The 71679-nt window shown below is 43.0% G+C and overlaps 4 protein-coding genes across 8 annotated transcripts; 2 read left to right on the top strand and 2 right to left on the bottom strand.

Annotated features, from left to right (window-relative positions):
• The first annotated feature begins 14612 nt into the window (after positions 1–14612).
• Positions 14613–17643, top strand: LOC121580248 (translation initiation factor IF-3, mitochondrial). Of its 2 annotated transcripts, none has more exons than XM_041895304.1 (4): positions 14613–14699; positions 15041–15504; positions 15658–15809; positions 17385–17643. In XM_041895304.1, the coding sequence occupies exons 2-4, from the start codon at positions 15042–15044 to the stop codon at positions 17616–17618; spliced, it is 849 nt and encodes a 282-aa protein (XP_041751238.1). In that variant the 5' UTR covers positions 14613–14699; position 15041; the 3' UTR covers positions 17619–17643. The 2 variants fall into 2 exon arrangements, with proteins under 2 accessions (XP_041751238.1, XP_041751237.1); XM_041895303.1 differs by having other exon boundaries at positions 14634–14787.
• A 20222-nt stretch (positions 17644–37865) lies between these two features.
• LOC121579571 (wiskott-Aldrich syndrome protein family member 3) lies at positions 37866–44498 on the bottom strand. Of its 3 annotated transcripts, none has more exons than XM_041894286.2 (9): positions 43954–44498; positions 42619–42784; positions 40696–40830; positions 40353–40506; positions 40150–40267; positions 39825–40000; positions 39465–39704; positions 39032–39333; positions 37866–38900 (listed from the first exon to the last, which is right to left on the bottom strand). In XM_041894286.2, exons 2-9 carry the CDS (start codon positions 42749–42751, stop codon positions 38743–38745), a joined length of 1416 nt encoding a protein of 471 aa, XP_041750220.2. In that variant the 5' UTR covers positions 42752–42784; positions 43954–44498; the 3' UTR covers positions 37866–38742. The 3 variants fall into 3 exon arrangements, with proteins under 3 accessions (XP_041750220.2, XP_041750222.2, XP_041750221.2); XM_041894288.2 differs by having other exon boundaries at positions 39825–39997; XM_041894287.2 differs by having other exon boundaries at positions 42619–42781.
• Positions 44499–47371: 2873 nt separating this feature from the next.
• On the top strand, positions 47372–56423 carry LOC121579570 (V-type proton ATPase catalytic subunit A-like). Its single transcript, XM_045224452.1, has 15 exons — positions 47372–47546; positions 48139–48231; positions 50712–50840; positions 51012–51226; positions 51344–51481; positions 51600–51751; positions 52052–52214; positions 52365–52473; positions 53954–54076; positions 54186–54300; positions 54507–54570; positions 54719–54922; positions 55042–55136; positions 55242–55413; positions 55578–56423. Exons 2-15 carry the CDS (start codon positions 48150–48152, stop codon positions 55668–55670), a joined length of 1854 nt encoding a protein of 617 aa, XP_045080387.1. The 5' UTR covers positions 47372–47546; positions 48139–48149; the 3' UTR covers positions 55671–56423.
• Positions 56424–64998: 8575 nt separating this feature from the next.
• si:ch211-137i24.12 (Immunoglobulin superfamily member) lies at positions 64999–66724 on the bottom strand. 2 transcript variants are annotated; one of them, XM_041895302.1, is made up of 2 exons: positions 66592–66724; positions 64999–65764 (listed from the first exon to the last, which is right to left on the bottom strand). In XM_041895302.1, the coding sequence occupies exon 2, from the start codon at positions 65665–65667 to the stop codon at positions 65185–65187; it is 483 nt and encodes a 160-aa protein (XP_041751236.1). In that variant the 5' UTR covers positions 65668–65764; positions 66592–66724; the 3' UTR covers positions 64999–65184. The 2 variants fall into 2 exon arrangements, with proteins under 2 accessions (XP_041751236.1, XP_041751235.1); XM_041895301.1 differs by having other exon boundaries at positions 64999–65702.
• Positions 66725–71679: the final 4955 nt, after the last annotated feature.

The following is a 71679-nucleotide window of genomic DNA, read 5'->3' as shown; positions in this document are numbered from 1 at the left end:
AGCCTGTTATCTGCGACAGAGTGGGATTAGGCCTTTCATTCTCTTGGACGCCGCATGCCAGGCGTCCTCCATTAACAAATGGGCCAATCTCGCTCCAGTCCCCTGACCCGCCACATCCCCTCTCAATTCCATGCTGTAGGCTATTCTAAACCTTAATTACAAAATGGTCTAATAATGTTGTGTTAATGCAACAAATAATTAATTGAATGCATTTCCTTATTTTTACAACAGAATTTTAAATAATTAGAGGCTCAGAGTTTGTTGGGGTATGATCTCACAAGGCAGTGGCACAATAGACTACAATTGGTCTGGAATTGGAGCTATTTCAACATGCGGAGGAGGGTTCAATTTAATTATTTCGTCAATATTATAACAGTGACATATGCTTGGCTGGTTGGTGTTTAGAGTAGGCTATACTCCATTGCTTCAAGATATTATCAAAGAGAATCGTTTTCACAATTACGGTCATAGCTGTCACCCCGTGGGTAGGAATATAGGGGTGCTGGGGGTCGCTATTTAGGGAGGCGCATCCTCATTTGTAACCCCAACTGGAGACCGACAAATAGCTTTGACCTCCGAAAACATGGCCCTCTGGAGGCGCAGGCCAGAAGTGCAAGGGATCTCCTTCAGCATAATGACTTTGTCACTGAAACAAATCAAACAGCTATGCAAAACAGCATACTTAAAGATGAACCCATCACTGTTATGAAGTCTTCATTTCATAAAGTAGGCTACAGCCTAACATTCATATATGACAAAGCAATTACACCTATTGTGAAGCTATAAACAAAAGTGAACTGCTACAATAAGAACAGGAACAAATACATTACTCACTCAAGTCCAACCACAAACACAATAACAATATGATAAACCTTTAATCTAACCCACTAATAAGTATCCAATAGTGTTATGACACAAACTATACAACCCCCCCCCCCACTGAAATACAGCAAATCATTAATAAAATATTCCAATAAACAATAGTCATGATTCCAGTAAAATATATTTTATGCATGATGATGACGATGATATTGGGCAGCACCCGCTGTGTCACCATAAAAGGGTATTTTCATGGGTTTGTGTTTGAGTCTTAAGATCTTAAGATCTCCCATTTGATACAATAAAGAGGGCACTCTGTTCATGGGGATGTAGTCAATATCTCCTTTTCTTCTAGTATGAATTATTCATAGTTTTGAGACACTCCGCCCCCACACTTAATATGTACACACATTTTACACCCACACATCTCTAATAGGAGGGATGGTCTTAGCTGACAGTGTAACAGGATTTAGGGTCCCAGTGGGGTTTGGCCGAGCCGGACGGGCGCTGTGACTGTCGATGTGACACAGAGGGCCGTCTGCCCCCTCCTATTCTCCCCCTGAGGCGACTGCACAGACTGCAGGTCCTGCTTCACCACTATGGGTAGGCACACAAAGGCCTGATTATCATTCATATGCTCAGCAGAGCCACCAGTCCAACAGATGACACTGCTAACCCAACTACCAGCTGAGTAGTGCAATATGTGCAGCACACTATGGGGACTAATGAATCCTTAAGTGTGTGTGTGTGTGTGTGTGTGTGTGTGTGTGTGTGTGTGTGTGTGTGTGTGTGTTTGTATCCCGATTCATTTGGTAGCAATCAGCGTTATCAAGATGAACTTGAACATATGGACAAATTTGCTTGCATTTAGCGGATGCTCTCATCCAGAGCGATTTACAAGTTGTCTATCTAGGGGAAGTGTTGAGGGGGTGCAACTCTACTGTCCTAATGAGTCACCTGAATACTTCCAAAATCATGTGATATTATTATGACTAATCATTACAGTATTATACCAGTTCATAATGCCCGATGAATGAATGCATTAACAGCTATAAGTGCATTCATAAGCCAATATAAGAGAATAACAGTATTCAACAATAGTCAACAATGCTCAATTCAATCGAACCCGCCTTGCAGTATTTACGGAGTTGCTGTTTTTCTCATGGTCGAACAGTACAGAATGATTTCGGGTATTGTAGAAACCTTTTACTACCTGGAAGACTCCCCTCACAAGTAGATGTTTAAGTAGTATTTGGGGACAGTAGTTGAAAGACAAAGATACTGTGTAAACGTTGCTGTGGCTTGTTCGATTTAACTCAAGTGTTAATTCAGCGTCTCGCCCTTTCTGCTGAAGTGAGACCTTTTTTATACAGTCAGTGAGACTATATGTGCAGTCATGATGCTTTGCTACAACAACTAGGTCTACAATCTGTGTAGTCTACACTGAAAACTCATGTTCACCTAAGGCGTTTTGACAAAATGCCCATCAAACTATACTGAAGCATAGAGCTAATGGACGTTTGATAACGACACTCTGCATACATAATAATATGGGTTGATTTTAAATACCCTTTTGATGTGAATCCATTTGTTATGGTATAGATATGTTTAAAATGTCCCCTTTTGCTTTCATTCTCATATGAAAGCCTTGACATGCTGCTCAAAGGGGTTTGTTTCTCTATGGAGGTCATCGGGCCATTTGGATGGCTGACTCAGATTTGTCCAATTCAGTCGACTTTTTGGCTTTAAAAATAACAGGTCAAACCAATGAATTTAATGAACTCTCCCAGACACAATGCATGCGTCTTGCCATTTGAACTCCAATAAAGGGTGATTGGCTGGTCAGCAAGCTCTTTCAAGGGGTTTGTACACAAATGTGACAGAATGCTTAGAATGCGGCCACTTCAGCATCTCCATTGACAAGTTGTTCGAAGGGTTGGGGACGTCAGTGATAGTACCCTCAGCCAAGGTTTTCTCTCTCTGCTTCTGTCCTTCTTTCACACCCAAACGCTCCCTAACAACAATAAGTGAAAGAATGCAAACCACTTTCTCCACCACTTTCCTTCCCGCTCAGACAAAGTCATAAGAAACCCACAGAAACTAGTGATGTGCACTGAGTTATGGCCCAAATGAGTGCTACCTGTCTCTTTCTACTCCTCCCTTCTTTTCATCATTTTACTTTTCTGTTCCTCCATCCTTCCCTCCTTTCATTTATCTTCTGTTTCTATTTGAGCTGGCTGCAATGGCTCATGGAGATAAAAGCAGACATTTTAAAGCACTTTTCTAAAATTGCCATGCTATCCGAAATCAATTTCCAATTATACTAATATATATATATTTTTTTTTAACCAAATATAGAGAATTGTCCTGTGATGAAAGTTGGAAGTTGAGGATACAGGTTGAAATTCACTAAATATTTTTGAAAAACGTGTTCTCAGTGAACAAACTAACTAGTTTCAGATTTACTGGAATGAGTAAACCAAAGGCTATTTGATAGAGTCCCACAGTACTTGTGTATTCACTTAATTGAATTAATTGGATCCCCCCTGGGAATGACAGCTGAGCCATGGGAGGGAGGGGGAGAAAAGAGGAGGGGGTGGGGGGCTGCCTACAAACAGTTTATGTCAACATTACTATCAACTATTGTGTTTGTAATTACTTGTTTATTTCCATTTCTGACTCCAACTACAGTATTTTAATTACAATAATGGGATGGTATAATTAAGCTCTCAGGATCGGGCTTTAGTAGGCATTGCTTATATCCTTTTCATTTCCGACCCTCTGTTGTTTTCACTATTTCCTTCCCATCAGTCTCCTTTTAAGAGTCACTATATGTTCTATTTGTTTGTTGTGGTGAAGAAAATGTAATATTAATGTAAGCATTGTTTTATATTCAGTCTTTTTGAAGCAGTGTTTTAGAATAGATGAGAAGCTATGTTTAGTGAATTCCGGCATTGTTACTTTGCAGTATAATTGGTAAAACAGTATTATATTAAAGGCAGTAGCCTATTTTTTGTATGCAATTTTATTTCTGAAGTGGTGCTATAGCAGAAAAGATAAGGTGTCGAAATGCTGTTGTGAAGGTTGAGTTGCTCAATTCAGTGTATAAATTCTGATGGAAATGTAAAACTGTACCCAGTCCTGAAATGAGTGAGCCGTTGCCAATGCGAGAGCGACACTTTCAGGGTAATGAATGAGAAATTTGGGGAAATTTGCATGAGTAAGAATAGCCCCCTGAATCATTTTCATAACCCAATATCCCCTTTTCTTCCCAAATCTCTATGGCAGGCATTGTGTTTTAGAGCCAGCTTTTGTTGAAGATTTTGTTAGATTTTTTCTCTCTCATTCATTCCTGCATCTGACTTCTCCCCCCGTCCTAATGACCGGGGCGACCACTCCTCTCCCCCCACTCCTCTCTCTCCCTCTCTCTGCATTTGACAGTGCAGGGCTCTGTCCCAGCTTTTTGTCTCTGAGTTATGACGTAAGCGCTGAGAAAAAGCCAGTTCTGGGGTATAACATTTGTAATTTTTTTGTGGCTGCTGGGGACGGGTCACTGCCCATTTCAGAGGGTCCCCAGTTTTCTGCAGATGCGCTCTATTGAGGAGGCGACACGCGGCAGGACGCTGCTGGGTGGGGGTTACCACTCTCCATTACCATAGAAACCAATACACTGACTTTCAGCTGGCCCGGGCCAGGGGTCCACTGACACCGACCCTCGAACTGCTCTGAGTCCTGACAGAACCCAAATGGACCTCTGCAAACTTAATAATACCCATTTGTAGCCAGTTTGTCAAACATAACAAGAGCTGCCTGCATCGCTATGACAGCCTGTCTGCATAGATTACTTTTATAAATGAGACCTAGTCTTTGGGCTGCCACTCCCATGATGGACCACAGGCAAATAAGATGAATTGGAAAAGATCCAAACAGATCCACTCCAAAATGACACAGACCAGTACAGACCCAAACCCCACATCATGGAGCAGAACCCTCAGATATGGGACTTCTCAGCACTACATTCAGAACTATACATAGCCACGAGACAGGTCATCTGTACAGAAAATAACCAAACGTCACAACACAGAACTAAAAGTAATCGACAAAACAGTGCTAGACAACAAACAAAAGCTGAACAAGTCCTAATTCCTAAACACCAAATACAATGCTGAAAATATTTCAATTTTCAAACATTTCAAATGGGAAATAGTCAATCAGTAAGCATGCTGAGCTGTGTGTGAAGTGTGTATGCTTGTGAATACACAATATGTGCTTGTTTCAATGATAGGGTCTCAACATGTGTGTGTAACAGTGTGCATTTGTATACGTACATTAGCTGTATATGGCCATCAAGTGAGCAGGCCCGGAGGGTACAAGGTCAGAGTTCACACCCGCCGCCCTCACCCCTGGCAGGTGCAGCCCCTGGGGGCGTGAGGAGGAGGCCCCTCATCTCTCCCACCTCTTCACGCTGCTCAGACAGAGAAAGAGAGGGGTGTGAAAGGGTGCACTCCAGAAAGCCATCACCTGCTCCCTCCGCCCTCCAATCCCCACTAACCCCCCACCCCGAACCATCCTACCACCCCCTGCTCCTCACTGCCTACTCTTACTGACTGTGGTGGGGAGAAAGAGAGAGTGTGTATGAGAGAGAAAGAGACAGAGCGAGCGAGAGAGACAGAGACCGACGGACAGAGAGGGAGAAAGAAAGGGGGAGAGAGAGTCCTCCAAAATAATGAAACCAACACAGGAACAGACTGAGTAGCAGAGTCAACAAAATGCAAAACCTGAAGAAGACATGAGTGGCACTGAAACCAACAACCTAAAGTCTAAACCATGAGCTATCTGTGCAGGTGGAGATGTGTGTGATTTTGTTTTTGGTACATTGTAGTGGGTATGAATGCTTTTGGCATCAGAAATGTACATTTGTCATGTCCATAGAGGGCAGTGAATTGGACTGGGAGCCCGAATTAAGACTGTGTGGACAGAGAGTCCATGGGTGAGGTTGTGTATTGATGGACGCCCCTGCCAGCCTCCCCCTCCATTGTGGCTTTGAGTGAGTGTATCCTCCTGCTCTGAGCGTTGGAATGCGTCTCCTCCACGCCCGTGATGGATGGGGCCTTGTTCTGCACTCTTTTGCCCCTCCCTCTGAATCCCTCTTTCTCTCTTTTAGGATTTGACTCTTTCATCACATCCTTTTATTCTACCCCAATAAAAGTCACTGATTCTTCATTGGCTGTTGTGTGGAGCTGAGAGGCTCTGAGACTTTTAATCTGGAGTGTGTCACACATCAGCACACAAAGTAACCCACATGCACAAATACACACACATGCATATAAACCGCAAGCACAGAAATGTATAGAAACACCACATTCACTCAAATAAACGAAGACAAAACACAACAAAAACACACAAAAAACACGAAATGTTTCGATAGCTTTACTCCATTACCAGCTCCATTGTGTGGTGTTGTGCTGTTTCCGTGGCAAGGGAGTGAGCCATAGGCCTATGAGTTACTAATGAGATATTATTTAAATCATTATTCTATGATACTGTATTTCCCACTGGTCTGCTGCGATGCTTGATGAAAAGTTAGAACAGGGCTGTTTAAAAACTATTATTAGATAGCATTACACAAGAAGTCACTATCAGGAGTACGGCTTCATCCCCGAGTCACCAATCAGCTCCTGAGTCACTGCGCCCTACCTCTATGGACCCTCTCATCTCACTTCAAAATGATATTATACACACTCTCAAAGGACTCAGACACACCCACACATACGGACATTTGCAGTGAGACACAGGCAAATACATGTAACCACACACCCACACACGCACACCTAGAAAATAGAAAATGCATATATCAATCAATGTAATGAAGCACAAAATTTAGCAAATGAATGACAATTTTTAATGATAAATAATTGTGTTATTTCTAATATGAATTTGGTATTAGGGTTTATCAATAGCAACAATGGAGAAAAGGCATCCCAAAGCTCATTGCTCATTGGGAACTTGAAGATGTGTGCTTTTGCCTCATATGACTGTTAGATACTGTTTATCACGGTGGAATGAGACCTATCATCAACTCTAAAACTATCACTCATTACTTCAAAAAGACACAAGACAGGGTCAAAAACACAATGTAATACAATGGAAGGTTGTTAATGTTTTCACGCTTAGATATTAGATATACTGTATATTATACTACCTTAAAGGTAGATTCAGTGATATGATGTTACTATAAGTAGCAGGGTGATTGTAGCAAATTTGGGAGGTAATCTGACTGGGACACAAACCTGCATCTTTATACAAGACTGCTGGTGCCTTAGTAGTCCCATCTCATTTCTGACACCAATGTAGGGAATTCAGGGGTTAGCCCGACGTGCACCTGAACTCACGACCCTGTGCCTGTCAGTCCAGAAGGACACTACACTATATATCAGTACAAATTTGTGCCACAATGAAAATGTGAACATGAAATTGAAAGTTGCTCTATCCATTTCGCTTTTTAAAATGTCAATGAGTATGCAAACTTAGTCAGAAGGACATTAATGGTGTCTTATCTTCCTGGCTTTCCATTCTTCAAGGTTTGTTCCCACTATGGTGCTAACACAGCTGCATGGTTGTAACTGATGATGGTAGATGGAAAATAAACGGATTTTGACAATAGACAACTTTTAAAGGTCAACTTCCCCTTAGAACCAACTTCTCTGGTTTTAAACGGCTTATGTCGCATTGATATGAGTCAAAAACATTAAATCTAGTGTCAAAATGTATTACTAAGTGTAAATAGAATACTTTTGGTCATAAAATCAGTCTAGTCCAAAACAGATTTGACAGAAAAATATCAGCCAGCTGCAGCTATCACCATCTTGAGATGGCGAGTCTGTCAGAAGGGGAGAAGTCCTCAACTTCAAAACTAAGTTCTCTCCATAGCAAAGCTAGCTAGCTTACCTAACTGTACTCACTACTGCCCTTATTTGTTGTGATTGAATGGCAAACACCCACCTCAAACCACACCCCCAAGAAAAACTATTGTTTTCCTTAAGCTAGCATTTCTTAATGAGCCATAATGAAAAACAAGGCCAAATCAGGAAGGGCAGTCACCCTTTAAGGTCTGAAAACATCTAACAAACTTTTATTTTTGTAATTTAAATGAATCTATAAAGTTTGCATGTAGCCAAGTGTGAGTATTCTAGTTTGCATATCTGTGTCTGAGTTCACTGTTCAGAAGTATTTACGTGTTTGTGTATACAAGTCTTCACTGTGTGTGTGTGTGTGTGTGTGTGTGTGTGTGTGTGTGTGTGTGTGTGTGTGTGTGTGTGTGTGTGTGTGTGTGTGTGTGTGGTAGGGGTCTGGGTGCGTGTTTTTAGTAAGTCCTTGTGTAACCACTTGAGGCAGAGAAAAATGGGCAGAGGCATTAAAAACATAAAAGGGAAAAAGGGTAGTAATGAATTTACAGGAAAATGAACATTAATGGCACTAGCATTACTCATGTTCCATATAACAAATTATTTGAAATTTGACAAGCACACCAAATTATCTCCTCATGTCTGCCGGGAGCGCAGTGAAGTCCTCTCTGCCTGCCATGGCAAGACAATTTCAGCTCATTTCACTATTTATAACAATAGAACCACCCATTAAGACAAATTAATGTCATTATCAAGTCTCTATGAAAATGACAACTACCAGCGTTTCGAGCAGCTTTAGAGGCTATTGACGATAATGAAATCTGCTGTACAGGTACTGAAAAGAAACACTCCAAGTAATTATTTTCTAGTAGGTTGTTTGTCTGCCGTCCGTTCGTTTGCTTTCAGCTCAATTATGTGACTCTGTGAGCGTGTGGAGGCGCGTAGTGCTCTGCGGCTCACAGAGCGAGGGGCCTAATTGGGCAATTACCGTCCCGTTTCAGGGCTTTTAGCTCCAGCAGAGTGGAGGGAGACCAGGCCGCTCACAGCCAGTAGCACCCTACACACACAAAATCACACATTTACACTACTGACACAAACACATGCACCATCCACACACAACATACATTATGGGCACTACAGTACCCACATGCAAGAACACATGGTATACACATAAAGACACATTGTACACTACGGAAAAATAAATAAAACTTGCTACACACTACTTTTGTATGCAAAGACTATATAATAAGATTGTGTATTCAGAGGTCATACATCCCTATAGAAATTCTATATACACAATAAAATGTGCATGTGCACACACACACATTAGCTAGTACATAGAAATATGTGTGTGTATATGTATATGTATGTGTGTGTCATTGGTGTGTCAGTCTATGTCAATATATGAGTGTGTGAGATTATAAACGAGTGAAAACACAGGTGGCACCCCCTCTATACCTCTCGCTCCCTCCCTCTCCTCCTCTAATTTTCGCATTATCCCTGTAGCGTTCTCCCCCTCACTCTAACTTTCAGTCTGTCTCTCTCTGGATCATGTAGCTTGTGTTAATTAAACCCTCTTTCAGATCATTCCCTTGCTCAAGTGGCGTCAGTGCGGCACCCATTAGGCAGAAAGCTCTGTTATCTGCATTTCCAAATGTAGCTCAACATTTATTAAAGTGAAATTCATCCAGTAATTGCCCGCCTCGGCATGCCCCGTTCCTGACTCCCACCTCCCGGGCCACCTGCCCAAAGACACCACCAACTATTTCCCAGCATGCCACAGGGTAATTAGACCTTTCAGACCCCGTCCACTGAGAGCCTGGTAATTGCGTTAACAAAAAAAATTAACAGCGCATCATGAGGATCATTATGTAAAAATACCTGCTAATGAAGCATTAGCCTTGATTTTATTTGAATTAAAAACAGCTAGAAAGACAGAGAAGTGAGAGTGCGCAGAGACAATGTCAGGAGAATAACATTTTCTTAAAAAAGGGGGATTTAAACGGTCCAGGAGTTTTGCTGAGACAAATGTCATCCCCTTAAACTAGTGGTACCGATATAATAACAGCGAGGTACATAATTATTGGCAGGCACCTTTGATAAAGATGAGCAAAAAATACTATAAAATAAAGAGTACAAATACCGAGCTATATTGCATGCAAAAAAATGAAATTATATATTTTTATACTAATACAATTGCTCAGAAAAATTGATTTTGTTTAAAAAGTAATAGAAAAAAATCTAAAAAAGATAGGGGTCAAAATTATTAACATCCCTATTTTCAATACTCCAGCACCATCCCCTTGTGAGGATAATGACACTGAGCCTTTTTCTAAAATGTTTTATGAGATTGGAGAACATGTTGGGATCTTAGACCATTCCTCCATACAGAATCTTTCCAGATGATTGATAACCTGTTGACCTTAATAAGGGCTCCAGGACCAGTGGAAGCAAAATAGCCCCATAACATCAAAGATCCACCACCATATTTTACTGTAGGTATGAGGTACTTTTCTGCATATGCATTTTCTTTCAACGCCAAACCCACCACTGGTGTGCATGGCCAAAGAGCTTTATTTTCATGTCATCTAACCATAGCACCAGTTCCAATCCAAGTGCCAATGTCGTTTATCAAACTCCAGGCGGTGCTATGGTCAGATTTATTTGAGCATACAATTTAGCTCAGTATTTGTATTATTTATTTTATACAGTCTTTTTTGCTCATCTTTATTAAGGGTGCCAATAATTATGGACCTGACTGTATTATAAAGGTGATAAACTGTTAATGCAAATCCAGATATCTTGATATATTTTGCCGTGGTGCTATTTTAAAATGACTATTTCAGTAACTTTAAATGCAAAAACACAATTAATAATTTTATTATTTAAAAAATGTGATTCTAAAATTGGTTCATTTTATGGTTCTTAAAATCACATCTGGACAATTGTTTTGCCAGTTCTCTACAAAATATTGAGGTGCTCAATTCATTTCCTATTTCAAGAGAGGGGTATATGATGATTTGTAACATTTTTCATGACCATTTGCCTCAACAAAAATTGTTTAAAGCTTATATATATTTGGTTAAGAAGTGACTGTCAGTTTAATTTGTAATAGATTGCTCAAGTAGATCACAATGCACAATCATCTGAATTTGTTGAGAAATGGTGTATATCTTCATACACATTAAATCAAGTAGTATATGAGGACATTTTCTATGACAGGTTGTCAGAGTTTACTGTGTTGTATTAATTCATAGGACAGGTTAGTGAATTAAAACATTTGTACCAAGTGTGAACATCATGAAAAGAATGCAAATAATTTCTGAACATAGGATATATCATAGTTGGAATTGAAGTTTATTGTGTAACTAAACTACCTGTATAAATACAAAGTAGATCCAGAATTTAGACAACATTTAGAACACACTTAAAGTATCCTATTACTGTAATTATTATATTTGAAGTAGCCTACAAGTGGGTTGTCTAATGAGGGTTATTGATAAGTGCAATGCAACAATGCATAATAACAATAATTGTTACAATGTACTTACAGGAGTAGCCTAATAACAACACTGTAAACTGTAACTGTTATTTGGAGTTTCCTTTCAGTGTTATGTACCTGCAGATACCATAGCTTATAGCAGAGCGGCACAGTTTGACAAGAGTGACTATGTGGCATAATATCAAACATTTTTAAAATCATGATATAATTTAGAATTATAATTTCACAGTAATAAGAATAGGCTACTATATGTTTTATAATGAAATGTATACTTTAACAAAAAATTAAGTCGTTGTTTCCTGTTTCAAGTGGCTTCAAACTTTCTCAACGTCAGATCACCAAACAATGAAATTATTGATAGATGCAAGAGAGAATTGTCTAATTCTAAGACTAATTGACGAATCAGTTGAATGGTGGATTAATATGGCGACAGAAAATGAATAAATCGATATTTTTTATTCACGTTTTCAATCAAGGACATAACAATTATTACCATTGTCTGTAAGCTATAGGCCTAAAAATGGTTTGGCAATGTATTAATTAATTGAGACATTAATTGCAAGAGAGAGAGAGAGAGAGGGAGGGGGGCGTTATGCTACGTTTCAGTTGATCATCAGCTCATTCGGGTGCTAGTCAGCACCACATAGTCCGCATCTGTGTATTTGCCGAAACATAGTTGTTGTCATTGGGAAAACCAGCCCAACACATAGAAGTCCCACCAATGGAATGAAGACGAAAAGAAATATGTAAAATAAACATTGTGCTGAATTGTTACAGTCTCTTTTGAGAGGATACAGAAACGTTTTCGTGTGGTAACTGACCTTTTTGTTGGGGTGTCGCTTCAACGCGGGGTGCCAGCAATAGGAAGCAGAATTTCTGCGCTAATTAAGAAATGAGGAAGCTCGATTTCTCCACCATGAATGCTCTTTCGAGAAATGCATTTTTCTTTCCAGTCAGTCGACCATATACAATCATCCACCTGCTACTTGCAAACGAGGCACCTTTTTTGTTCAGATTCCCATTTAAAGAATGTTATTTAAATAGGCTTCCATTTAACATTGGCAGTTAGTAGGCCTACCATCATGTTGCTCTACATTTTAACCATTGCCCGGCTTGTTGAATGGTTGAGTTTAATCATTATGTAGTTTAGCTGTCCGGACACCACAGCACTGCAAACAGCCTATACAATTGGCTTCCTATTATGTTCCTCATCATAAAACGCTTATAGGCTACTAATACGTTCCACACTGTAACCAGACATAGGCTGCATTAACACAGGCAATTCTTGGTCTTTTGACCAATCAGATTAAAGCAACATTCTTAGCCTTAAGATGCTTTTGGGAAACCGGGCCCTGATCTTTTGCCAGTCATTGGTCAAAAGATCAGAATTGGGATGCCTGTGTAAACGCAGCCTTTGAAGCCTATAAAAATCCATGGTTTGGTTTGTAGAAACTGAAAGGATATAACATTTGAGATTAATTGAGGCCTCAAATTGTCATTGTAAAACAGATAATTAAAAGCTGAGAATCCTCACTACATCCTGTTAAAGTTGAGTTTTTCTCCAGATACAGATACATGCCTTCAAGACTAAAACCCTTCACTATACAAAAAGTGCAATGCAGCTTATTTTCAACACCCCTTGCCCTAGCCAGGGGTATTCAACTCTTACCCTAAGAGGTCCAGAGCCTGCTGGTTTTATGTTCTACCTGACAATTAATAGCACCCCATGTCTAAATCAGTCCTTGATTAGAGGGGAACAATGAAAAAAATAGTGGAACTGGCTTCGAGGTCCAGAGTTGACACATCACACACACACACACACACACACACACACACACACACACACACACACACACACACACACACACACACACATCCCACTGGGCACACAAGGAAATTACAATGAACCAACGTGGAATAGACTTTGAATTGACATCAGTGCCCAGTGGGATAGGCCTAACACACCATACAGCATTGAGTGACAGAGACAGTTTGCTCTGTCAGAGGTCTCTTTTTTAACTCTCTTTAAACCCCAAAGCTCTGCCTCTATTCTCCTCCCTCACGACCCACCAGCGAGGACTCGCTTTCTTATCCTCAAACCAGGCAATAACATAGTAACCGCCTCCCCTGCAACCTCTGACCTATACTTTTTTGCATTTACTGTAGCTAAGACATCGAGAAAGCCTGAGTGAAGGGGGTGCACCTGTGGCTGGGCAGGTGACAGTGTGCCTTTGAGAGACTAGTCTCCAATACGTTGCTCCACTCCCTGACATTGAGGTTAAAGCCATTGAAGAAAGTGAAGATTAGACTCTCTCTGTACCAGGCAGCGTTAAACAAATTAATCTATTGCTGCTCATCTGACTGTAAAATCTCTCGATTTACTATTTCTATAGACCAAGGCCTGGGCAGGGGATAACCCCACACCGCAGAGCCCACTGAACATCTCTAAAACGTTGTTGACAATTAGTCAATCACTGCAGACTTGTCAGAAATTACAATTCAGATCATTAGGCCTACCTAGTGGGATTTTAATGAAGATAATATAATTGAGCATATAGGCCTACAATGTTTGCCAACATCCAAAGTAACAACAAAAAACATTCCCGCCTCATCCTTTCAAAGGGATCTCCTCTGAGAGCTATAGAAAATCACTTTTGTCTATCAATCAGCTTTTTCCCCTCACTAAGCTCTCTCAAATTACACTAAACACATAAAGGGACTATTTAAATAAAGGCCCCACTGCCTTTGAACATATACCAAGTTCCTATAACATTTTTTAAAATCAAGAACACGTGGAGAAAATGCAGGATATAGCCTAATATAGATTGAACATAGAGTACTGATAACATGAACAAATACATCGAATTGGCTTAATATATAAGCTAAAATGCAGTGCCCATGAAAGAAAGTTCAAAACAATGACCGGCAGAGTAGAGTATTGACGGGTCAAACTGTGTCAACCCGAGTTACGTTCAGATGAGCGCGCAGAAGCTGACCCGTACGCGCAATACGCTTGCACTGGTCTGTTTAAAATACCCCGCTTTTATTTCAGGTCCTTTATATCATTATTTCCGATTGTCTGCCAAATTTATTGAAATTATTTTAAATGTATGCCATGTCTATGAGATTTGTTCTTTCGTTTGAAAGACCAATTGCCTCATGACCTATTCAAAATCTAGCTTAGATTTGGAATCACAAGGTTTGCTTAGAACATAATTTGATAACATTTAGTCTAGCCCATGATCAGGCTATTATAATCAGCAGCATCCTAGTTTAGTATTAGTAGCCAACACATTATTAATTATAGCCTAAGTTATGTAATAAGAAAGTGACTAGTTCGAACAACATCTAAAACTACAAATCAGATAATTATTCTGCGACTGTGTCATCATGCTGCGCCAAGAACTGTTAAGGAGACAGGACCCCATTTTCATGTTGTATGGAAATAAACGCCTCCCGTTGTAAGGCAATACGTATGTATTGAATTCACGTACAATATAAAGCTAAGTTTACATTTGTTCCTGTGTTCGACCTGCAAGCTGGCCGTCGCGTGCCTGAGCTGTATGTATTCCTAGCCCTGTACGGCACGTTCTGCACAAGCTGCTACTTCTCCCTGTCAAATATTGTTAGCTTAGCTAACGTTATAGCTAGCCAGGCTTCCATGTTTATCAACAGTGTGTTTTTGATGGTCTTTCACTTGCATTTTCTGACTTGTAAACGTAATTGCTAGACAAAAGTTACATTATTTTGGCAATAATAATGCCTAACTTCATGTTTGTATACTTCTCTCTTGCTCTCTGTGTGTTCTGCCCAGAATGTCTACTGCTTGTCTGAGGTGGGCTCTGAGCCATGCAGCTAGAAGTGTCTGTGGTGGCACTCTCAGCTCCTGGAGAACAGCCTCTGGGGCTGGGCTCCTATCATATAATGGGAGATGTGTGAGTGCATCATTGTCTTGGGGATGGTCTCCACTGTCCACCACAGTGGATGAAACTGAAGAGGGGCAGGTGCCTAAGAAGAAGAAGCAGGATCCCCGAGCCCGTGCCACCATTGGCAGTATTGGCCGGAAGATCCACCAGCGCCACCTGCAGGTGATCAGTGAGACTGGAGAGAACATGGGCACCATGCATCGAGCTGATGTCCTCAGACTGATGGATGAGAATGGGCTTAAACTGGTCCCTCTCAACGAAAACAAAGATCCACCCGTCTACCGTCTAATGACTGGCAAACAGATCCACGAGGAGCAGCTTAAATTGCGTGAGAAACAGAAAGCCAAGACAGGTGTGTAATATTTATCACATACACAACTACTGCCTTACATCACACAAATGCACATCTCTGCATTGCATACAGTGGTTATATCTGAATTCTGTAAAAGGCCTCCTCTCCTGTCTGATCTCTGAAAGCCAAACCATACCGTCATTCTCTCCACAGGCCCTGTGCAGGTAAAGGAGCTTACCTTTTCCTCTGACATTGGTAACCATGATCTTCTAACCAAGCTGAGGCAGGTCCAGAGCTGGCTGGACAAGAAGCACCATGTCAGAATCACTCTGAGAACAGGGCGTGTGGAACATACACAGCCACTGGTGAGAAATATCTATATAGGATTGCTTTATTTTTACAGGTCTGATGCACATCACCTAAAAACACGTCCCATATACAGGTTCTAGTCACCCTTCTGTAGTTTCAAAGATGCTTTAGAGATGCTTTTATTAGGTATGTATAATGACTACTACCATCTTCATTTATTTCATCTCCCTAACAATCTCATGGAACTAGACAGAACATATACTGTATATCCATTAGAATTTCAACCAGTAAACCTCCCATTTTGAACCTAAATGTGTCAACCTGAACACACCAGATACCTCTTCGCTATTCTGTAGTTGAAACCAGCAAAATAGTAAGACAGTTGGTTTTGAATTAAGAACTCTATATTTTTTAAATGCAAAAATATACATTAAATTCGATATGTACACATATACTTTCCTTTTGGCAGAGCAAAGAGATTCATTAGCAACAAACATAAACCAGGCTCAAACATGTATTACTTATACAGTGCCCTCCATAATTATTGGGACAGAGACATATTTTTTGTTGTTTTGGCTCTGTACTCCAGCACTTTTGATTTGAAATGATACAATGACTATGAGGTTAAAGTGCTGTCAGCTTCAATTTGAGGGTATTTTCATCCATATTGGAAATTACAGCACTTTTTGTACATAGTCCCCCCATTTTAGGGGACCAAAAGTATTGGGACAAATTCACTTATGTGTATTAAAGTATGCAAAAGATTAGTATTTGGTCCCATATTCCTAGCACGCAATGACTACATCAAGCTTGTGACTCTACAAACGTGTTGGATGCCTTACGGCTAGTCCTGAATGAAAAGGGAATAATGATGAGTGAGAAAGTTGCAGATGCACAAATATCATACCCCAAGACATCCTAACCTCTCACCATTACTATAACTGGGGAGGTTAGCATTTTTGTGGGGGTATGATATTTGTGGGTCTGTAACTTTCTCACTCATCATTATTCACGATTCATTCAGGACTGTCCATAATCATGGTAGCATCCACATTAATGTAGAAATGTTTAGAAACATTATATTCTGACTCCAAAATGCTAAAATATATTATTTACCATTCATTTATATTGGGCACAAAATAATCTGAAACACAACTGAAACAAACCGCAAATGCATCCAACAAGTTTGTAGAGTCACAAGCTTGATGTAATCATTGCGTGCTAGTAATATGGGACCATATACTGAACCTTTGATTACTTTAATACACATATAAGTGAATTTGTCCCAATACTTTTGGTCCCCTAAAATGGGGGGACTATGTACAAAAAGTGCTGTAATTTATAAACGGTTCACCCAATATGGATGAAAATACCGTCTGCACTGACAGTCTGCACTTTAACCTCATAGTCATTGTATAATCCAAAGTGCTTGAGTACAGAGCCAAAACAATAAAAAATGTGTCACTGTCCCAATAATTACGAAGGGCACTGTAAATATTTATCTTCTTATTGTGTATGGAAAAAGGAGTGTGCCCTTTTGTCTGTACAAGGACTCCATGTTAACTTTCCTGAGATGTGAAAGTATGGACAGATCAAATGTTAATGTTGTGCTTTTATGGTTCTGACAACAGGACACAACCCTGGAGCAGATGGTGCAACAGATAGAGGTGCTGGTGGGATTTGATTCCAAACCCAAAGTAATCCGAGACGGTAGAGCTGCCATGTGCATCCTGCGTCCACCCTCGGTGAAGGAACTCAAAGAAAGGAACAAAGGTGCAGCAGTGCCGGCCATTGATACCAACTCACAGCCCACCACATCACCTACTGCTCCCCCCACAGACCTCACACCAGACTCACAGCACTGAACTTAATAAATAGAATCAAACTTAACAGTTGTGTGTGTAAACTTATGAGCACAAAAACGAATGGAAAACAAAGGCCATGCCATATCCAGTTTTTTTTTTAATGAGGAGGGTGGTTGTCTGGAGTAAATTTACTCCAATTGGCACTGTAAAAGTAATACTGCAATATGGCAAAATCAGGTTAGGTGGTCATTGTTTGATTTCTTAACCAGAGTTGCAAAAGACTGTCCTGCAGAAGGGATACCAGTTCAATAGGCTCTGATCCAACATTGTTTGTTTGCTCTGACTGACCACTTACAATGGATTCTGATTGCAAAGCTACATGGGGCTTTGGACGACGGCTCTTCTTGAGCTTGTAACCACTCAGTCTGGAAACGAGGGATCGCTTGGGTCGAGGTTTCTTCTGTAGATATGAAAAATGGGTGGTCAGCTAATACAGGGCTGAAACACTCACAGATACATATAAACAAACAGCAATATATGCTTTAAACATTAACATAGGATGTGAGGAACAGCACAAAATGTAAGGTTTAAGAACTGGCTATTCAAAGTGTATGGTCAAATAAATGAACATATTCTAGCATACATGGAATGCCTATGTACAGTTGAAGTCGGAAGTTTACATACAGTGTGGAAAAAAAGTATTTAGTCAGCCACCAATTGTGCAAGTTCTCCCACTTAAAAAGATGAGAGAGGCCTGTAATTTTCATCATAGGTACACGTCAACTATGACAGACAAATTGAGAGAAAAAAATCCAGAAAATCACATTGTAGGATTTTTTATGAATTTATTTGCAAATTATGGTGGAAAATAAGTATTTGGTCACCTACAAACAAGCAAGATTTCTGGCTCTCACAGACTTGTAACTTCTTCTTTAAGAGGCTCCTCTGTCCTCCACTCGTTACCTGTATTAATGGCACCTGTTTGAACTTGTTATCAGTATAAAAGACACCTGTCCACAACCTCAAACAGTCACACTCCAAACTCCACTATGGCCAAGACCAAAGAGCTGTCAAAGGACACCAGAAACAAAATTGTAGACCTGCACCAGGCTGGGAAGACTGAATCTGCAATAGGTAAGCAGCTTGGTTTGAAGAAATCAACTGTGGGAGCAATTATTAGGAAATGGAAGACATACAAGACCACTGATAATCTCCCTCGATCTGGGGCTCCATGCAAGATCTCACCCCGTGGGGGTCAAAATGATCACAAGAACGGTGAGCAAAAATCCCAGAACCACACAGGGGGACCTAGTGAATGACCTGCAGAGAGCTGGGACCAAAGTAACAAAGCCTACCATCAGTAACACACTACGCCGCCAGGGACTCAAATCCTGCAGTGAAGACGTGTCCCCCTGCTTAAGCCAGTACATGTCCAGGCCCGTCTGAAGTTTGCTAGAGTGCATTTGGATGATCCAGAAGAGGATTGGGAGAATGTCATATGGTCAGATGAAACCAAAATATAACTTTCTGGTAAAAACTCAACTCGTCGTGTTTGGAGGACAAAGAATGCTGAGTTGCATCCAAAGAACACCATACCTACTGTGAAGCACGGGGTGGAAACATCATGCTTTGGGGCTGTTTTTCTGCAAAGGGACCAGGACGACTGATCCGTGTAAAGGAAAGAATGAATGGGGCCATGTATCGTGAGATTTTGAGTGAAAACCTCCTTCCATCAGCAAGGGCATTGAAGATTAAACGTGGCTGGGTCTTTCAGCATGACAATGATCCCAAACACACCGCCCGGGCAACGAAGGAGTGGCTTCGTAAGAAGCATTTCAAGGTCCTGGAGTGGCCTAGCCAGTCTCCAGATCTCAACCCCATAGAAAATCTTTGGAGGGAGTTGAAAGTCCGTGTTGCCCAGCGACAGCCCCAAAACATCACTGCTCTAGAGGAGATCTGCATGGAGGAATGGGCCAAAATACCAGCAACATTGTGTGAAAACCTTGTGAAGACTTCATTGCCAACAAATGGTATATAACAAAGTATTGAGAAACTTTTGTTATTGACCAAATACTTATTTTCCACCATAATTTGCAAATAAATTCATTAACAATCCTACAATGTGATTTTCTGGATTTTTTTTTTCTTCTCATTTTGTCTGTCATAGTTGACGTGTACCAATTATGAAAATTACAGGCCTCTCTCATCTTTTTAAGTGGGAGAACTTGCACAATTGGTGGCTGACTAAATACTTTTCCCCCCCACTGTACACCTTAGCCAAATACATTTAAACTCAGTTTTTCACAATTCCTGACATTTAATCCTAGTAAAAATTCCCTGTCTTAGGTCAGTTAGGATCACCACTTTATTTTAAGAATGTGAAATGTCAGAATAATAGTAGAGAGAATGATTTATTTCAGCTTTTATTTCTTTCATCACATTCCCAGTGGGTCAGAAGTTTACATACACTCAATTAGTATTTGGTAGCATTGCCTTTAAATTGTTTAACTTGTATCAAACATTTCGGGTTGCCTTTCACAAGCTTCCCACAATAAATTGGGTGAATTTTGGCCCTTTCATCCTGACAGAGCTGGTGTAACTGAGTCAGGTTTATAGGCCTCCTTGCTCGCACACACTTTTTCAGTTCTGCCACAAATGTTCTATAGGATTGAGGTCAGGGCTTTGTGATGGCCACTCCAATACCTTGACTTTGTTGTCCTTAAGCCATTTTGCCACAACTTTGGAAGTATGCTTGGGGTCATTGTCCATTTGGAAGACCCATTTGCGACTAAGCTTTAACTTCCTGACTGATGTCTTGAGATGTTGCTTCAGTATATCCACATAATTTTCCTTCCTCATGATGCCATCTATTTCGTGAAGTGCACCAGTCCATTTTGCAGCAAAGCACCCCCACAGCATGATGCTGCCACCCCCGTGCTTCACGGTTGGGATGGTGTTCTTCGGCTTGCAAGCCCCCCTTTTTCCTCCAAACATAACGATGGTCATTGTGGCCAAACAGTTCTATTTTTGTTTCATCAGACCAGAGGACATTTCTCCAAAAAGTACCATCTTTGTACCCATGTGCAGTTGCAAACTGTAGTCTGGCTTTTTTATGGCGGTTTTGGAGCAGTGGATTCTTCCTTGCTGAGCGGCCTTTCAGGTTAAGTCGATATAGGACTAGTTTTACTGTGGATATAGATACTTTTGTTGTTCTGGGATTGATTTGCACTTTTCGCACCAAATTATGTTAATCTCTAGGAGACAGAAAGTGTCTCCTTCCTGAGCGGTATGACGGCTGCGTGGTCCCATGGTGTTTATACTTCCGTACTATTGTTTGTACAGATTAACGTGGTACCTTCAGGCGTTTGGAAATTGCTCCCAAGGATTAACAGACTTGTGGAGGTCTACAACTTTCTTTCTGAGGTCTTGGCTGATTTCTTTTGATTTTCCCATGATGTCAAGCAAAGAGGCACTGAGTTTGAAGGTAGGCCTTGAAATACATCCACAGGTACACCTCCAATTGACTCAAATGATGTCAATTAGCCTATCAGAAGCTTCTAAAGCCATGACATCATTTTCTGGAATTTTCCAAGCGGTTTCAAGGCACAGTCAACTTAGTGTATGTAAACTTCTGACTCACTGGAATTGTGATACAGTGAATTATAAGTGAAATAATCTGTCTGTAAACAATTGTTGGAAAAATTACTTGTGTCATGCACAAAGTAGATGTCCTAACCGACTTGCCAAAACTATAGTTTGTTAACAAGACATTTGTGGAGTGGTTGAAAAATGAGTTTTAATGACTCCAACCTAAGTGTATGTAAACTTCTGACTTCAACTGTATATTCTTACCTGTTTCTTCCGTTCTGGATCATGGTGACACTGTGGCATTGTAAGCTTTGCTGTGAACTACAAAGTTTTCTATTAAAGGGAACATAGGTCCATATATCCATGTTATCACTACTGTAATTAAAATGTGTGGGAACCACTCTCTCATTCAAATGCACCTCCAGAGATACAGGAGCTGATTTTGATGAAATAGAGAGGGGAATCTGGTAGCAACACAACAGGACTATGGTCAGGTATCCATACCTTCATGGCAAAGGTCTTTCCACAGCCTTCAAGGGGGCAGGTGTAAGGGCACTGCTCTTCATGGAAAGAGCTGATGTGGCTCTGCAGGTTGAAAGGCGCACCCCTGTTTCCATTGATCATCCTTGAAATGTTTCTACAACTTGGAGTCCACCTGTGGTAAATTCAATTGATTGGACATGTTCGGGAAGGCACACACCTGTCTATAAAAGGTCCCACAGTTGACAGTGCATGTCAAAACAAAAACCAAGCCATGAGGTCAAAGGAATTGTCCGTAGAGCTCAGAGACAGGATTGTGTCGAGGCACAGATCTGGGGAAGGGTACCAAAGAATGTCTGCAGCATTGAAGGTCCCCAAGAACACAGTGGCCTCCATCTTTCTTAAATGGAAGAAGTTTGGAACCACCAAGACTCTTCCTAGAGCTAGCTGCCCAGCCAAACTGAGCAGTCGGGGGAGAAGGGCCTTGGTCAGGGAGGCGACCAAGAACCCGATGGTCACTCTGACAGAGCTCTAGAGTTCCTCTGTGGAGATGGGAGGACCTTCCAGAAGGACAACCATCTCTGCAGCACACCACCATTCAGGCCTTTATGGTAGAGTGGCCAGATGGAAGCCACTCCTCAGTAAAAGGCCCATGACAGCCCGCTTGGAGTTTGCCAAAAGGCACCTAATGACTCTCAGACCATGAGAAACAAGATTCTCTGGTTTGATGAAACCAAGATTGAACTCTTTGGCCTGAATGCCAAGCGTCACGTCTTGAGGAAACCTGGCACCATCCCTACGGTGAAGCATGGTGGTGGCAGCATCATGCTGTGGGGATATTTTTCAGCAGCAGGGACTGGGAGACTAGTCAGGATCAAGGCAAAGATGAACAGCGAGATCCTTGATTAAAAACCTACTCCAGAGCGCTCAGGACCTCAGACTGGGGCGAAGGTTGACCTTCCAACAGGACAATGACCCTAAGTACACAGCCAAGACAACGCAGGAGTGGCTTCGGCACAAGTATCTGAATGTCCTTGAGTGGCCCAGCCAGAGTCCGGACTTAAACCCAATCGAACATGTCTCGAGAGACCTGAAAATAGCTGTGCAGCAACACTCCCCATCCAACCTGACAGAGCTTGAGTGGATCTGCAGAGAAGAATGGGAGAAACTCCCCAAATACAGGTGTTTCAAGCTTGTAGCGTCATACCCAAGAAGACTCGAGGCTGTAATCGCTGCCAAAGGTGTTTCAACAAAGTACTGAGTAAAGAGTCTGAATACTTATATAAATGTGATATTTCCGTTCTTCACCTGTGTGAGGTAAAACAACATTTTAGCAGTTCATCTCCTACAGGGCTCAGTGTCACTACCAGACAAGCCAGCTGCAGGATCAGGAGATAAACCTTACCTCTGTGCACTTTCTCATGAATCCGTAGTTTATTGGGGAAGTGAATTGTTTCTCGCAGCACTCAAAGGTACATTTATAAAGCCAGTGAGCGAGAAAGACAAAAAGGCAGATATTAGTATCAAAATCTTGCACTGATCCCTATGAAGGGTTCTTCTCTAGACCACAAAGCTAGGAGTACCAGGCATGTTCTGTACTGGGTTAAAATATGCATCGATATTCAGTTCACAGGGCTCAAATCTGTCATCCAGGACATCCCTTTTCAACCAACAACATGGGATAATACCATTAGTAAACCAATCTCCTTAATTTACTAACTGAAAATAAGGTAGTTTGGTGTGTTGCTGACACTCATGTGACTTGAGCTGAACACCTTTCCACATCCCTCAAAGCAAATGACACATCCGTAAGCAAATTACTGCTTTTCATAATACCTGTGCTGTGTTCAACCAGAAAACTGACAAAGGCCTACTGAAAATGTAGTAATAAGATAAACTCATACGGTTTCTCCTCATGGTTGAGTTTACGATTAAGATGTTTCTTCAAATTGTAATTTGTGGTGAAGGCCTCTGTGCATCCATCTACTGTACATCTGTCAACAAACAGAACCACACAATTGTAGCCAGAACTCCTCGTACTCAATTTGTCTGAAATGTCTGCACTCGCGGGCTAAAAAACACAAATACTCAGCTGTAGGGTCTCTCACCACTGTGGCTCAGCTGGTGCCAAGCTAGGTGGTACTTGGTGCAGAATGACTTGTCATAGCCGTCATGTTCACACACAAATGGTTTCTGCAAACAGAATACAGCAGAAATTGAAGCACAAATGGTAGAGGAAAGAATTGTTGGTGTGGTGGCATTAAATGCACAATGCCAATGTGGGATATTTCCCCCATTCAATAGTCATTCCAATTAATACCAATTGCATTGATTCTTGAAGAACAATAACATAGCTAGCTAGCTATGACTTTTACCTACAACAAGCTTAGTAGAACGAGAAAAAAATGTCTTCCTCTGGTATTTATGTTCTGTATATACACAAAAATGGTAATCTCATGGAGTGTCAGTCCTTGCATCCACAATGAATTTGAGAGGGGTTTCATTCCCCCAGCCCCCGCCTGGCTGACACAACTCACAGTGCAGGGAGAGCTGTGACACACTGGTCTGGACAGGAGGCTGTTGTACATGCAGTATTCACTCAGAAATTGAGATGACGCATTGATTGGTTCTGTGTGGGTGTTTGAGCGCGAAAGACATGGAGACACGACATCTCGCTTCCAGACAAGCTAAACACCTTCTTCGCCCGCTTTGAGGATAACACAGTGCCACTGACGAGGCCCACTACCGAGGACTGTGGCTTCTCCTTCTCCATGGCCGACGTGATTAAGACATTTAAGCATGTTAACTCCCGCAAGGCTGCCGGCCCAGACGGCATCCCTAGCCGCGTCCTCAGAGCATGCGCAGACCAGCTGGCTGGTGTGTTTATGGACATATTCAATCTCTCCCTTTCCCAGTCTGCTGTTCCCACATGCTTCAAGATGGCCACCATTGTTCCTGTACCCAAGAAAGCAAAGGTAACTGAACTAAATGACTATCGCCCTGTTGCATTCACCTCTGTCATCATGAAGAGCTTTGAGAGACTAGTCAAGGATCATATCACCTCTACCTTACCTGTCACCCTAGACCCACTTCAATTTGCTTACCACCCCAACAGATCCACAGACGATGCAATCGCCATCGCACTGCACACTGCCCTATCCCATCTGGACAAGAGGAATACCTATGTAAGAATGCTGTTCATTGACTATAGCTCAGCATTCAACACCATAGTACCCTCCAAGCTCATCATTAAGCTCGAGGCCCTGGGTCTGAACCCCGCCCTGTGCAACTGGGTCCTGGACTTCCTGACGGGCCACCCCCAGGTGGTGAAGGTAGGAAACAACATCTCCACTTCGCTGATCCTCAACACTGGGGCCCCACAGGGGTGCGTGCTCAGCCCCCTCCTGTACTCCCTGTTCACCCATGACTGCGTGGCCAAGCACGCCTCCAACTCAATCATCAAGTTTGCAGACAACACAACAGTAGTAGGCTTGATTACCACCAATGACGAGACTACTACAGGGAGGAGGTGAGGGCTCTGGGAGTGTGGTGCCAGGAAAATAACCTCTCACTCAACATCAACAAAACAAAGGAGATGATCGTGGACTTCAGGAAACAGCAGAGGGTGCACCCCCCTATCCACAACGACGGGACCGCAGTGAAGAAGGTGGAAAGCTTCAAGTTCCTTGGCGTACACATCACCGACAAACTGAAATGGTCCACCCACGCAGACAGTGTGGCGAAGAAGGCGCAACAGAGCCTCTTCAACCTCAGGAGGCTGAAGAAATTTGTCTTGGCACCTAAAACCCTCACAAACTTTTACAGATGCACAATTGAGAGCATCCTGTCGGGTTGTATCACTGCCTGGTACGGCAACTGCACCGCCCACAACCGCAGGGCTCTCCAGAGGGTGGTGCGGTCTGCCGAACGCATTACTGGGGGCAAACTACCCGCCCTCCAAGACACATACAACACCTGATGTCACAGGAAGGCCAAAAAGATAATCAAGGACATCAACCACCCGAGCCACTGCCTGTTCACCCCGCTATCATCAAGAAGGCGAGTTCAGTGCAGGTGCATCAAAGCTGGGACCGAGAGAATGAAAAAAAGGTTATCTCAAAGCCATCAGACTGTTAAAAACCCATCACTAGCACATTAGAGGCTGCTGCTGCCTATTGAAATCACTGGCCACTTTAAGAAATGGAACACCAGTCACTTTAATAATGTTTACATATCTTGCACTACTCATCTCATATGTACAGTGAGGGGAAAAAAGTATTTGATCCCCTGCTGATTTTGTACGTTTGCCCACTGACAAAGAAATGATCAGTCTATAATTTTAATGGTAGGTTTATTTGAACAGTGAGAGACAGAATAACAACAAAAAAATCCAGAAAAACGCATGTCAAAAATGTTATCAATTGATTTGCATTTTAATGAGGGAAATAAGGATTTGACCCCCTCTCAATCAGAAAGATTTCTGGCTCCCAGGTGTCTTTTATACAGGTAACGAGCTGAGATTAGGAGCACACTCTTAAAGGGAGTGCTCCTAATCTCAGTTTGTTACCTGTATAAAAGACGCCTGTCCACAGAAGCAATCAATCAATCAGATTCCAAACTCTCCACCATGGCCAAGACCAAAGAGCTCTCCAAGGATGTCAGGGACAAGATTGTAGACCTATACAAGGCTGGAATGGGCTACAAGACCATCGCCAAGCAGCTTGGTGAGAAGGTGACAACAGTTGGTGCGATTATTCGCAAATGGAAGAAACACAAAATAACTGTCAATCTCCCTCGGCCTGGGGCTCCATGCAAGATCTCACCTTGTGGAGTTGCAATGATCATGAGAACAGTGAGGAATCAGCCCAGAACTACACGGGAGGATCTTGTCAATGATCTCAATGCAGCTGGGACCATAGTCACCAAGAAAACAATTGGTAACACACTACGGCGTGAAAGACTGTAATCCTGCAGCGCCCGCAAGGTCCCCCTGCTCAAGAAAGCACATATACAGGGCCGTCTGAAGTTTGCCAATGAACATCTGAATGATTCAGAGGAGAACTGGGTGAAAGTGTTGTGGTCAGATGAGACCAAAATCGAGCTCTTTGGCATCAACTCAACTCGCCATGTTTGGAGGAGGAGGAATGCTGCCTATGATCCCAAGAACACCATCCCCACCGTCAAACATGGAGGTGGAAACATTATTCTTTGGGGGTGTTTTTGTGCTAAGGGGACAGGACAACTTCACCGCATCAAAGGGACGATGGACGGGGCCATGTACCGTCAAATCTTGGGTGAGAACCTCCTTCCCTCAGCCAGGGCATTGAAAATAGGTCGTGGATGGGTATTCCAGCAAAACAATGACCCAAAACACACGGCCAAGGCAACAAAGGAGTGGCTCAAGAAGAAGCACATTAAGGTCCTGGAGTGGCCTAGCCAGTCTCCAGACCTTAATCCCATAGAAAATCTGTGGAGGGAGCTGAAGTTTCGAGTTGCCAAATGTCAACCTCGAAACCTTAATGACTTGGAGAAGATCTGCAAAGAGGAGTGGGACAAAATCCCTCCTGAGATGTGTGCAAACCTGGTGGCCAACTGCAAGAAACGGGTTTTGCCACCAAGTACTAAGTCATGTTTTGCAGAGGGGTCAAATACTTATTTCCCTCATTAAAATGCAAATCAATTTATAACATTTTTGACATGCGTTTTTCTGGATTTTTTTGTTGTTATTCTGTCTCTCACTGTTCAAATAAACCTACCATTAAAATTATAGACTGATCATTTCTTTGGCAGTGGGCAAACGTACAAAATCAGCAGGGGGTCAAATACTTTTTTCCCTCACTGTAAGATAATTGGTTTCCAAACCACTACAATGTAAACTTTAAATGATTTGGCCATGTTTCAAATGTTTGCAGACGGATGGAGTATGATGAAGATCGGAGTGAAGAAGGTCAGTGTTGTAATTGTGGTGGGGATCATGACACAGAGTCCCTGGAGTGCCCTGTAAGGGCCCTGCTGGGGGAAAAAACAGCATACACTGACAGTACAAAACATTAAGAACACCATCCCATTCACCCGCTGAATGGCACACATACACAATCCATGTCTCAATCCATGTCCTTTAGGTCCTCCCGAGTGGCACAGCAGTCTAAGGCACTGCATTGCAGTGCTTGAGGCGTCACTACAGACCCAGGTTCGATCCCAGGCTTTGTCACAACCGGCCGTGACTGGGAGCCCCATAGGGCAGCGCACAATTGGCCCAGCGTCGTCTGGGTGCCGGGGGGCTTTACTTGGCTCATCGCGCTCTAGAGACTCCTTGTGGTGGGCCGGGCGCCTGCAGGCTGACTTCGGTCGTTAGTTGAACAGTGTTTCCTCCGACACATTGGTGCAGCTGGCTTCCGGGTTAAGCGGGTGGGTGTTAAGGAGCGCGGTTTGGCGGGTCATGTTTCGGAGGACGCATGACTCGACCTTCGCCTCTCCTGAGCCCATTGGGGAGTTGTAGCGATGAGACAAGTTCGTAATTGAAATTGAGAGAAAAAGGGGGTAACAAATAAATAAAAATAATAATCCTTCTTTAACCTGCCCCCTCTCCTTCATCTACACTGATTGAAGTGGATTTAACTAGTGACATCAATAAGGGATAATAGCTTTCACATGGTCAGTCTATTTCATGGAAAGAGCAGGTGTTCATAATGTTTTGTATACTCAGTGTAGACCAGCATACATTTTAAGCTGGTTCATGCTGGTCAGTGCTGGTCGGATGCTGGTTAAGCTGATCTGACCAGCATGGTCTAGCTGGTTATGCTGGCAGACCAGCATTGTCTTGCTGGTCAAGCTGGTCTGACCAGCATGGTCTTGCAGGTTATGCTAGCAGACCAGCTGTTGTGTTTTTGCTGGTGACTAGCCTTCGCTGTAAGTTACAAGCTACTCATTTGCAGTAAAAATACAGGTGTTATTGTTGTCAAATGACTTGTTTACCTTAAATTTCACTGCACTTTGAAATGTAGGTGGAGGCAATGTGCTGGCAGGGGCTCAATAGCATATTTGGGGGTATGGTCTAAAATAGGGATGTGACATGGACAATATTTCTTCATGTTTAAACGTAAAAAAATTTAATCGGTTTTCAGTTAAAACTTCACAATGCAGCTGCGCTGCTGCCAGCAACGGTTTGGGTTTCACGGTGCGTTCCTTTCAGATGGTTAGCATTGCACCTGCACTACCATTACTGTACCTCAATGTCACCTCGCAATGTTTGCATTTCCTTCTCATTTAACTTCTCAAAGTATTGCCATACAGGACTTCGCTGCTGTCGCTGGCCTTCTCTGCCATTTTTCCAACTGTTAACGAGGATGACGTAGTGGTGGAGAGTCTACAACAAAATAATTGATCCCTCGACTCCTTGCACATCGATTCCCATTTCTGAGTGTCAAGACTCATAAGATTCAGTCTTTTTGGAACGGAGGAGACTGATTAGTAGCCGTACTTCCGAGAACACAAACACTTGCATCTTTCATAGCGAGCTAGCGAGGGACAGAGAGAGAGGGGATGGGCACATTATAGGCAGGTCGGAACCGTGCACTAGGCCTATCTATAAATTGTAACACTACGTCAAAATTGACACTATGTTTCTGTGTTTTGTCTAAATTTAAAGTCTACTGACCCAGTAAAAACAGCCTGTGTAGCCTACGCCAGTGCACTTGTTTTGCCAGACGGAGTGCCCTGTTTTTGACCCCGGCATTCTCGGCGCCTGTGGCTACACGAAGTGACTTGCTAAAAAAGCAGAACGCATTCTTGAGACAAACATATATTGTTGCTCAAAAATGTCATATTGTTGCTGATCATTCATAATGCAGTCTAGACCAATGATGTAAACACATTTTATGCTTTTGTGTGATTCATTTATTAGTAGCCTACTCACACAGACATCTCCCTTCTTCTCTGTATATGTAGGGTTTTCAGTGGTTACATTCCCCAACGTTTGGCTCCGTGTGAACTACAATTCCAACGCTGTGTTTTACGTTAAAAACGTTAATAATCCTCGCTTTTGAAATGGCTTTCGAAACATATGCTGATATGCCCCTCATCTTTCATGTCAGCAAGAAAGAATCTTTCAAATAAAAAAGATACACTTACTGTAGCAGTTTTGTACAAATCCATACAGTGTGTGTGCATCCAGTTGACGAACTACACTTCCTCCCCAGTTACCCTTACACACAGGTGTTCGGCACCAGTGGTGTAAAAAGTACTCAATACTCATACTTGAGTAAAAGTAAAGAAACCTTAATAGAAAATGACTCAAGTAAAAGTGAAAGTCACCCAGTAAAATACTACTTGAGTGTAGTCCCCTATAGCTCAGTTGGTAGAGCATGGCGCTTGCAATGCCAGGGTTGTGGGTTCGTTTCCCACGGGGGTATGAAAATGTATGCACTCACTAACTGTAAGTCGCTCTGGATAAGAGCGTCTGCTAAATGACCAAAAATTTTTTAAAAAAATGTCTAAAAGTATTTGGTTTTAAATATACTTAAGTATCAAAAGTAAATGTAGTTGCTAAAATATACTTAAGTATCAAAAGTAAAAGTACGAATAATTTCAAATTCCTTACATTAAGCAAACCAGACGGCACCATTTTCTTGTTTTTTGGGTAAAATGTACTGATAGCCAGGGGCACGCTCCAACACTCAGACATAATTTACAAATGAAGCATGTGTTTAGTGAGTCCGCCAGATCAGAGGCAGTAGGGATGACCAGGGATGTTCTCTTGATAAGTGTGCGAATTTGACAATTTTCTGTCCTGCTAAGCATTCAAAATGTAACGAGTACTTTTGGGTGTCAGGGAAAATGTATGGAGTAAAAAGTACTTACTTTTCTTTAGGAATGTAGTGAAGTAAAAGTTGTCAAAAATATAAATAGTAAAGTACAGATACCCATAAAAACTACTTAAGTAGTACTTTCAAGTATTTTTACTTAAGTACTTTACAGCACTGTTCAGCACACACTAGATAGCTATACTGAACAAAAATATAAAGGCAACATGTAAAGTTTCATGAGCTGAAATAAAAGATCCCACAAAAAGCTTATTTCTCTCAAATGTTTTGCACAAATTTGTTTACATCCCTGTATAGTGAGCATTTCTCTTTTGCCAAGATAATCCATCCACCTGACAGGTGTGGCGTATCAAGAAGCTGATTAAACAGCATGATCATTACACAGGTGCACCTTGTGCTGGGGAAAATAAAAGGCCACTTTAAAATGTGCAGTTCTGTCACAAAACACAATGCCACAGATGTCTCAGGTTTTGAGGGAGAGTGCAATTGGCATGCTGACTGCAGGAATGTCCACCAGAGCTGTTGCCAGAGAATGTAATGTTCATTTCTCTACCATAAGCCGCCTCCGTCATTTTAGAGAATTTGGCAGTACGTCCAACCGGCCTCACAACCGCAGACTACGTGTAACCACGCCAGCCCAGGACCTCCACCTCCGGCTTCTTCACCTGCGGGATCGTCTGAGACCAGCCACCCGGACAGCTGATGAAAGTGAGGAGTATTTCTTTCTGTAATAAAGCCCTTTTGTGGCTGGGCCTGGCTCCCCAGTGTGTGGGCCTATGCCCTCCCAGACCCACCCATGGCTGTGCCCCTGCCCAGTTATGTGAAATCCATAGATTAGGGCCTACTGGATTTATTTCAATTGACTGATTTCCTTATATGAACTGTAACTCAGTAAAATCGTTGAATATGTTGCGTTTGTATTTTTGTTCAGTATAATTAGCACAGGTAGCTGCCTATGTCTTCCGTCTGTCTTCCGTAAACAAGCGCTGTAACATGGCGATATGGCCGTATGGGAACCCTATAAAGGTGTGTAGTAATTTAACCTTTTGGTTTTTTAAAAATTAGTTCTGGCTGATATGAAAGATATGTTCCTTATGCTTCCAAAACAGTACCGCAAGCGATGCGTGTTAACTTTCAGACCGAGCATCGGGGCTCTTGACAAAAGTCTCCCGGTAAAGAAGATACTATCGTCAATAGGCTCTAAAGTAGTTAGCATCTATGGATGGGATAACAGACATCATGGACATCATTGCCTGTCATTGAAAACAAATCATCTTTGTAGCTCTTTCCTATATTTCTATAATAGGTTAATATTTTTGTCACACACAAACACAAAAATCAAGGCGATATGTGCCGCTGTCTGCTGATGTAAAGCTATGGAATCAGGCCTACTCAAGACTGCCATCAAGTGGCTAAATTGGGCAAGTTATAATGGCAAGGACACAATCTCAAGGCAAAACCAGAACTGCAGGCCTATGTATTTTTCAATCTCTATCAAACTTGTTCATTCTATTGAAAGTGTGTGGGTATATCGGATTGATGATCTCCATATTATAACTCAGTTGTGTAACAGTATAACACCCGTGAATTTTGATAAATCATGTTCATAAAAAAATTCATACAAAATACAGAATGATTTAGTAGTTTTGCAAAGCAGCCACTAGTCAGTCTCCCATATGCAAATTAGCATTACTGTATCAACAGGCAAGAAGTCATACCATGGTTCGTGCTTTGCCAAATTCCATGGCTATGAAAGCTCATTTACCTCTTTGAAATGAGTAACAGAACGCTTTTTGAGTCATCTTTTTTTTCATTATGCCTGGATCCCATTACACCAATATACCAATATACAGTACAAACCATTATGAACACCTACTCTTTCCATGACATAGAATGACCAGGTGAATCCAGGTGAAAACTATGATCCCTTATTAATGTCACTTGTTAAATCCACTGCAATCAGTGTAGATAAAGGGGAGGAGACAGGTTAAAGAAGGATTTTTAAGCTTTGAGACAATTGATACATGGATTGTGTATGTATGCCATTCAGAGGGTGAATGGGCAAGACAAAATATTTAAGTGCCTTTGAAAGGGGTATAGTACTAGGTGGCAGGTGCACTGGTTTGTGTAAAGAACTGCAACGATGCTGGGTCTTTCACGCTCAACAGTTTTTCCTGTGTGTATCAAGAATGGTCCACCACCCAAAGGACTTCCAGCCAACTTGACACAACTGTGGGAAGCACTGGAGTCAACATGGGCCAGCATCCCTGTGGAACGCTTTCGACACCTTGTAGAGTCCATGCCTCAATGAATTGAGGCTGTTCTGAGGGAAAAAAGGGGGAGTGGGGGGCAACTCAGTATTAGGAAGGTGTTCTTAATGTTTTGTACACTCAGTGTATACTATGTTAATATAGCTATTTGTCTTCTCCAACCCCCACACTTACGCACACGATGAGATTCCTTGAAGCACACGGTCACAGGCTTTTAGACACTCATTAGCCCATATTAATACAATAAGTGTCAGCTCCCATTACACAGTGTTGTGTTGGATTTTGGGATTGGGGCACCCCCTAACTCTATACACTGCTTCTCACAGACTGAATATACAGATTGTTTTCTCTCACTGTTGCCTTTGTCTCATGTACACACACTGACATTTTCATTCACACACATACACACACACTCTTCTCTCTCTCTTTTGCTCTCTCTCTCCCTCCTTAACTCCACAAACAAGAATCACAGACTGCATACGTTCACAAACTGCATTTGAACATAACCCCCCAAGGTTCCATCATGGCATAGAAATGCAGATGATCTTCATCAGGACAGGCAGCTCTGTCCCCATTGCGTTGTCTCGTATATAGACAGCACACGTTGAGTTGTTACAAAATCTTAATTAAGGCTCTTAATCCTCTGTGCCATCGCCTGGCCAATGCTGTGCCATCACGTGAAATACTGCAAAACACAGCATGAGGGGGTGGGTGTCGAACAGGGCTGTCCTCTTCTGAATTGGCATTCAGTTGGGTAGGGGTGGAGGGTGTCTTTTGTCCAGACTAGTCTTCAAAAACACAAATAGAATGTCACAGGCTAGGTCCAGTAGCAATGTGTTACTGTTACAGAACTGTCATATTCTAGATTAATCCAAAACATTTACTGTTGGCCTAGTTTAGTGCCAGGACAACATTTTATAATGAAGGGATGAAAATGTGGAACGGTGTTCTGCAACACTCACGACCTGTGCCACATTCCGTAAAATATCTGATGGTACAACCCTGAATATCTCCTTACTTGTGTCAGGCTTCTTGACAGCTTGCCACACACATATGTGTGTATGTTGTAGGCGAGACAAGGGTCTTGACTGAAAATGCCCACCCAGCGACATCCTCTGTCAATTGCTTAACCTTTTTTAGTTATCAAAGTTAGTCACTGTCCATGAAGCATTATCTTTGGCTGGTACAGACAAGCATACACCTTTGGTTTTAAATGCATTCACATAGAGATGGGTTGTGATATACTTTTGTAGGACTGCATAAGTGGGCTTTACAAATTGGGCAGACATCTTAGAGATATCAGCATACATTTGATTTCAGGTGTGATATGGGCCTATGGGACTACCTTGTGGTACTCCACAATCAACTGCTACTGCTATGGGTTCTGAGTATTGACCACTGACACAACTGACTTCTGTCCACCAGTGAGGTAACTTTCAAACCAGGATATGGGGCTAAATACTGAAACCGTAGCTTTCAACACCAAAGGCGATTTTCTTTAAACGGAAAGGTGTTTGATGCTTTGAGTATTTGCTTTTGTCCTTGGGGAGGCATTTATTAATCAGATAAGCTTTTTATTCAGTGGAGTGGTAAAGGCCATGTGGTTTGGGAGACCTCGTGCCCCACCTCTCTTTAAGGAACAGATGCCGTGATGGAAAACTTGTGACAGACAAGTCGAAAATGAGCGTGACACGTGTTAAACAGGCGCATCAACATAACGCTGAGGTTTGACAAGATGATGGGCAGAAGCAATCATTATTACTTTCACTTAAGCCTGTGATTAATATTCAGTACTGCCCTTTTTGAAAGACATCTATAAATGTCAGGATGCAAAAACAGATTGTCAGTGGTCGATGAGATGTTTGAATAAGTCCAATGGTATAATAATCTGCATTTCCATTGTCAAGTATTTATAAGCTGTTACTGAGATTTGATAATTGCTATAATAAGATTGATAGATATCTGAGAAGAAAGATCACTTAGTGTACTATTTCCTAGTAGACTAAGCATGGACCAAATCACATTTCCCACATAATGTATGTTATCACAAGATCAGATAACGCTGGGTAAGGATTACATGATACATGTAATACCATCTATATGTGGCCCTGTATCAGATTAAATGGATACCAAAATCAATTAAATGGATACCAAAATTAATTAAATCATTCTTGAATCCTACACACTTTCAGAAAGTTTTCTTTCAGTCACTGGTACTTCTCACTTTCATCCACCCCAGCCCATCCCGTCTTACAAAGGTGCCAAAGATGGCGAGTAAGGCCTGGGGAGGGACATTCCAGGGAGGTGCTCCCCTTACCCACCCTCCAGAACCGTGCGGACCACAGGGGCTGGGTTAATCACATTAGAGGCCCAGGGGAGAGATGGGAAGTAGACAGTACCGTGACAGCCGGGGGAGCACTGGCACGACTAATCCCGTTAGACGAGGGAAAAAGGGGGACGCCATCGCTCCTACTAGGCTGAGAAAAAAACAATTTTCCCAGGAATGAGTTCACCTGTATGGTAACACAGAAATGTTGGCCTTTTGATGCCTATTAGAAAGAGACAATTACACTTGGCACATACAAATGTTTTTTTTTCCATCCTGGGCATCACTTATTGACGATGCATGAAAAAAAAAATCTGCGACAGACAGTGGCATTGCATGGGATCCTCTTTCATGCCATAGTAAAGCAGCCCTTTTAAACCCAGCGTAACCAGCCTCTCTAACAGTGAGAAGATGGGGAGGGGTGCTGTTAGAAGGATAGAGCTTACTTTATCTGCTATTGTAAACGCACCCGAGTTCAACCTTAATGTAAACCTTTGCAGGCGGGATAAGAATGGGATGCTCTCTATAAAAATATAGCCTGCTGGGTAATCCGGCAGATGGCCACAGCAGCAGACACTACTAGAGCGGCTGGCCACTGCAGGGGTAACAGGGAACGTCCGATCACCAGCCACTCTCCGGCCTGGGAGATTTGGAATCAAGATTCCTCACTCCCGTTAGTAACACTGGGAAACTGAGCCGTCAGTTTGCATCCATGAAGTTTCTACTTAATCTCTCTCTCCTTTTTGTATCTTTCTCTTTGTTGGGGGGATTAAACAGAGTGGTAAAACAGTGATTTGATGATCTTTCCATGGCTGTGTGCACCCCTTAAACCATGAGACAAACAAGCTCAAGCATTCTGGGAGTCACCCTCTCTGAAGACAGAGCTCGGGGAACTGTGTGAGGCTTTTGATACAGCTGAAGTTCTGGGGGATTTTATTCCATCTATGGTCTGGTTTGCTCTGAACTGGTCTGGGAAAATATAAACTTGGTAAATAATTAATTATGCACCAGGTTTATAAGGCTCTTAGCTTTTGTGTAAAAGTATGTTTAATAACAGGTGTGAATGTTTTTTGTCGTCATACAATTTTTACAAAATTCAGTTATTCAAAATCAGAATTTACAAATTATTAAATTGTTTCTGACATTCTTACTGAATTTCAATCCATTCACACAGTTCTCGGTTTTGTGGGTTGCAATAGCACACATATGGGACTATTATGCAAACATATCTAATATCTACATTTGCACTTGTTAACTATTGTTTTTCACTGCAAACAAACATTTATTTCCACTATTCCATTTGTATGACTGATTCCTCGTATGGAATTCATGCACAGGTGTCACAGCAGTACATTTAGTCATATAGGAGCCTGAACATACATTTGTGGTCAAAAGTTTTGAGAATGACACAAGTATTGGTCTTCACAAAGTTCGCTGCTTCAGTGTAATGAGATATTTTTGTCAGATGTTACTATGGTATACTGAAGTATAATTACAAGCATTCCATAAGAATTACATTAAGTTTATGCAAAGAGTCAATTTTTGCAGTGTTGAAGACCTCTGCAATCCGCCCTGGCATGCTGTCAATTAACTTCTGGGCCACATCCTGACTGATGGCAGCCCATTCTTGCATAATCAATGCTTGGAGTTTGTCAGAATTTGTGGGGTTTTGTTTGTCCACCCGCCTCTTGAGGATCGACCACAAGTTCTCAATGGGATTAAGGTCTGGGGAGTTTCCTGGCCATGGACCCAAAATGTCGATGTTTTGTTCCCCGAGCCACTTAGTTATCACTTTTGCCTTATGGCAAGGTGCTCCATCATGCTGGAAAAGGCAATGTTCGTCACCAAACTGTTCTTGGATGGTTGGGAGAAGTTGCTCTCGGAGGATGTGTTGGTACCATTCTTTATTCATGGATGTGTTCTTAGGCAAAATTGTGAGTGAGCCCACTCCCTTGGCTGAGAAGCAACCCCACACATGAATGGTCTCAGGATGCTCTACTGTTGGCATAACACAGGACTGATGGTAGCGCTCACCTTGTCTTCTCCGGACAAGGTGTTTTCCGGATGCCCCAAACAATCGGAAAGGGGATTCATCAGAGAAAATGACTTTACCCCAGTCCTCAGCAGTCCAATCCCTGTACCTTTTGCAGAATATCCGTCTGTCCATTATGTTTTTCCTGGAGAGAAGTGGCTTCTTAGCTGCCCTTCTTGACACCAGGCCATCCTCCAAAAGTCTTCGCCTCACTGTGCGTGCAGATGCACTCACACCTGCCTGCTGCCATTCCTGAGCAAACTCTGAACTGGTTGTGCCCCGATCCCGCAGCTGAATCATCTTTAGGAGACGGTCCTGGCGTTTGCTGGACTTTCTTGGGTGCCCTGACGCCTTCTTCACAACAATTGAACCTCTCTCCTTGAAGTTCTTGATGATCCGATAAATGGTTGATTTAGGTGCAATCTTACTAGCAGCAATATCCTTGCCTGTGAAGCCCTTTTTGTGCAAAGCAATGATGACGGCACGTGTTTCCTTGCAGGTAACCATGGTTAACAGAGGAAAAACAATGAATTCAAGCACCACCCTCCTTTTAAAGCTTCCAATCTGTTATTCTAACTCAATCAGAATGACAGAGTGATCTCCAGCCTTGTCCTCATCAACACTCTCACCTGTGTTAACGAGAGAATCACTGACATGATGTCAGCTGGTCCTTTTGTGTGGCAGGGCTGAAATTTTCATGGCAAAGAGGGACTTTGCAAATAATTGTAATTCATCTGATCACTCTTCATGACATTCTGGAGTATATGCAAATTGCCATCATCAAAACTGAGGCAGCAGACTTTGTGAAAATGTGTATTTGTGTCATTCTCAAAACTTTTGACCACGACTGTACAGTATATTAGAGACCTCATGCAGTATGAAGTCCTTGACTTGTCTGAGGTCTATTTAAGGTAATCTACTCACATTGTCACTCTTCATTCAACATTTCAGCATGATACAAACGTTTGCGGTTTGTTGATAGCTAGAAATCTAGAATTCATCTTTTTTATTGTCGAAGCTAAAAAATCTATCAAATAGTGAGCATTAAACGTGAGCACAGTGCCACTCAGTGGTCAGCTTGCTGATCTGCATGTCATATCAAATGTATTTCTAGAATACATGTGAAGAGACATGTTTACATTGACAAGCAATTCATCATTATTGTCACTGGTTGCACTCCAACCCATCTTAAACACAGTCGGGCTGGAACGTACCCGCTATGTCTGTTCAGAGCCAGTCTACTATGCTACAGAGAGAACCTCAAGCCTTTCTAATGGTTTCTAAATCCAGATCAAATCATAAATGGTGATTAGTGACATTGAGAGTACAGTGTTGGTGTCTGGTAAAGAGAGATCAGACAGCTCTGTAGAGAAAAAGGGAAATTCACCACTTGGTTATTTGGTCCGCATACCTTTGAGTGATTTCAGCTGAATCTCAGTTCATCAGGACACTAATTTTCCTTAATTTTAAGTCCAGTCCACTCACCTACAGGAAACAATGTCTTACACTAAAATGCAAGTGGGTTCTCAGCCTATGCCCACTTACTGCAAACTGAAAATGTGACTCCCATAATTAATCTGTACTGCACCATCACCATTGTGGGATAGTTGGGCTGGAGGAGAGATGTGTCCATGGTGTGAGGTCACTGTAAAGGATGGGGTCAGGGTCAGTCTGGCCAGTCATTATCTTCCAGTTCGGAGTCTTCCTCTGAGTCGCTGTACTCCACTGCGATGCGTCGGGACAGGATGGTGGCCACGTCGTTCCCCACAGGCTCCCGCTTGGCCTGCTGCTCCTGCTGCTCCTGCCCCTTCTTCAGCTGGATGCCTGAGGAACACAAACACACACAGATACATTCACACACAGTCTAAACATGTGCAAATACTTATTTGTATATAAAAAAGAAACCTCTGCCATTTCCAGAAGAATGGTAAACATCTCAGTACAGCAAAACTCACCCATGCGAATAGCTGACAGAAGGTCACTTCGAGGCTGGGTGTCCTGTCTCTTCCCATCACTGAGTCCTGCCAGTTGGGGGGGAGCAGGTGGTACTGGTGGTGGAGGGGGAACTGGGGGAGGTGGAATCATATGAGGTCCTCGGGGAGGTAGAGGTGGGAGACCATAGCTTGTGGCCCCTGGCCTAGGTCCAGTAAGGGGGGTGGGGGATACCATGGGAGAGCCAAAGGCTGTCTGTGCGGATGGGATAAGAGGGGCTGGGGGAGGGGGTAGTGGTCCGGAACTGGCATAGTACTCCATTATACTGAGAGAGAGAGAAAGACAGAAAGAAGGTTTTCAGTGTCTGAACTTGAATTTGAGCTAACAACATATTGGTATTAACAAATCAGAGAGTTAATCATCTACATTCCAGATTTATTGTACTGAGAGTTGTACCTGTAGTCTGTAGGTGGAAGCGTCATAGTGCCATTTATTCTCTCAGTGGAGCGATGCAGAGGTGGGGAGTGGTGTGTGCGGTTGAGAGTCCCTTCTCTGTAACTGACTCCGATGCTGTGGTACTCATGCTCTACAGACTCATGAATGTCCGCAGGCGGGTAGGGGTGAGCCAGCGCATGGTTGGATGCAGCATGGGGAAGGCCTGGAGCAGTTGGGTAGTCTGGCAGGTCATGACCATATCTAAACAACCAAAAAGTCATTATGATTAACTCTTTACACTAACAAAACATGTTAATATGCCATCTGCAAAACAAATGGTGAAGGAAGATAATTCAGACGACAATGGTCCTAATCACTGACCTGCTCTCTGGGGAGAGGGAGCCATCAGACGACGCCCCCCGGTGGAGAGGGTGAGGGTGGCGGTGGTCTGTGCGGAGCTCTTTGTCGAACGCAATCATGTTCCACTCCTGATGGCGGTTTCGGGCTTTACGAACCTTCTTCACCTCATGCTGAAGTGTTTCGTCAACACATCGCTTCTGATCCAGAGAGAGAGAGAGGTCATTTTGCAGATAGGTGTGGAGGTATACAGGATATTGTATACACAAGTTGCTCCAAAGAAATGAGCTGTTATTAAGAAGCAAAATACATTAGGCTTTTTGAAAGTGTGACATTAAGAGTCTCTCACACGTTGTCTTCTTCTCTCCTTCCTCTTGTCCTCTGTGTCCTGCAGCATCTTCTCCTTCCACAGGTCAAAGAAGTAGGACGGGTCCGTGTAGAACTTCATCCCATCGGTGTGGTCATCTCTGTGTCAAAAGAGAGACTAGTTAGCTATATGTCACAACTGGAGGTTAAAGCTCGTCTGGTGGTTGTTGTATCTGTACAGTGTACCTGTAAGCAGAGAGGATGCTGAGAGGAGGAGGCTTGTCGCTGGTGTTGTACATCTCGCCCAGAGGGTTGGATGTGCTGCTCTTGGACACCACCTGCTGGTCCTGGACTGTAGCGCTCTTAAACACCTTCCACATGTTGATGTCCTGCAGAGAGACTGGAAAGCAATACAGTGAATGTGAGATTGATAGGAAGATGAACAATAAGAAGATACTGAGATAGAATATAATAAGTAGATTATGGGCCATGCAGAACCAAAGACGAGCAGGAGAACTAATGACTGAGTTTTTCTCTTTCAACATTAGAGAGAATTTTCTTTTTTTCTTATTCCCTGACCCCAACTGACCCTCCTCCACAGTGGAATCCAGCTGGGTGACCTTGACAGCCAAGCGGTCGATGCGGTCTTGGAGACCGTTGGCACGCACATAAAAAGTGTTAGCCTCACTAAAAAGCTTTCCAAAGACGTCCTCCGCGTGTTTACCTGAATTATGAGGAAAGAGAGGAGCCATTAAAGGACAAGTTCACCTTTTTTTTTACCAAATCTCTATTTTTGATGTAAATGAAGTGTCCAAACACTATTTTTATGATTTCACTTGGTTATGAGAAATATCTATGTATTTTTAGTATAATTATTTATTTACATTTGGTCATGTGGCAGAGAGCAAAAATGGCTGTTTTATAGCTAATCTCATGCTATTTTACACATTTTGCCATGAGGCTGAGAGAAAATGGTGCAGTTTTAAAGCTAATTTACTGTAGTAATAATAATAAAAAAGTAATGTCTCATGACGTGTTCATATGCTATCTGGTGGGTCCGGCCTCCGGGTTTTTAGGTTGGGCAATGGTGTAAAGTACTTAAGTAAAAATACTTTAAAGGACTGCTTAAGTAGTTTTTTGGGGTATCTGTACTTTACTATTTATATTTTTTACAACTTTTACTTTACTACATTCCTATAGAAAATAATGTACTCATTACTCCATACATTTTCCCTGACACCCAAAAGTACTCGTTACATTTTGAATGCTTAGCAGGACAGGGAAATTGTCAAATTCAAGCACTTATCAATAGAACGCCCCTGGTCATCCCCCTTACTGCTTATGATCTGGCGGACTCACTAAACACAAATGCTTTGTTTGTAAATGATGTCTGAGTGTTGGAGTGTGCCCCTGGCTATCCATAAATAAAATAAAAAACAAGAAAATTGGGCCGTCTGGTTTGCTAAATATGAGGAATTTGAAATTATTTCTACTTTTACTTTTGATACTTAAGTATATTTTAGCAATTACATTTACTTTTGATACTTAAGTATATTTAAAACCAAATACTTTTTACTCAAGTAGTATTTTACTGGGTGACTTTTAACATTTTCTATTAAAAGGTATCTTTACTTTTACTCAAGTATGACAATTGTTTACTTTTTCCACCACTGCGTGTGGGGTAAGTCTGGACACTTTGATAAGATTTAATTTACATCAAAAATAGAGATTTTGTTAAAACAAAAGAGAACATGTCATTTAATACAGACATTCACCTGTGTCCAACTGGTCAGACAAGGTCATTGGAGAAGTACACGTCATAGTACACAGAAAAGAGCAACGAGATTTGTTGAGGTCAAGTTGAACAGACAGGAGCAACTTAGTGATGGAGATTTGCACTTGTCTGATGGGCCAGGAAACCAACCAAATGATTGAGATTTTCACATGTCAAACAACACTGAGACAAGAGCAAGTGATTGTGAAATCTGTTTCCATACTCTATCTCTTTCTCTACCTCCCTCCCTCCTTTATCTGTATCTGTGACACTAAGCTCTACATTAAGCTCTAATCTCCAGTGACTTCATAAAACCCCACCCCACACAAACAAACACACACAAACAGTTTGCAGACACACACACTGTAATGTGGGTATATATAGGCCAGATGTCTGGTAAATTCTCCTCCTCTAATTCTCTCTCTCCCTCCCCACACTCGAACATGCGCGCATGCACACAAACACATACACACACACACAGACATACACACACACACACACACACCACATCTGTCAATATCAGATGCATTTTACCAAATAGAATTGAATCAATAAAAACACTTAAATGTACTGAGTTAATTTATCTGCATACGCTGATCAGTTTTCCAGTGTAACACTGATGGATGAGGCTGTATAAGCCACCATTCTAGAGCATGCATGCATAAGGCTGGTTAAGTGATAGGTGACTGCTTAATATATATGATGAGGGGTTGTGACTGTGTGGAAGGTATGTCTTACTTAGACTGCTGAGCTGGCGTATGATGGCAGAGAGGGTGTTGTTGGTGACACACTCCAGCTCACTGCCAATCCCCTCGGGCAGCGCCCCGCGGCAGAGGTGCCGGGGCTCTATGTTCCTCTTGACCAGGGGCATGACCTCCCCTCACACCACGCCACACACCACCTGCTGGGACACACAGCCTCTGACAATAACCTCCACGTTCCGCACAGCCAGACACAAACAATCAATTCAGACCAGATTAAATCATGAGGCAGAGACAATCGACCCAAACCTCTCCGGATTGCATTACTAACCAAATCCCACTCGTCTTATGTAATGCCATCAGGGCACATACGGGTTATATCAGGCAACAAACGACTCTTTACTTCACCCCACAGCCTTTCATTACATTCATGGAAAATTCTTTAGAGAGGCAATTCATTGTATTACTCAACACCCCTCCTATCAAGACTTATTTCCGGACCAATAACTGCATGAAAAAAAGAATTTACAGATGGCATTCCATCACAAGAGAGTCCCCCTGAGTGATTATATGCTCAAACTATGCTTATTGTAAACAACCAGGTATCAAAACCCATTTCTGGGCATTTTAAGATTGCGTTGTTCATCTGAGCTAAAGCCTACGTGTTATCTCGGGGAGACGCAGGTTTTAGCATTCAGTCAAGGCAAGCAGACTCATGCAACTGATTAATAATTATGCTATTATAAATTATAATTTGGCTTATCTAAGGGAAGGATATATGAGTTAAGTCTTATTTGAAGTAATGACTACGCTAAATTTGAAAGTTAGGGGCCTTTCTGCAAATATTACGAGTGGTGGCACATGCCATACAAGACTGGGATGAAGTTTAGCAATGTTAAAATCACCATACAATAGAACAAACAGAATAACTTTGATTATCATGGCAAGCTTGATCACACATTTATTAACAAACCATAAAGGCAAAGCATCCTACAGCCTTGTGCAATAGATTTAACACGCAATTGCAAGCAAGCATAGCAAGGTTGTCCCAACCAAAAGCTATGTGGTGATTAGGAGAGACAATAAGTGCTACAGTCTCAACTGTGCGAACAGTGAATGCACTATTGATATGCATACTTTGTTTCAAAACACTTTAGAGCGATGCCGTATCTTGATACAAAGTAATAATTAAGTGCCTGCAACTCCAGATGAACCGGTTTATTATCGAAGAGCTGTGGTCTGTGACCCGTGACCGAGGGTTTTTAAATAGCATAATCCTAATTGTAGTATATATAATAGATTTAAACAGACATAAAAAGGGAGGGAAGATATAGGGATATGATTAACAACATGATAAAGACGGAACGCTCACCAAAAGTGTCCTTTTAGGAGTATTCAGCTGCCGTCCACCGGTGGAGTTGCCATCCTGTCCCCTCATCTCACCAGAGCGGGATTCTTTCTGTGAGGAGCAATCTCCTGCACAAATCAGCGTTCAGGCTCGGAGATTTAATTAGAAGATTTAGTTGTGTCGTCCAATCAGGTTCGTAAAAAACATCCATCATGACAACCATGGGCAGTTTGACAGCACGACGAGTGAGTTATCTGGATGATGACGAGCATCCCAATTTTACAACACAAGCCTACATTATTTCATAAATTGCATTATTAGGCCTATGTGTTTAGCCCAGTTATTCTGAAATGTATTATAAACGCTGAATAATGTGTCTGAATATATTACCACTTTCGGGCGGTCAATTAATAGTTTCAGAAGATAATGGATGCAGCCAGGGGGTGACCGCACATGACCCCCAGCCAACCGCGGGCATCGCACCCCCACGACCGTCACACGCCATTGTCAGACGACCTATTTTCTCACTTGTTGGACTATGAATTCGTTTTTTGGTACATTCAAGCGTTTTTTGTCTGGCAGCTCTCCAAACAGTTAATTTCAAATTGTCACGATTTGTGATTTAGTTGTAATAATAATTATTGATGGAATTTTACAGTTGGATAACAATTTGTGAAATTGTTATAAGATTGATTTTGCAATGTTTTAGACTGCATGATCAGCGTTCTAGTTTTGGAAACTCCTCTTAAACTCTTATTCTTCTACCAAATTGATATAACCAGTGCAATTCCATATTGCACTCAGGTGAGTAATTGCCTAAGGATGCCTTTCTCCATTTGGTTTCTCTCCTTCTCTTCAGTCCAGCTGGATACTGTCTCTCAGAAGAACCATGGGACCATAAGAGTGTGGATTCCAGCCAGGTACCACCTTGTGGTATGTTTGGGCATAAGCACCACCATTTCAGATTAGCCCATCCTGACAGATGGCACATGAACCATGGAAGTGGGTTGGAGGTCTGGGGTCTTAAAGGCACAGTGATTCTTGCTGCTGTGGCTTTAATGGAGGTCTGTAGATCACTGCATGAAAGACATAATCGGTGTGCTAATGCATGTTCTAATGGCAGGGAGGGGCCTCAATATGAACTCAATGGCATAATGGGTTTGCTTTTTGAAGGCAGAGTAACATATTGGGGCTTCTGTGATTCAAACAGAGCCCTAATCTTTGGGCAGCTCAACCTTATTAACCCTAATACAGTATTTACCCTCAATGACAATGCCACTGTTGACCTCAATGTTTTCACACATCACTATCACTGCACCCATTTACACCCCCAGCCACTAATACCTCTATTATCCGTGACACTGAGCCCCCAGACACTATCACATTTATCCTCCATGTATCACTTTATTTTCCCTCTAGGATGATTATAGCTAGACCTGCCATACCACCACATTGCCCCACAATTATCATAGGGTTCCCTTCTGGTAGCCAAGTTTGATTCATTACCAATTCCATGTAGTTTCATATGGGCAGATGGGGGATGGGGCTACTATTTTTGTCTGACTTGTAGCTTGTTTCCTGCTGCGTTTTCTATATGTTTTGTGTATGTAATGTGTGAGCTGTGCAAAGATTCTCCTCTTGTAGGACAATAAACGTGATTCTGATTACCTTGGCCTATAACGGTATCCCTAATAATATAGCCTAGCCTACTGCTTAAGATAAATGCTTCAGATGGACACATGGAATTATGGAATTAAGTCTCAAAATGGGAGGTACAAACTTAAATTGTAAAAGCCGCTTTTTGGTAAATGACGTCAAACTAGACGCGCAAACATTCATCACTATGGACAGCACCGCGATCAGCGCGAACTAAAACAAGGGACTGGTCACCGATTCAGCCCCACTGCTATTGAACAGCGCCACACCAGGCAGCTCATAATGAAACGTTTCAACGCACCTGTTGTGGGGCTGTGGCTGCAGAAAGGCCTGCTGATTAACTTTCCAACCACCAGAGTAAATTATATTAATGTATAGAGATCACAGTGAAGAATGTTTTAGATAAAGAGTGGTAAATGAGGGAGTCATGATATCATGTGATGGGGTTATGTACATAGTTTAGCAGTTGCATCAGAAATACTTAACAGTAATATAACTCTATCATGGACAAAACATCCGAAATAAGCCAGCAATTTATTGTGGACATTTTTTAAATTAGCACATATACAGAATGTTTACAAAGAAATACCTCCTGTAGCTCAGTTGGTAAAGCATGGCGCTTGCAACGCCAGGATTGTGGGTTCGATTCCCACGGGGGGCCAGAATGAAAAATGTATGCACTCACTAACTGTAAGTCGCTCTGGATAAGAGCGTCTGCTAAATTACTAAAATGTAAATGTAAAATACCATACATTATAAGTCATAATAAAAAATGAAAGCTTGAATTATTGGTCACTGACCAATTGCAATTATTCTCCTCAATATTTGTATTAAAATGAACAGGCTGCCTCAGATTTACATTCCATTTCCTGGGCTTATTAATATTTTCATATTTGAATACCCAAATATCACTGGAGTCTGTAAATCGTGGCGCTCCGGACAGTGGAAACCCTCTCGCCAGGTAGATTGCGCGTCCTTCCAACAATGGCAATATTCACCATTTGTCCTCTGGTGCGTCATGCCCACTTGGAGAATCAGACTGATGAAAGTCCCAACAGCAAAACGCACGGTGCTCATTCCAACTGGAGATAGGAATCCCGTGTCCTTATGTTGTTATTACAAAATAAATTCTAAAATATGATAAATGACTATGACTATGTGGCTCAATCGATCACCATCTCTGCGATAGGTTCACAAGGCTATTTAAAATTATCAACATTTATGAGCGTAGTGCTTGCAACTAGACATATCCAGAATAGGCTAATTTTAAAAATCATACTGCGAAGCTATAGGTATGTAAAATAGGCTTACCTTTGGATTCACGCCGTGTGATGCATCATAACATGAGTGCGATCTGCTCTGTGGATCTGTTCACTCCATAATTGGTGTCATGGGACACAGTAATGTTAGACAATTAATGGAAAGCCTTATAGATGCTAGCGTACTACACTGGCACACATGACTATAGATGGGCTATTTGATCAGAAAGATGCATATCATAACTATGCCATTGCCAATTGAATCTTACATTTTTTGCTGGGCACTTTATTAGGCTAATAGGTCTCTGAAGTTTATTTTTCCAATGTTGGCCTATCACAGTAATAATAGGCTTAGTGATTGGTTATAATTCGACTATGCTGCTATGCAAAGCAATAGTTTGACTCTGACTGAGTGTCCAAGTAAAAGTTGTCATTGAGGAAAGGAGACGAGGAAATAATCTCAAGGATATTGGAACGTAACCACCGCCGCATTCGAGCTAAACGAGTCAAACGAGGAATGAAACAGTGTCGCTGTTACGCCATTTTGGCTCCCAGAGCCCGTCTTTCCTAATGTAAAACAGGGCTTTGAGCCAAAATGGTAATTGTTTCCCGAGCTCGTCTCGCGTCTGTCAGCTGATCACGGCTCATCCCTTTCGGAAATACATTTCTTAAGGGCCCTGGAACATTGAGTAGTAAGAGAAGGTAATCAAACCGAATCATATTATTCGAATTTAGTTTGCTAACTTGAATGTCAATTCATTGCAACTGGCTAGTAAATGACGATAAACCACGCAGATTAGCTAATTTTAGCGTTACCTTTCCGTTCTGTCAGTGTCACCTGACTGACTCTACGATTAGGTTAGCAAGCTATCTAGCTAGCTAGTAGCTATATGGTTTGTTTGTTTGTGATAAACAACTAAAACTAAGACTGTCTTTCATAATTTTTTGGCATTGTAATATGGTATGTAGAGGCTAGTTAGTTAGCAAGCTTCCTGAAGCCTAGCTGGTTGTTTGTCTCCTGCTTTTGCGAAGCAGATGTTAGAAAAGCTCTCGGTCCAGGTATTGGCACCAGAGCAAGCTAGTTTACCTAGCTACGTACATGTCTCTGTACCAATGAATGAAATGTGTGTTTTGATTCTGTGTGGTCATGGTGAATTATTTTAATTCCATTAAGGAATTTAATTGATTGAAACAGTACAGTAACTATAGCTAAGTGTCATGCCTTTCATGCCCCATCATTATAGTGAAGTGTCACATGATTGATCTCTGGTTTTCCTCTCTGTACACTTTGCAGACACACTCAGGATGGACACTTCCAAGCTTCCTAAAATCCGTGATGAGGAGCGGGAAAGCGAGTTTGGATATGTGCATGGAGTTTCTGGTCCAGGTTTGTCTAAACATTAGACTTTTACTATGGTTACTCCATGGATATCAGTCTGAAATAAGTGGCTGTAAAAAAGACGGGGATAGTCTCTACAAGCCAGAATGTTGAATACAATGATATTTAAACTTACTTTACCAGTTGTCCATGCTGTTGGTCCTTTTGGTGATAGGAAGTGGAAATGGGTAAACAAAACTTTCCCGTGGTTACCCTGACTTTTTGCGGCGCCGGTAGGTTCTGTTGCTTGTATTTTCCATCTCTTGGCGCATTTCACGTGATGCACAATATGTAAACAATAACCGAATGTAACTGAATGTTGTCGACCAAAACGCGTTCCCTCACATTCAGATGGAAGTGCTTGTGAAATTTGCCAGCTGATTGCGTGGGACAACGTTTGGTCTATGCTTTGGTTAAACTCGGCCATTGTTTATATATTGTGCAAGTCTCATGCGAATTGCGTTGGCATTGAAAATACAAACCGACATACACACCAGTGTACTGAAAGTCGGGTTAATAACACTACTCTGTGGATATTTTGTCTCAGATTACCTCCTACATATAGTTCCTGTACCCAAGAAAGCAAAGGTAACTGAACTAAATTACAATCGCCCCGTAGCACTCACCTCTGTCATCATGAAGTGCTTTGAGAGACTATCAAGAATCATATCACCTCTACCTTACCTGTCACCCTAGACCCACTTCAATTTGCTTACCGCCCCAATAGATCCACAGACGATGCAATCGCCATCACACTGCCCTATCCCATCTGGACAAGAGGAATACCTATGTAAGAATGCTGTTCATTGACTATAGCTCAGCATTCAACACCATAGTACCCTCGAAGCTCATCATTAAGCTTGAGGCCCTGGGTCTGAACCCCGCCCTGTGCAACTGGGTCCTGGACTTCCTGACGGGCTGCCCCCAGGTGGTGAAGATAGGAAACAACACCTCCACTTGGCTGATCCTCAACACTGGGGCCCCGCAAGGGTGCATGCTCAGCCCCCTCCTGTACTCCCTGTTCACCCATGACTGCGTGGCCAAGCACGCCTCCAACTCAATCATCAAGTTTGCAGACGACACAACAGTAGTAGGCTTGATAACCAACAATGACGAGACAGCCTACAGGGAGGAGGTGAGGGCTCTGGGAGTGTGGTGCCAGGAAAATAACCTCTCACTCAATGTCAACAAAACAAAGGAGATGATCGTGGACTTCAGGAAACAGCAGAGGGTGCAGCCCCCTATCCACATCGACGGGACCGCAGTGAAGAAGGTGGAAAGCTTCAAGTTCTTTGGCGTACACATCACTGACAAACTGAAATGGTCCACCCACACAGACAGTGTGGTGAAGAAGGCGCAACAGAGCCTCTTCAATCTCAGGAGGCTGAAGAAATTTGGCTTGGCCCCTAAGACCCTCACAAACCTTTACAGATGCACAATTGAGAGCATCCTGTCGGGCTGTATCACCACCTGGTACGGCAACTGCACCGTCCACAACCGCAGGGCTCTCCAGAGGGTTGTGCGGTCTGCCCAACGCATGACCGGGGGCAAATGACCCGGCCCTCCAGGACACCTACAGCACCCGATGTCACAGGAAGGCCAAAAAGATCATCAAGGACATCAACCACCCGAGCCCCTGCTTGTTCACCCCACTATCATCCAGAAGGCGAGGTCAGTACAGGTGTGCCAAAGCTGGGACCGAGAGACTGAAAAACAGCTTCTATCTCAAGGCCATCAGACTGTTAAATAGCCATCACTAGCACATTAGAGGCTGCTGCCTATAGACATAGACTAGAAAGCACTGGCCACTTTAAGAAATGGAACACTAGTCACTTTAATAATGTTTACATATCTTGCATTACTCATCTCATATGTATATACTGTATTCTATACTATTCTACTGTATCTTAGTCCATGCCGCTCTGTCATTGCTCGTCCATATATGTATATATTCTTAATTCCATTCCTTACTTAGATTTGTGTGTATTGGGTATATGTTCTGAAATTTTTAGATATTACATGTTAGATATTACTGCACTGTCGGAGCTAGAAGCACAAGCATGTCACTACACCCGCAATAACACCTGCTAAACACGTGAATGTGACAAATAAAACTTGATTTGACATAAAGACAAAATCAGCGGACAACCGGTAAAGTAGGTTCAAATGAAGTTTATTCAACAGTCTTACTTGTGATGGGACTGTTCACAAAAAGTGAGCCTACATGTCAGAGAGGAGAGAGGAGTTTTCCACTCTCGGATTCATAGAGGCTAGGTCCAGGTCAGTGTCTGAAGTTCCAATCAATAATCTCAGGCCAGCCTGGGAGTGGTAACTCCCATGCCAATGCCAAACCTAAGCTTTAGTTCAGTGGTCTAACAAAGTTTTCAGCATATTATTTTTCACCTGGTCAATTAGGCCTGCTCTGTTCCAATATAGACTTGATCGTGTAGCCAGTCATCTGTTCTTTGTCTAACCTGTTTAACCAACAGTGGTGACGGCCACCGCCATGGCAGGAGCGGCCATGTACGAGCTGGTGCGTGTGGGCCACAGTGAGCTGGTGGGAGAGATCATCAGGCTGGAGGGAGACATGGCAACTATTCAGGTCTACGAGGAGACCTGTATCCTTTTCAGTCATACCTGCTTTACTGCTAGACATAGTTACACCCACCTTCACTCAATGTTGATGGTTCAGTTACTCTTGTGTACTTCCATTCTGATGTCTTCTAGCCTTTCCTCTTATCGGGCATATACTAGGCTATATGGTTAGGTTTCCTGAATGTATGCCACAGCTGGTGTGTCTGTCGGAGACCCTGTCCTTCGGACAGGAAAGCCCCTGTCTGTAGAGTTGGGGCCGGGAATCATGGGCTCCATCTTTGATGGTATCCAGCGTCCCCTCAAAGACATCAATGACCTCACTCAAAGCATTTATATCCCTAGAGGAGTAAACATTGGAGCCCTCAACCGTGACCTCAAGTGGGAGTTTACACCTGGCCAGAGTCTTAGAGTAAGAAAAAAAAATGTATTTTCATTGTGTAAGGTGTGTTTGAATGTGTGTCCCCACTGAAATATGATCCATCTCCTAAATTTACATATTATGTACTCTACCTCCCCTTGTCCTCAGACCGGCAGTCACATAACAGGTGGGGATATCTATGGCACAGTGTTTGAGAACTCCCTGATCAAGCACAAGTTGATGCTCCCACCCCGGAGCAGAGGCACTGTCACCTACGTGGCCCCACCTGGAAACTATGATGTCAATGTGAGTCACCCTCCACCTACTAACGTCTTTGCAGCTGAATAAAGCTACTTGGATGTGAATGGCATAATCCCATTCTCTTGTCTCTGTTGTTTGGTTAATTGTGTGTGTGTATCGGCAGGATGTGGTGCTGGAACTTGAGTTTGAGGGTGTGAAGGAGAAATTTACCATGATCCAGGTCTGGCCAGTGCGACAGATTCGCCCGGTCACAGAGAAGCTGCCTGCCAATCACCCCCTGCTTACTGGCCAGAGAGTGCTGGATGCCCTCTTCCCGTGAGTTATACCTATTTCAACTATTTTTCCCCTTTTTTCTACTCACCTCATGCAACTTTATAGCCTTTCCTCCTGACACTTCCTTGGACTGAACCCTCTTTATTTTTTATTTTTTTTATGCCATTTAGCAGACGCTTTTATCCAAAGCGACTTACAGTCATGTGCGCATACATTTTTACGTATGGGTGGTCCCGGGGATCGAACCCACTACCCTGGCGTTACAAGCGCCGTGCTCTACCAATTGAGCTACAGAGGACCCTCTAACAAGCCATCTGCTTCTGGCTCTGTTTGTTCTCACAGGTGTGTCCAGGGAGGCACCACTGCTATCCCAGGAGCCTTTGGTTGTGGCAAGACTGTGATCTCACAGTCCCTGTCCAAGTATTCCAACAGTGATGTCATCATCTATGTGGGCTGTGGAGAGCGTGGAAATGAGATGTCTGAAGTTTTGAGAGATTTCCCTGAGGTTAGTGACCGTACGCGTGTCAAGTTCTAATAATTGACAACCTGTTCATGAGATTACAGGGAATTACACTACTAGGGTGTCTGGCATAGCCGATCACCAGTTTGTGATGTGTTCTCAGTCTGACCAATGGTATTCCTCCCTGCTCCATAGCTTACAATGGAAGTGGATGGAAAGGTTGAAAGTATCATGAAGAGAACAGCGCTTGTGGCCAACACTTCCAACATGCCTGTCGCTGCTAGAGAGGCCTCCATTTACACAGGTACCAGCCAATCACATTACAGATGGCAACACTGAACAAAAATATAACCGCAACATGCAACAATTTCACAGATTTTACAAAATTACATGACTGGGAATACAGATATGCATCTGTTGGTCACAGATTGCTAAAAGTAGGGGCGTGGATCAGAAAACCAGTCAGTATCTGGTGTGACCACCATTTGCCTCATGCAGCGCGACATGTCCTTCGCATAGAGTTGATCAGGCTGTTGATTGTGGAATGGCTGTGCCAAGTTGCTGGATATTGGCATGAACTGGAACACGCTGTCTTACACGTTGATCCAGAGCATCCCAAACGTGCTCAATGGGTGACATGTCTGAGTATGCAGGCCATGGAAGAACTTGGACATTTTCAGCTTCCAGGAATTGTGTAAAGATCCTTGCGACAGGGGCTGAGGTGAAACATGAGGTGATGGCGGTGGATGGATGGCACGACAATGGGCCTAAGGATCTCACCACGGTATCTCACCACATGTCATCGATAAAATGCAATTGTGTTCATTGTCCGTAGCTTATGCCTGCCCATACCATAACCCCACCACGGGGCACTCTGTTCACAACGTTGACATCAGCAAACCGCTCGCCCACACAACGCCATCTGCCTGGTACAGTTGAAAGGTGAGCATTTGCCCACTGAAGTCGCTTACGACGCCGAACTGCAGTCAGGTCAAGACCTTTGTGAGGACGACGAGCACGCAGATGAGCTTCCCTGAGACAGTTTATGACAGTTTATGCAGAACTTCTTCGGTTGTGCAAACCCACAGTTTTATCAGCTGTCCAGGTGGCTGGTCTAAGACGACCCGCAGGTGAAAAAGCCGGATGTGGAGGTCCTGGACTGGCGTGGTTACACGTGGTCTGTGTTTGTGAGGCCAGTTGGACGTACTGCCAAATTCTCTAAAATGACGTTGGAGGTGGCTTATGGTAGAGAAATTAACATTCAGTTATCTGGCAACAGCTCTGGTGGACATTCTTGCAGTCAGCATGCCGATTGCACGCTCCCTCAACTTGTGGCATTGTGTTTGGTGACAAAACTGCACATTTTAGAGTGGCCTTTTATTGTCCCCAGCACGAGGTGCACATGTGTAATGATCATGCTGTTTAATTAGCTTCTTGATACACCACACATGTCAGGTGGATGGATTATATTGCCAAAGGAGAATTGCTCACTAACAGGGATGTAAACAAATTTGTGCACAAAATTTGAGAGAAATAAGCTTTATGTGTGTATGGAACATTTCTGGGATCTTTTATTTCAGCTCATGAAACATGGGACCAACACTTTACATGTTGCGTTTATATTTTGGTTCAGTATAGCTGGAGTTTACAGTTGTAAATAATGTTTGATGAAGGGTTGGGAATCCTTTGTTCTGGACTGTTGGGGGATGAGTCACCGCTCACTCATAACCTTGTATTGACTCTGATTCTGTGCTTTTGATTCTGACTTGTGTGTGCCACTGCAGGAATCACTCTGTCTGAGTACTTCAGAGACATGGGCTACAACGTCAGTATGATGGCCGACTCCACCTCCCGATGGGCAGAGGCTCTCCGGGAGATCTCAGGACGATTAGCTGAGATGCCTGCTGGTGAGTACACTGAGCCAATAGCAATGGAAGATGGTTATCTGTAAACCTATCACCGCAACATGTCTGTCATTTTGAACCAGTCAGAGCTCTGTGTGCTGTTTGTCCACAGACAGCGGGTACCCTGCCTACCTGGGAGCCAGACTGGCCTCCTTCTATGAGCGTGCTGGCAGGGTGAAGTGCCTGGGCAACCCAGAGAGAGAGGGCAGCGTCAGCATTGTTGGAGCGTGAGTACTACATCATTCTACCAGCAGGGGGAACCTCTATCACCCTCCTTCCTCCTGGCGCTAAGGGTCAGACGGGTTCTGTCCTGTACCAGTCCTGCAACACCAGATACCTCGACTATGTAGTCTAATCCTCATAACGTACAGTATGATACAGTGATGGCAGACTGTGGTGTCTGAATAACTTGGCCTTGTGTTATTTCCCCTAGTGTGTCCCCCCCTGGTGGAGACTTCTCTGATCCTGTTACTTCAGCTACACTGGGTATTGTACAGGTAATGCCTCAATGGTATATATTAAAACTTTAGTGACAATTATGTTCAGACAATTTAAACCTTTACTCTTCCTACTCCTCATTCCTGTTTTTATCCTCTCTCTCTCTCTCGCTCTCTCTCTCGCTCTCTCTCTCTCTCCATCGCTCAGGTGTTCTGGGGTCTGGATAAGAAGCTGGCCCAGAGAAAGCATTTCCCCTCAGTGAACTGGCTGATCAGCTACAGCAAGTACACGCGGGCGCTGGACGAGTACTACGACAAGCACTTCCCTGAGTTTGTGCCGCTTCGCACCAAAACCAAGGAGATCCTGCAGGAGGAGGAGGATCTGGCTGAGATAGTACAGCTTGTGGGAAAGGTGAGGCTGAGGCCATGTGAGGAAGGGTTATGGGTTGATACACTGCCTAGGTTGATGGTGAGCATGTGTATGCACGCACTATGCACTCATTTCTGTGCCCCCTGCCATCTTAATAACAGGCATCTCTCGCTGAGACCGACAAGATCACATTGGAGGTTGCTAAACTACTCAAGGACGACTTCCTGCAGCAGAATGGCTATACTCCATACGACAGGTAAATACACGCACATCTGTGTGTCATAGACGTACTAAATTGACTTAATCATCGATTATTATGCACATATTGATGAATTGATTGACTTTATGCCCCTTCCCGAAGGTTCTGCCCATTCTACAAAACAGTGGGCATCCTCTCCAATACAATTGCGTTCTACGACTTGGCGCGACATGCAGTGGAGACCACGGCTCAGAGTGACAACAAGATCACCTGGTCCATGATCCGGGAGCACATGGGAGAGATCCTCTACAGGCTCAGCTCCATGAAGTTCAAGGTACATGCTTGTTCAGCCCCTTGCTTTATCCATGGTCCACTGCATGAAAATCAACTTCCCCAGTCCCTCTACCACCTCTGGTCTTCTTTATACATCCAATGTTGGACTTTTTCTTTGAGTTTCATTGTGCTTCGCTGTGTCTCTGTATACCTCTGTTGTTTCAGGACCCAGTGAAGGAGGGCGAGGTCAAAATCAAAGCAGACTACGCCCAGCTACTGGAGGACATGCAGAACGCCTTCCGTACCCTGGAGGACTGAGCTCTCACCTCCCCCTCCACTCTGAGCCCCCCAGTCCCAGTGCTGTGCCGTGCAGTATCTCAGTGGCCCGTTTGTGAAACCTTGCTGCAGTGACATTCACCTCAGTCATTCCTAAGTGTTCATTCCTCCACATTCCAATAATATGTTCAAGCCCTTCATTACAACCATGCTCTTTTTATTTCACAATATTGTCTTGTACAAGGCAATACTGGAATAATTTTTCTCAACTTAAATTCATTGCTACCAAATCTCACCATTAGTCTATTACCATTAGAAATACCATTATCCCTGACCCCATCGCATGGATGTGCTCCTCCTCACCCTTCAGCCCCCTTGTCATCCATGAGAACATGACTACAGCCCTTATTGCAGGCCAATAATCAGTGGGCCCTGATCAGGTGCTACACTTGCACTTAGCTACTAGCTGCAACACAGGGCCCCTCCAGCGGAGTGTCACTTTCATCTCCCAGGTGGGACCACCACCAATTGATTGTTAACAAAAATGGGAATGTACACATGAGTAAAGGGACAGAGGCACCTTGTTTATTTCAGGAGGTTGAGGCCCTCTTCCTCTCCCCACCTCACAGATGTGATTTTTGCGGTGTATTGATGTTGTTGACGTTAATGTTGTTTTTGTGTGGATGTGTGAGACTGAGACAGTGTGTGTGTTAGAATCGGTTGTCTCCACAAAGGTATATTTATGTCACATGTATTGTAAGGAGTCTCTAAAGAAAATAAATTAATGGGAAACAATTTGCCTGGTGTTTTATGCTGGATGGAGTTAGAGCTAGTCAAATAATTTTAATTTTTTACATTTTAGTCATTTAGCAGACGCTCTTATCCAGAGCGACTTACAGTTAGTGAGTGCATACATTTTTTTTCATACTGGCCCTCCGTGGGAAACGAACCCACAACCCTGGCGTTGCAAGCGCCGTGCTCTACCAACTGAGCTACAGGGGACTAAATGTATTGACTTAAATGTATTGATGACATGCTTCTAAGATATAGTTACAGCTAGCAACCTTAATGCCACCAAGGACAATCATTTCCCAAACCATATTTTGTCTTTCTCATATACGTTATTAATGTTTTTACTCTTTCAGAAACTTTTCTTCTTTCATGAATCAAAAATTTAAAAAGTTATGGGCATAGACTTGGCACCTGAATATGGCACAGCTAAATGAAGCCCCTTATTCATACTATTACACTGTTTCTACTGCAACTATTTGAACCACTAGAGGCCATTCAGTCATCATAGCAGCTGTTTCCTTAAAAAAACAAAAACATTTCCTATATTGAAAGAATGCATTGTTTCTTTACAGCAAAGCCAAAATATGTAAATAATTGAATATAGTTGGAAAACAAAAATAAGTATTTTCTAAATTGTATTAAAATCAGCTTATATAAATCCTAAACAACTTGCAATGTAATCCTATAAGGCATCACTGTTTCCCACGGTTTAAAATTTTGTTTTGAAAAGGAACACATAGGACAACATCATAAATAATTGTCCTGATACCTCAGACGATGAGGTTGACTTTTGATTGGAAGGAATATGCCCAGAAGCAGTCAGGGAGAAACCGTAGCAAGTTTGTCAATCTGTCTTGTACCACTGAGAAGGTTAATTATTTTGATTCTTGAACAAACCAGGAAATAGAGGGGAACTGTTTCACCAAACTCAAGACAATGGGGCCTATTAGTTACGTTGTGGTTGATGCTCCACCCACTGACTTGGTTTTAGATGTTGATCCAATTAAGTGATAATGCCAGAGAAGCCGGTGTTTGGAGGATATATTGGCACGGGTGTTGTTAGGGCCGGCAAACCGTGCCAATATATCCTCCAAACACCAACTTCGAGGGCATTATCACTTTTATACAACGGGTTACCAGTATATTCAAATAATATGATTGACATATTTTCAATAAAAACGTTATTTTGATGGATTTATTCATACTATTTCATCCTTCCACAAGATATAGTCCCAACACAAATCTAGGGTTGCTACCCAAGTCGGCTGGTCGTTCGTACTATCGGTTCGGTTGCCAGAGACGCGTCCCAGTCGTTCAGTCTTTTTGTTCGGGATCTATGGACGCGACTCAGTCGTTCGTTCTAAATCAGGGGTGTCAATCGTCCGGCCCGCGGGCCGGATCAGGCCCGCAAACGGGTTTAATCCGGCCCGCGAGATGATAAAAAAATATATATAATTTTTTTTGGGTAAAGTATAAAAATGCGCTGCAATTTTTCAATAAAATATACTGCTGTTCCAATTGCGTCCACTGGATGGCGCAATAGCAATTGTGTTAAGCAAGCAAACTGTTTATACCGGGGCAGAGCAAGTAGGTCAAGCACGTGCAGCCAATGAGCTACTTTGTTTTGCCCACAATATTTATTACGGCTTCTACTTTTAACATGATGTGCTTTGGCACCCTCATTGCCCCAATATGTCTCTGTCAAAAAAGAGAAAAGTGGACGCAGAGTGCAGAGTGTTCCAAGAAAAATGGTCATCCTATTTATTCACGGAATTGAATGGGAAAGCTGTATGTTTGGTGTGTTCAGAGCATGTTGCAGTGCTGAAAGAATATAACCTTCGTCGCCACTATGTGAGTCTTCATGCCGACAAATATGACAACTTTCAAGGACAGCGGAGATGAGAGAAGGTGAATGAACTGTTGGCGGGTCTGAAGAAACAGCAGTCTGTGTTTACTCACAGCCGAGACATCAGTGAAAGCTAGCTACCTCATTGCTAATGAAATCGCAGTGGCTTCAAAACCATTTAGTGAGGGTGAATTTGTAAAAACATGCATGATTAAGGCAGCGGAGATTGTGTGCCCTGAAAAGCGGCAGGCTTTTGCAAATATCAGCCTGACAAGAAACACAGTTGCAGACAGGATTTCCGATCTTTCAGGGGATTTGGACAGCCAGTTGAAGCAAAAAGTAGAGTCATTTATTGCGTTTTCGGTTGCAATTGATGAAAGCACGGACATTACACATTACAAAACTGGCCATTTTCATCCGCGGAGTTGATGACACATTGACCGTCACCGAGGAGTTCGTGGAGTTGGTGCCGATGACAGATACAACGACAGCAGCTGATATTTTTACCGCACTCGTCGGCGCGCTGGACAGGGTCGGAGTGGACTGGTCCCGCGCTGTCAGCCTGGCTACAGATGGTGCGCCCTCAATGATCGGGAAAAAAGCAGGCGTTGTGACAAAGTTCAGAGAGAAAGTGCAATCTGCAAATGGAGGACGTGATTTTTTGACTTTTCACTGTATTTTGCACCAGGAGGCTTTGTGTTGCAAGTCATTAAAGATGGATAACGTCATGAAGGTGGTCATCCAAACTGTTAATTTCATCCGATCCAGAAGCCTGAATCACCGTCAGTTTGACAGCCTTCTCAGAGAGAAAGGCCACATCTATGGCCTGCCATACCACACTGAGGTAAGATGGTTAAGCCGAGGTGCTGTGCTGAGGCCTTTCTTTGATTTACGAAAAGAAATTGAACAGTTCATGGAAGAAAAGGGCAAACCAGTGTTAGAATTTCATTCCGCAGAATGGATGCAGGACCTTGCATTTATGGTGGATGTTACAGAGCACCTGAATAACTTGAACAAACAGCTGCAAGGGCGCAACAAAGTTGCCACGCAGTATTATGACAGCATACGTTCTTTCAAGTTGAAGCTGTCATTGTGGGAGACGCAACTCGCCGGTGGTGATGCAGCTCACTTCCCCTGTCTGAAAAATGTGTGCGCGACCCAACATGTGGCAGACATGAAGCGGTTCAAAGATAAAATAACGGGACTGTTAAGGGAGTTTGAGCAACGCTTTCAGATTTTTGGTGAACTGGAGAAAGACTTCAAAGTTTTTTGTTCGCCATTCACCGTGAATCCCTCTGATCTGCCCGTCAGCATCCAACTTGAAATAATAGACTTGCAGTGTGACTCGGATTTGAAGGGCAAATTTGCTGCAGCTGGCTTGGACACATTTTATCAGAATCTCTTGCCAGGTTACCCCAACTTGACAGCCCTCGCTGCAAAACTGTTGTGCATGTTTGGAACCACATATCTTTGTGAGCAAGTTCTCTGTAATGAGCATAAATAAAACAAAGATGCGCTTAAGGCTCACGCACAAGCACTTGAATCACATCCTGAAGTTGGCTGCCACTCAGGATGTGACGCCTGATATTGATGCGCTGGTGAAAGCTAAAAGATGCCAGGTATCAGGAGTCAAATATACTATGCAACCCCACTTAAAGTGCTGCATGAGACACCCTGATATAGTTCTGTGATCTGTGATATACTTCTGTGAATCACTGAGGCATTGTGTGTTTGTGTGTTGTTTGTCCTCAGAATTTCAAATAACTTGAGGTGTTTTATGATTAATAGTGATGTTGTGCTTTTGGACACACTGTCCTCAGGCTCCAGCTTTATGTTTATATGTTTTTATGTTGATGTGCTATTGTTTTTAATTGTTTTTATTTTATTTGTATATTTAACCTATTCTTGACTCTGTGGTTCTTGCACTTGTTTGGGGAACAGGATTTCATTATTTGTATCTACATTTCTGCCTGAGAAATGACCCCCTGATATAGTTCTGTGATCTGTGAAACACTTCTGTGAATCACTGAGGCATTGTGTGTTTGTGTGTTCTTTTTCTTTAGAATTTTCAAATAAACTTGAGGTGTTTTATGATTAATAGTGATGTTGTGCTTGTACTGTTTTGGACACACTGTCCTCAGGCTCCAGCTTTATGTTTTATGTTGATCGTACTAAAACAAAGAAAACAATCTGAAGTTGTTGTTTTTAAGTTATATATACCATGATTTTACCGGTCCGGCCCACTTGGGAATAGATTTTCCTCCATGTGGCCCCTGAGCTAAAATGAGTTTGACACCCCTGTTCTAAATGTTTCATTGCAATACTGGCTGGCAACGTTCTTATCCCTTGCTTGCTAGCAAGCCAACTATGGCTAACTTAGTCACGTCAAAAAGTGCAGCCAGAATAACAGCAAAGTAGCTGCATTTGCATTTGTTTAAGCTGTTTTCTAGTGACATTTATTTTGATACATCCATAACAATGAGCTATGGATAGAAAATGCATAGAAAATGTGCTCACTCGTCAGGACACTGTTGTTCAGAGGAGCTGGCCAACAACACAGCTAACACAATCACTTCCAACTGAAGCTGGAAAGACTGCAAACTAGCTGCACTTCGTTTCGTTTGACCTTTTTTCAATTGACTTTTTTCAATTAAAATGATGCCAGCTGATTCATGATTTCGAAAGCTGGAGATCGAATTTGAATATTGAAATAATGTTGCAAATGTCAGAGATACAGACAGCAATGTTTATACAAATCTCTGCTGTTAAAAACTAAATGTTAGTCTTAAAGAAATGTGAGATAATGTCCAGATGTCTACTCCACACACAGAGACGCATACAAAGCTCTCCCTCGCCCTCCATTTGGCAAATCTGACCATAATTCTATCCTCCTGATTCCTGTTTACAAGCAAAAACTAAAGCAGGAAGTACCAGTGACTCACTCAATACGGAAGTGGTCAGATGACGCGGATGCTACGCTACAGGACTGTTTTGCTAGCACAGACTGGAATATGTTCCGGGATTCATCCAATGGCATTGAGGAGTATACCACCTCAGTCATTGGCTTCATCAAAAAGTGCATCGACGACATCGTCCCCACAGTGACCGTACGTACATATCCCAACTAGAAGCCACGGATTACAGGCAATATCCGCATCGAGCTAAAGGCTAGAGCTGCCGCTTTCAAGGAGCGGGACACTAATCTGGATGCTTATAAGAAATCCCGCTATGCCCTCAGACGAACCATCATAGGCAAAGCGTCAATACAGGATTAAGATTGAATCCTACTTCACCGGCTCTGATGCTCGTCGGATGTGGCAGGGCTTGAAAACTATTACGGACTACAAAGGGAAACCCAGCCGCACCTTTTATACTCGCTTCGAGGCAAGCAACACTGAAGCATGCATGAGAGCACCAGCTGTTCCGGACGACTGTGTGATAATGGTCTCGGTAGCCAATGTGAGCAAGACCTTTAAACAGGTCAGCATTCACAAAGCCGCGGGGCCAGACGGATTACCAGGACGTGTACTCAAAGCATGCGCAGACCAACTGGCGAGTGTCTTCACTGACATTTTCAACCTCTCCCTGACCGAAACTGTTTCAAGCAGACCACCATAGTCCCTGTGCCCAAGGAAGCGAAGGTAACCTGCCTAAATGATTAGTGCCCCGTAGCACTCACGTTGGTAGCCATGAAGTGCTTTGAAAGGCTGGTCATGGCTCACATCAACAGCATCATCCCAGATACCCTAGACCCACTCCAATTCGCATATCACCCCAACAGATCCACAGATGACGCAATCTCAACCGCACTCCACACTGCCCTTTCCCACCTGGACAAAAGGAACACCTGCAGTTGAAGTCGGAAGTTTACATACACCTTAGCCAAATACATTTAAACTCAGTTTTTCACAATTCCTGATATTTAATCCTTGTAAAAAATTCCCTGTTTTAGGTCAGTTAGGATCACCACTTTATTTTAAGAATGTGAAATGTCAGAATAATAGTAGAGAAAATTATTTATTTCAGCTTTTATTTATTTCATCACAATCCCAGTGGGTCAGAAGTTTACATACACTCAATTAGTATTTGGTAGCATTGCCTTTAAATTGTTTAACTTGGGTCAAACGTTTTGGGTAGCCTTCCACAAGCTTCCCACAATAAGTAGGGTGAATTTTGGCCCATTCCTCCTGACAAAGCTGGTGTAACGGAGTCAGGTTTGTAGGCCTCCTTGCTCGCACACGCTTTTTCAGTTCTGCCCACACATTTTCTATAGGATTGAGGTCAGGGCTTTGTGATGGCCACTCCAATACCTTGACTTTGTTGTCCTTAAACCATTTTGCCACAACTTTGGAAGTATGCTTGGGGTCATTGTCCATTTGGAAGACCCATTTGCGACCAAGCTTTAACTTCCTGACTGATGTCTTGAGATGTTGCTTCAATATATCCACATAATTTTCCTTCCTCATGATGCCATCTATTTTGTGAAGTGCACAGTCCCTCCTGCAGCAAAGCACCCCCACAGCATGATGCTGCCACCCCCGTGCTGCACGGTTGGGATGGTGTTCTTCGACATGCAACTCCCCCCTTTTTCCTCCAAACATAACGATGGTCATTATGGCCAAACAATTCTATTTTTGTTTCATCAGACCAGAGGACATTTCTCCAAAAAGTACGATCTTTGTCCCCATGTGCAGTTGCAAACCGTAGTCTGGCTTTCTTATGGCAGTTTTGGAGCAGTGGCTTCTTCCTTGCTGAGCGGCCTTTCAGGTTATGTCGATATAGGACTCGTTTTACTGTGGACATAGATACTTTTGTACCTGTTTCCTCCAGCATCTTCACAAGGTCCTTTGCTGTTGTCCTGGGATTGATTTGCACTTTCTGCACCAAAGTACGTTCATCTCTAGGAGACAGAACGCGTCACCTTCCTGAGCGGTGTGACGGCTGCGTGGTCCCATTGTGTTTATACTTGCGTACTATTGTTTGTACAGATGAACGTGGTACCTTCAGATGTTTGGAAATTGCTCCCAAGGATGAACCAGACTTGTGGAGGTCTACAAATTTTTTTCTGAGGTCTTGGCTGATTTCTGTTGATTTTCCCATGATGTCAAGCAAAGAGGCACTGAGTTTGACGGTAGGCCTTGAAATAAAGCCACAGGTACACCTGCAATTGACTCAAATGATGTCAATTAGCCTACCAGAAGCTTCTAAAGCCATGACATCACTTTCTGGAATTTTCCAAGCTGTTTAAAGGCACAGTCAACTTAGTGTAAACTTCTGACCCACTGGAATTGTGATACAGTGAATTATAAGTGAAATAATCTGTCTGTAAACAATTGTTGGAAAAATTAGTTGTGTCATGCACAAAGTAGATGTCCTAACTGACTTGCCAAAACTATAGTTTGTTAACAAGAAATTTGTGGAGTGGTTGAAAAACAAGTTTTAATGACTCCAACCTAAGTGTATGTAAACTCCTGAGTGGCGCAGTGGTCTAAGGCACTGCATCGCAGTGCTAACTGTGCCACTAGAGATCCTGGTTCGAATCCAGGCTCTGTCGCAGCCGGCCGCGACCGGGAGACTCATGGGCGGCGCACAATTGGCCCAGTGTCGTCCAGGGTAGGGGAGGGAATGGCCGGCAGGGATGTAGCTCAGTTGATAGAGCATGGCGTTTGCAACGCCAGGGTTGTGGGTTTGATTCCCACGGGGGGCCAGTATAAAAAAAAAAAATGTATTCACTAACTGTAAGTCGCTCTGGATAAGAGCGTCTGCTAAATGACTAAAATGTAAATGTAAAATGTAAACACCTCCCTCTGCAACTGGATCCTGGACTTCCTGACGGGCCGCCCCCAGGTGGTAAGGGTAGGCAACAACACGTCTGCCACGCTGATCCTCAACACTGGGGCCCCTCAGGGGTGCGTGCTTAGTCCCCTCCTGTACTTCCTGTACACCCAAGACTGCGTGGCCAAACACGACTCCAACACCATCATTAAGTTTGCTGACGACCCAGCCTATAGGGAGGAGGCAATGTGGTTCCAGGACAACAACCTCTCCCACAATGTGAGCAAGACAAAGGAGATGATCGTGGACTACAGGAAAAGGCGGGCCAAACAGGCCCCCATTAACATCGACGGGGCTGTAGTGGAGCGGGTCGAGAGTTTCAAGTTCCTTGGTGTCCACATCACCAACAAACTATCATGGTCCAAACACACCAAGACAGTCATGAAGAGGGCATGACAACACCTTTTCCCCCTCAGGAGATTGAAAAGATTTGGCATGGGTCCCCAGATCCTAAAAAGGTTCTACAGCTGCACCATCGAGAGCATCCTGACTGGTTGCATCACCGCCTGGTATGGCAACTGCTCGTCATCTGACCGTAAGGCGCTACAGAGGGTAGTGTGTACGGCTTTGAATGTGCTTTTGTAGTGTCGAGTCAATGTTGCTAATTATGCTGTAACAAAGGAGTCCGCTTATACTGAGCTTTGATCATAAGTTTTATTCATATCACAAGATTTCAGCATAAGTTTACAGATGTCATGATCACCCGGAGAGCAGTGTTTTCCAAATTACAATGTCCGCTCTAATGTTATTTGTTCAAACCCAGTACTTATAATATTCCCCAAAATATGGGTGGCTCCCTCTACTGTCCAATCACCTGTCTACAACACACACTCCCTCTGTTCTATGGGGCGTCACTCTAAAACAACTCCCTCTGAAACTGAATAAACATCCTCTCAGGTTCCACTTGAAAACATTAACAAAGTCATAATTCTTAATACACTACACTTTGAACCGGTTTGTGTCAAGACAGTTCTATTTATACATATCCAGATACTTTACATATCGGTCCCAGTTACTCTGTTTCATCTGGCTACAGGTGTTTTTACACTGCTGAGTTTGTATCCTCAAGCAGCACACCAGCATTCAATACTGACCCTGGTCCTCATGGATGCTGCGCTTGGTCCCACTCCCCTCCACAGTGGTGCCATTATGGGGAGTGAGGAGACAGTGGTAAATACCGCGGTCCACTCTCGATACGTTCCTCAGCATCATGGAAAAGTCCCCAGCAGTGGGGTTTCCGGAGAGGAATGCCCGGCCTGCAAACGCATCCTTAGACATCTGGTTGCCCTCCAGTATGGTGTGCCTCTCCTTGTGCCCATGGACCACCCACTGCACACCCATCCCCTCTGGGTCACCTCCAGACAGCAAGCAGGAGAAGACCACATCGTCTCCCGCCATTGCCTTCTCTTTATCGGGCTGCTGTTGCACCACGAGGCCCCATTCCTCCACAACTCCCTCCTCCACCACAAGGCCCTCTTCCTCCACAGGGACATCATTAGGGACATCAGTAGACAGTGAGGTGTTTTCTGTCTCAGAGCCAGGCTCTGATAGTTCCGTCACTGCCATGGTGTCTGCTACAGGGCCTTCGGTATGGGCAGCATCTTGAGTGGGGTTAGGCAGAGTAGCACCATCGCAGACCAAACAGAGAGAGAGAGAATCCCCCCTGTCAAACAGAGGCACAGTTTAGACACACACACACACACATAGCTCCAGTCTGGCAGCTAAAAATATTCTGGGTAGAGTAGTGACACTAAATCTCCTCTAAAATTAGAGATACAAAAGTCACATGGATTAAAGTATCACTGTGCTGCTCACCATGAGGTACAGGGCCCAGCATGAACTTTCCATCATAACACAAGTGATTCACGCAGAAACCAAGCAAATTCAGAATCAACTCAGAGACGTTTGTATGGCATTAGATAAACACAACACACCCGCATCATCATAACTACTCTATTGATTTGATGTAAGGTTGCTAGTGTTTGATAAGGCTGGATAGGCCTGCAGTATATTATACAATAAACATACAGTGAACATTTAATACAGTAGCCTATAATATACAGTGATATAACTGATTATTAACAATGCCATCAGAGTAAGACAAAATAATGTTTGTGTGGTGTGGGTTTTATGGTAGTGTCTATGTCTCTCATCTGTGAGCGTGCATTGCTACAGTATGTGTTGAGATTGTGGTTGGTGTTGGTACTAGTATGTCCACCTGTGTGCATGTGTATGTGTATTTGTATCACAGGAGGTTGGTGGCACCTTTATTGGGGAGGACGGGCTCATGGTAATGGCTGGAGTGGAATAGGTGGAATGGTATCAAATACATTAAACATGGTTTCCATGCGTTTGATGCCATTCCATTTGCTCCGTTCCAGCCATTATTATGAGCCGTCCTCCCCTCACCAGCCTCCACTGGTGTCTGAGTGTGTGGACATACATGTGATGATGTGATGAGTGAGAAGAGGGGTGAGCAGAAGTTCTTACCTGCAAGTGTGGCGACGAGTAGGAGAGCGAGGATGCGTGGGGGTCGGGAGAAACACAAGGGGCCCATAATCATCTCAGATCTCAGCAGCACTGACAGATATGTTGACGGGGAGAGCCTCTAAATGAGCCCCCCTCTCCCCCCTCTGACACCCCAACACATGCACAACCAAACACCCTCACCCACTAGCATACCCTCACACATACACCCTCTACACAGATATTGCCTTTCCAACAGTTCACTTTCACTTGGCACACAACCCTGCTAGTAAAGACAACATGGACACCATGGATTTAAAGACTTACAACACATCTACAGTATGTACTTCATATCAGAATTCTTTGCATAAGCAACACTTTCTTTATATTCACATGTTGATATCAGGATGGGATATCAAAGGAAAGGTTGACAGCAATATAAACAGCTCAAGCTGCTTTACTGAAACGCCACTCATGGACAATTAAGATTACTTTATTGGTCAACCGAAATTTGACTTCTGCGTTTAACCCATCCCCTCCGAAAGAAATACATACACAGATTTTTTAATTTGTATTAACCTGTGTCTGTATGAAGAAGTCGATGTTATGATGAAATTGAAAATGTCACGTGGATCTGGGGGCCCCCAGTGGTAGCTTTAAGTCATTACACACAGGCAGAAGCCATACAACACCCTCCTTAACTCTGTTATGACTCTACACATAGGCCTACACTGATTCATTCCACATTTGCTAACAACAGCTGTACATGCTAGTCAGACATTGCCCTTGTTATTGTCTGCGACTGACTGCATTAACCCCACCAGAATAGATTAGAGAGTCTGTATCTGATCGAGCTTATGGTCCAGGCTTTTTAACTGCTGCTTGGTTAATGGGAGCATACCCCATAGGGGCAGAGGGAACTTCATCATGTGTATTGATTCAGTCCGTCTACACAGCATCACCAGAGTGGACATTACTGTAAAGAGAAGATACAGCTGTCTCCCGATATCCCATCACTAGCCGGCTACCACCCGGTTACTCAACCCTGCACCTTAGAGGCTGCTGCCCCATATACATAGACATGGAATCACTGGTCACTTTAATAATGGAACACTAGTCACTTTAATAATATTTACATACTGCTTTACTCATTTCATATGTATATACTGTATTCTATTCTACTGTATATTAGTCAATGCCACTCAGACATTGCTCGTCCTAATATTTATATATTTCTTAATTCCATTCTTTTACTTTTAGATTTGTGTGTATTGTTGTGAATTGTTAGATACTACTGCACCGTTAGAGCTAGGAACACAAGCATTTTGCTACACCCGCAATAACATCTGCTAAATATGTGTACAGTGAGGGGGAAAAGTATTTGATCCCCTGATGAAAGAAATGATCAGTCTATAATTTTAATGGTAGGTTTATTTGAACACTGAGAGACAGAATAACAACAACAAAATCCTGAAAAACGCATGTCAAAAATGTTATAAATTGATTTGCATTTTAATGAGGGAAATAAGTATTTGACCCCCTCTCAATCAGAAAGAGTTCTGGCTCCCAGGTGTCTTTTATACAGATAACGAGCTGAGATTAGGAGCACACTCTTAAAGGGAGTGCTCCTAATCTCAGCTTGTTACCTGTATAAAAGACCCCTGTCCACAGAAGCAATCAATCAATCAGATTCCAAACTCTCCACCATGGCCAAGACCAAAGAGCTCTCCAAGGATGTCAGGGACAAGATTGTAGACCTACACAAGGCTGGAATGGGCTACAAGACCATTGCCAAGCAGCTTGGTGAGAAGGTGACAACAGTTGGTGCGATTATTCGCAAATGGAAGAAACACAAAAGGACTGTCAATCTCCCTCGGCCTGGGGCTCCATGCAAGATCTCACCTCGTGGAGTTGCAATGATCATGAGAATGGTGAGGAATCAGCCCAGAACTACACGGGAGGATCTTGTCAATGATCTCAAGGCAGCTGGGACCATAATCACCAAGAAAACAATTGGTAACACACTACGCAGTGAAGGACTGAAATCCTGCAGCGCCCGCAAGGTCCCCCTGCTCAAGAAAGCACATATACATGCCCATCTGAAGTTTGCCAATGAACGTCTGAATGATTCAGAGGAGAACTGGGTGAAAGTGTTGTGGTCAGATGAGACCAAAATCGAGCTCTTTGGCATCAACTCAACTCGCCGTGTTTGGAGGAGGAGGAATGCTGCCTATGACCCCAAGAACACCATCCCCACCGTCAAACATGGAGGTTGAAACATTATGCTTTGGGGGTGTTTTTCTGCTAAGGGGACAGGACAACCTCACCGCATCAAAGGGACGATGGACGGGGCCATGTACCGTCAAATCTTGGGTGAGAACCTCCTTCCCTCAGCCAGGGCATTGAAAATGGGTCATGGATGGGTATTCCAGCATGAAAATGACCCAAAACACACGGCCAAGGCAACAAAGGAGTGGCTCAAGAAGAAGCACATTAAGGTCCTCGAGTGGCCTAGCCAGTCTCCAGACCTTAATCCTATAGAAAATCTGTGGAGGGAGCTGAAGGTTCGAGTTGCCAAAAGTCAGCCTCGAAACCTTAATGACTTGGAGAAGATCTGCAAAGAGGAGTGGGACAAAATCCCTCCTGAGATGTGTGCAAACCTGGTGGCCAACTACAAGAAACGTCTGACCTCTGTGATTGCCAACAAGGGTTTTTCCACCAAGTACTAAGTCATGTTTTGCAGAGGGGTCAAATACTTATTTCCCTCATTAAAATGCAAATCAATTTCTAACATTTTTGACATGCGTTTTTCTGGACTTTTTTGTTGTTATTCTGTATCTCACTGTTCAAATAAACCTACCATTAAAATTATAGACTGATCATTTCTTTGTCAGTGGGCAAACGTACAAAATCAGCAGGGGATCAAATACTTTTTTCCCTCAATGTATGTGATTTGATTAACCTGTAATGTGTGTGTGTGTGTGTGTGTGTGTGTGTGTGTGTGCACGTGCATACATCCATGTCTATTGTGTGATAATTGGGTCTTTCTTTCACAAGTGAAATCTATAGTAGCCTATAGTGAAATCTATAGTAGCCTATAGTGCCTATAGTGAAATCTAAATAAGCACACTTTTGACATTCTATTTCACGTCAATGACTATAATGTTTTTGCATAACCCTATAATGAAAATCCATGTAAACTGGTACAAATGACATAATTGTTTTGTTTTTTCAATTGTTTGTGTACATTGTGAGTTGCACTCACAATTGTCTGTCGGTATACAATGTCTGTTTTGGTTGTTGGCTGCTCATTGTTACGAAACTAGGGCTTGGTTCACTCAGATACCTCATTTAGGTCTGAGTTATAATTAGTCAGCTCTGAATATGCACATTTTTATTTGTCAAAAGTCAATTATCATTTTATTTCATTTGAGTATAACGTTCAGCTCACCCACCATCTCTGTATGTGTCAGACCATTTACATTAGAAAGCACTGCTTTATTACTGTACCTATACAAACATGAACAGGGCATAGATAAACATAGAGTTGGACTCCTGCTTCCCATCAGACACACGCTTGACTCTTCTAGAGCGTTCTCTGTGAGTGGAGGGGACGGGGGAGGGGGGTGGACGGGTCATGTTGCTGGCTGAAGGAAATATGATGCCAAAGGGTGGGGCTGTACCACGGATCTTCCCACTCCCTCCTTTTGCATGACTGCATATCATCTGTCTTTCTCCCCCACTAACCCCCACTCAACAGTGTAGATTATCAGGGCTGTTGTTGGTCTTTTTAACACCTCAGTATTATCATCCATGGAAATGGTCAACAATACCCACACTCTCCATGCAGCTACAGCTGCATCAGGCAAAGGTGGCAGCAAAACAAAACAGCACACAAGCTTACCAAGCCAACAATTTGGCAGCAGTAAAACCAAAATGGTATCAGAGTAACTTTAAAGGTCATTAAAGCAAGGGTTAGAGAAGGGTGGTTGACCTATAACACATGGCAACACAGGGTGATGGTAGCGTAATATCAGGGGTGAGGTCTATTCTCAATTAAGTGAGGTCTATGCTCAATTAAGGCAATTTCAGTATAGTCTAATACCATGTCTTTCTATAGAGACTTTGATAAACAGCCTGGTCTCAAATTAGTATTATATGTCACGTTTGGTATGGTTACATAAGACAGATCAAATCAAATCAAATCAAATTTTATTGGTCACATGCGCCGAATACAACAGGTGCAGACATTACAGTGAAATGCTTACTTACAGCCCTTAACCAACAGTGCATTTATTTTAAACAAAAAAAGTAAGAATAAAACAACAACAAAAAAAGTGTTGAGAAAAAAAGAGCAGAAGTAAAATAAAGTGACAGTAGGGAGGCTATATATACAGTAAAATAAAGTGACAGTAGGGAGGCTATATATACAGGGGGGTACCGTTGCAGAGTCAATGTGCGGGGGCACCGGCTAGTTGAGGTAGTTGAGGTAATATGTACATGTGGGTAGAGTTAAAGTGACTATGCATAAATACTTAACAGAGTAGCAGCAGCGTAAAAGGATGGGGTGGGGGGCAGTGCAAATAGTCCGGGTAGCCACGATTAGCTGTTCAGGAGTCTTATGGCTTGGGGGTAGAAGCTGTTGAGAAGTCTTTTGGACCTAGACTTGGCACTCCGGTACCGCTTGCCGTGCGGTAGCAGAGAGAACAGTCTATGACTAGGGTGGCTGGAGTCTTTGACAATTTTGAGGGCCTTCCTCTGACACCGCCTGGTATAGAGGTCCTGAATGGCAGGGAGCTTTGCCCCAGTGATGTACTGGGCCGTACGCACTACCCTCTGTAGTGCCTTGCGGTCAGAGGCCAAGCAGTTGCCATACCAGGCGGTGATGCAACCAGTCAGGATGCTCTCGATGGTGCAGCTGTAGAATTTTTTGAGGATCTGAGGACCCATGCCAAATCTTTTTAGTCTCCTGAGGGGGAATAGGCTTTGTCGTGCCCTCTTCACGACTGTCTTGGTGTGTTTGGACCATGATAGTTCGTTGGTGATGTGGACACCAAGGAACTTGAAGCTCTCAACCTGTTCCACTACAGCCCCGTCGATGAGAATGGGGGC

This window comes from Coregonus clupeaformis, chromosome 13, assembly GCF_020615455.1.
Source record: "Coregonus clupeaformis isolate EN_2021a chromosome 13, ASM2061545v1, whole genome shotgun sequence".
In the NCBI taxonomy this organism is placed as follows: domain Eukaryota; kingdom Metazoa; phylum Chordata; class Actinopteri; order Salmoniformes; family Salmonidae; genus Coregonus; species Coregonus clupeaformis.
The sequence above is the reverse complement of the archived record's forward strand: the minus strand, read 5'-3'. Positions and strand labels throughout refer to the sequence as shown.

Bases quoted from the DNA above. Each gene is read 5' to 3' on its own strand.
- LOC121580248 (XM_041895304.1), top strand. From the start codon at position 15,042: ATGTCTACTGCTTGTCTGAGGTGGGCTCTGAGCCATGCAGCTAGAAGT. The intron at 15,505-15,657 runs GTGTGTAATATT...TTCTCTCCACAG, and splicing joins GAAACAGAAAGCCAAGACAG to GCCCTGTGCAGGTAAAGGAG. The intron at 15,810-17,384 runs GTGAGAAATATC...TTCTGACAACAG, and splicing joins TGGAACATACACAGCCACTG to GACACAACCCTGGAGCAGAT.
- LOC121579571 (XM_041894286.2), bottom strand. From the start codon at position 42,751: ATGCCCCTGGTCAAGAGGAACATAGAGCCCCGGCACCTCTGCCGCGGG. The intron at 40,001-40,149 runs GTGAGAGACTCT...TCTCTGGATCAG, and splicing joins AGGAGAGAAGAAGACAACGT to AAGCGATGTGTTGACGAAAC. The intron at 39,334-39,464 runs GTACAACTCTCA...TCTCTCTCTCAG, and splicing joins CTTCCACCTACAGACTACAG to TATAATGGAGTACTATGCCA.
- LOC121579570 (XM_045224452.1), top strand. From the start codon at position 48,150: ATGGACACTTCCAAGCTTCCTAAAATCCGTGATGAGGAGCGGGAAAGC. The intron at 51,752-52,051 runs GTGAGTTATACC...TTGTTCTCACAG, and splicing joins GTGCTGGATGCCCTCTTCCC to GTGTGTCCAGGGAGGCACCA. The intron at 52,215-52,364 runs GTTAGTGACCGT...CCTGCTCCATAG, and splicing joins TTTTGAGAGATTTCCCTGAG to CTTACAATGGAAGTGGATGG.
- si:ch211-137i24.12 (XM_041895301.1), bottom strand. From the start codon at position 66,664: ATGATTATGGGCCCCTTGTGTTTCTCCCGACCCCCACGCATCCTCGCT. The intron at 65,703-66,591 runs GTAAGAACTTCT...ACCCCACTCAAG, and splicing joins ACTCGTCGCCACACTTGCAG to ATGCTGCCCATACCGAAGGC.